Source organism: Ascidiella aspersa, chromosome 8 (genome assembly GCF_963924565.1).
Source record: "Ascidiella aspersa chromosome 8, kaAscAspe10.2, whole genome shotgun sequence".
Lineage (NCBI taxonomy): Eukaryota > Metazoa > Chordata > Ascidiacea > Phlebobranchia > Ascidiidae > Ascidiella > Ascidiella aspersa.
This window is the reverse complement of record NC_139454.1, coordinates 3,353,345-3,413,421: the sequence shown is the minus strand read 5'-3', so window position 1 is coordinate 3,413,421 and position 60,077 is coordinate 3,353,345. Positions and strand designations below refer to the sequence as shown.

Here is a 60,077-nt window from a genome sequence, read left to right as displayed (position 1 = left end):
AGATAAGAAAGAAAGGTTGTAGTTTTTAGCGAATTTAGTCCATTCTTAGCAAACCACGTAAAGTTGAAACGTAGCTATGTAGAGTGGCGTTAGCGTTTTTGTAAGCCCCCAATTACTTCGCGATAACCTTCGCCTAATCATTAAGTGTCAATCAAACATTATTGGGCGAACGGCTGACACGGTACGCCAGGTACTGTATTTAGTCATTTCCTTAAATGCCCTTAGTTCAAAAGTAACATTAAATCGCCCTAACATTTGGAAAAATGCACTACGGGGTTACTCAAGGTCAACTATGGGCCAATATTCAACAAGGTTGCTTTGCACAACTGCTAAAAACTCCCGACGCTAGCCACCAACCACATTAACCAGAAGAAGGCTCTGTAAACAGGATTGGCGATCATTTCCTTTTGATTTAAGAAATTGGAACTTCGCTTACTTATTGGCGGGCACTCGTCACTGCATTCCGAACATTGAGGAAATCCATCTTCAACCAGGTTGATGTCGACCGATAGGGGCTTTCCATTGCGAAAGTAGAACCTCGTTTCGCTGCATCGCGTCTTATTCTCGTCCGATCCGTCGTCGCAGTCTACTGTTCCGTCACAAAGGTTGCTGACATCGATGCTGGTGAGCGTTCCACTGGCGCACTCGTGACGTTTGGGGCACAACCCACGTTCTTCGCATTGTGATGGTTGCTTCAGCCCCTTACATGCTTTTCCTAAGGATGCTCTGCTACCCATGCAATCAACATCGCAGAACTTGGGTCGAGGCTCACAACCACTACATTCATCTTGCATGTAAGGGGCTATATTCAGGTCTTCCATATTCAGGTCTTCCATCGCATTTAGTGGCGCGTGCAGTGGGTGAATAGTAGGCAGGTAGGCAATACATGTGATCTACATCACCATCATTCTGAGCTAGTCCGCAATATTTCGTCTTTGATTCTCCTAAACAACTGACTTCTAGGTTACAAAGCAGTTTGTCCATATCCACGCAGTTTGTTTGTTGCATTATGGTAATTTAACCACTATTAAAAACTAAATTCTTCTCAAACACAGCTTCTGTAAATTTGTCAATACCAAAGATTATAAACTAATGTTGTAATTACTTGACTTAAGTACACTGTTTTCAAATGACTTGACTTGATATAAGTCTATAATCAAATGACTTTGGTTAAAATAAAAAATAAAAAAACGGGTTTGAGAACCCCTGTTAAACTTTAATACAAAAAAAAAATTAGGTAAAATACTAAAAGGGAAGTTTGGCCTATTTCTTTAGGTACATGTATCGCTCCTTAAGACATCACTCTTCTATTACAACACCAATTATTTAACCAGTACTCGATTTTTAAAATATGTTGTAGTGTCGCAGTCGCTTCAGAAGTCGAATTTCTTTTTAAGTTCCAGTTTCCGTTGCGGGTTATTCATTTTTATGCTAAAACAGAGAATTTGGAGAGTGTAAAAGTCACTTTTCGTAGAGTGTTAAACGAAAAACGAGACTTTTTTAAAATAAATTAAAAAGAATCTCGCATGGCATAAATTAACAAGGTATTTAAAATAAAAAACAAACATAAACAGGTAAAAACACGCCTTAACTTTCCCCACTACCACTTTTAGTTTTTTTTTCGCTCGACATCTTGCTGTTTATTCATGCGTTACTTAATGTGAATGAAATAAATTCCCGCAATTTGTTAATTTTTTGTCCCGAAGTTAAAATTATAGATAACTGGACTAAAAAAGTGATTTATTCGCCTTTAAAAGACACATTGGTACCACAAGAATGAGTTTCGGTATGTTTAACAAATTTCTGCCTATTTATAATTACTTGATTTTAAAATGTTTTAAAGCAGGCAAAGTTACGCAATGAAAAATTGAAAGTTTAAACAAAACAAACACGCACTTTTAAAGCAAAGAAATAGAATAAAATCTGTGAAGTAGGCGTTGGTCTGGAATAAAATCCTACCACACGGATTTAAAGTACTAACATTGGCGCTTATCTAGAATCCTACCATAACGAAAATTATTTTGGTTGGGGTGAGGGTTAGCGTTTGCGTGGGTTAAGCAATATTATTAAATAATTATAACCCAAATATTGTGCGCTGCTGTAATATTTGTTTTAACGCTGTGAAACAATTATTCTAGACCAATATTTGGGTTGGGGTTACCGTTTGTGTGTGGTTGGGTCAAGCAGTATTGTTGTGGTAGGATTCTAGACCGGTTTTGGGTTCTGGTTATCTTTTATTAAGGTTGTTTAATAATCTTTAAGATGAGTTGTCACTAAACTTATTTGCTTTTTATTTATTTATTTTTTTTATTTTTGCTTTTTAGGATTTGGAGCCCCTGCTACGACCACAAAACCGTCCGTTTTTAACTTTGGAGCGACGGCTACAACCAGCTCATCGACATTTGGAAGTAGGTGTTTTTTACATGTTGATATACTGATTAGGTTATTTATTATAACATTTTTTTTTATAATAAATCAAGACTGTATAAACAAATTTTCTTGTATGAAAAAATGCAGTGAATGCTATTATAACATATAAACTTGGCATTATTTTAACAGTGAAAAATAATATTGTTATTGTTCATGCAACAACACTTAAGTGCGAGCATTTTTCACACTTAAGTGCGAGCATTTTGGGGTTTTTTCCAGTTGTGTTTTGTTAAAACTCAATCTAACACAATTAACACATGCGGATTATAATTCTTTCAGTAATTTTGACTTATTAACTATTTTGATTTTAGGTATAAAGATAGAGAATCGACTCTATTAACAGTACTCAGTTTCTAGACAATCTACCCTGCTAAGTGTCCTATTATTTTACTAACATAAATTTTAAATTATTTTTTTTTTGTTTGTTGTTATAACATGAAGGTTGTTTTATTGTTTTGTTTAACACACTTTACCAAGTGTTTTTTGAATTTTTCCAGTTAAGTTTTGTTAAAACTCTGATCAAACACGATTAACACGTGCATATTTATAATCTTATAAGTGCTTACACTTATTATAAACTGTGAACTGGCTATCGTTTTACTCACATCAATTCCAAATTAGGAAAACTAAGATATTTTTTCGTTTGATGTTCGTAATATAAAGGTGGTCTTGGAATCAAACCAGCTGGAGGTTTATTTGGCAGCACGAATACCGCTTCTACTGGGTTCAGTTTTGGCAAAACCACGACAACCACCAACAGTTTGGGTTTCGGTTCCACAACCGGTTCTACTGGGTTCGGAACAGGCGGCACAACTGGCGGTAATTTGATTTTGTTAATGGAAAATGTTGCACCTACCAATTTTCCTGGCGAAATACTTGTTTTGATTATGTTCGATTAAGTCAAAATTCTTAAAAAGCAAGTTTAAATCTTTTCCGTAAGACATTTTTGTTTACTGTCTATATTTCATTCCCTATTACTACACTTTGTTGTCTGTTTCTAATATGCATAGCACTAGTTTTCTTGGTTTAATGCAATTTTAAGTCAATTGATAAGTATATATATAAGATATGTTTTGTAAGACCAAATTTGGACCTTCAAACTGTAGTTTGTTCGTCAATTGCTTATTTAATCTATTTAGGAACGTCTACTTGTCTCCCAAACTTAAGGTTTTGTTTTTTTACAAAAAGTTTGCCTTTTAATTTTAGCATTTAATTGGGGTCTAAAGACAATCCAAAAAGTTTTTGTGAATAACTAGTTTAAAAGCATAATACCTTCTTTGTGTATCGTCATGTCAGACAGCTTCAAAAGTAACCTGAAACACTGTCAATAAGTTGGTTTGCAATGTATATTCAAACAATATTGCACTTCATCTATATACCTATTACAATTGTTTATTGTTATTGCTGATGAAATAGCAGTAGTTACATTAGTTTAATAAACATCAATGTTAAGTTCATTAAATTGAGTCCAACTTTAATCACCAATAGTAGTTTGTTGCGCAATTGCTCATAATTATATTCCAAACTTTCAAGGATTTGGTTTTGGAAAAACTCAAACTGGATTTGGAACTTCAACTACAACTGGAGGACTTTTTGGACAAAAGCAGCCTCAACAGCAATTACAACAACAGCAACAACAACAGCCAAACACACAAGGTTGGACTAAACTTTTTTAACTCTTACGTTTACGCAAGGTCCTGACACAGTGGTTTCCAACCTTTTGTGTCTTGCGCATAAAGTATAAATAGTTCCGGTCAGCTTTACTGGTATTTTCGCTAAGTGGTTTAATCTGATTTTACAATAAACAAATTGAAAGCACACATACGTTAATCACAATGCTAGGTATTTTTTATAAGCACTGGGATTTTGAGGTTGAGGGCCTTGAAGCATAAAAAGGTTAAGAACCACTGATTTAATACGGCTTTTACACAAAAAATTTTATATCCGTTTTATTTTCACTCGCTTTTAGTTAAGCCTACTACACATTTTAAACAAAATTTGGCAGTTTTGGAGAGTTTTATTTTTGTCCTGGCGAGTGCTGATTGATAGACACTCGCCAACTGTCTTTTTAATTAAATATAAACCCTTATCATTATAAAACAAATGGCTTGTGTTTCAGACAATGCTGCAGCCTTATTGCTCGCTACAGCCACTGCCTTGTCAGACCCCTTGGTGTTCGGCGATGAACGTGACGCAATCATGATGAAGTGGAACCAAATCCAGGCGTTTTGGGGCACAGGAAAGGGGTATTATCGCAAGGATGGGTCCCACATTGACTTCACCCCTCAAAATCACTTCTGCCGCTTTAAGGTAATGTTTTGATGTGGTTTAATCATTCAAGATTCGACAATAGCATTTGTACCCTTTAGCTTTTTCTTTTCTTGTAAAACTTGAATGGGATTAAATTTTAGGCTAAATCCTTATACATTTCGCTACTAACTGAATGTGGTGTACCTCACTAAAGAGGTTAATTGTCAGTTATTTAAATACATTATATAACTTGTAAAATATACCACAACCACTCTAGTTTCTCCTTTTAATTGTGAATTTTTGACTTTTAGGTTAATATATTTTATAAGGGTAATCAGTTGGTACTATATAAAGATAAAATTTATTTAAATTCTCGACAAGCGTTCACACAACCATCAGGTCAAATTAAAAATACTAGAAAAAAATACTGACCTGATGAAGCACGGTTGTGCGGAAGCTTGACGAAATTCAATATAATTTTCCTTTATATAGTGCCACCTGATTACCCTATATAAAGAATTGGACAAATACTGCAATTTACAAAGATTAATATTAATATACGAACAGCAACTATTAACTATCCGTTGTACATTAGGCATGGTCTTACATTATAACTCATGAAATATACCACAACCTTTTTGATTTCTTCTTTGAATTTGTGTATTTTTTATTTTAAGATTTATATATTTAATAAGAACATCAAAATAATAATTATCCATTCTACATTAGGCTGTCGGCTTCAGCTGCCTCCCAACCATGAAGGATGAAGAGGGCTTTGTGTCGCTTGTTTGTGGAAGGAAAGCAAGCGAGATGCGAACTGCAGGGGAAGCCAACATTGCAAGCGTCATACACAAAGTGCTTGGAGCTAACGCCAACCTCTCAGTAAAAATCGATTCCATTCGTTCCCTTCCCGACGATAAGTGAGTTTTTGTTAAAAGTATAATGCTCGATCATAGGCGCCGAACTTAAAATTGCAGGGCGTTATTTTGTAACTGGTGCAAAATAAGTATTATTTCACATAAAATATATTTACATAGGTACACTATGCACGGATCGGTAATGTAGCTTAATAATAAATTGCCAAGCCAAAAAGGTCGAGTAGATCGACATCATCTTGATTAAGACGTTAACGCTATATTAAAGCTATATTTACATATATGTTTAATTTAAAAAAATACAGATTGGGGGTTTCATGGCCTCGTACATGTCTGTACATGGTAATTCAGGAAAAGTTTTTAACATTTTTGGCAAACTATAAATCTGTGTTACAAGAATTAATTTTTCACCTTAATTACGCATGCAACTTGATTCCAGAGCATTTTAACACCTAGTTAGAAATTCCGCGCACCTAAAAAAGAAAAAAATAAATTAGTTGCCAGTTAACAGAATTAAAGTGGTTGGCCTGACGTTTATCACAAAACAAAAACAAATGCATGAATTATGTCCAATCTCCATGACTCATTTCCTATTATTTAAAGTTATCAGTTGAGTAAAGTATACAAAGATTTGAAAACAAATTTTAAGATAATTGCTGGAGGACTACCAAAAAAATCAAACCCATGCATAAGTGGCATTTTGTAAAGCCATGTCATCATTCCTGCATCTTTGATCATTTGTTATAACGTTCACAAAATGCAACCTACTTCTGTATGGGCTTTGATATTAATACTACGTCTACGTACAACCCCCAGCCATTATCATTCGAAACCTTTACAAATGCTAACTATTTCTGAATGGACTTTGCAATTTCTGGCGTCTAAACGTAGAATGAATGTTAAAGCTTACACAGAAGTAGATTATAATTAATCGAATCGTCTACAAAATGCAACCTACTTTCTGTATGGGCCCTTTATCCTATATCTTCTCCTTCCAGATCGGAGCTTAGCATTTACGTGAGTGAGCAATCTCCCACCACCGGATCAGTTAGGAGAGTCTTCTCATCCGAGCTCTACCGCTACATCCAGCAGGGAAACATCAGACAGCAGCTGGCACAGCAGGTTGCCATGGAAACATGCGTACCACGCGTTGCTATGAGCAAGGAGCAGGTCGCTAGGATCCTTGCCAATCCACCGGCTGGTGAGTTTTTGGAGCGAGTCGTGTAAGACATTGTTTTTTTAAACAGGTGAATGGTTCACCCCAGGGTGAATAAATGTTTGCAGGGGTGAATAAGGGTGAACCGTCAGAAATGGATAGCTTGCGAAAATAACCTAAGCCATTTTGTGCTGTTATATATAGACGAGATAGTTTTATCATATCATGGGACAAAGGTGAATGAAATCTGATGATAGATGCTAGGGGTGAACGAACTTAAAAAGTATAAGATACCGATACCCAGTGCCAAGTATTATTATAGGTACTCGTCCGATACTAGGGTGGTATCGGCACTCGTCCGATACTAGGGTGGTATCGGTACTCGTCCGATACTAGGGTGGAATCAGCACTCGTCCGATACTAGGGTGGAATCAGCACTCGTCCGATACTAGGGTGGAATCAGCACTCGTCCGATACTAGGGTGGTATCGGTGCTCGTCCGATACTAGGGTGGTATAGGTACTCGTCCGATACTAGGGTGGAATCAGCACTCGTCCGATACTAGGGTGGTATCGGTGCTCGTCCGATACTAGGGTGGTATAGGTACTCGTCCGATACTAGGGTGGAATCAGCACTCGTCCGATACTAGGGTGGAATCAGCACTCGTCCGATACTAGGGTGGTATCGGTGCTCGTCCGATACTAGGGTGGTATAGGTACTCGTCCGATACTAGGGTGGAATCAGCACTCGTCCGATACTAGGGTGGAATCAGCACTCGTCCGATACTAGGGTGGTATCGGTACTCGTCCGATACTAGGGTGGAATCAGCACTCGTCCGATACTAGGGTGGTATCGGTGCTCGTCCGATACTAGGGTGGTATAGGTACTCGTCCGATACTAGGGTGGAATCAGCACTCGTCCGATACTAGGGTGGAATCAGCACTCGTCCGATACTAGGGTGGAATCAGCACTCGTCCGATACTAGGGTGGTATCGGTGCTCGTCCGATACTAGGGTGGTATAGGTACTCGTCCGATACTAGGGTGGAATCAGCACTCGTCCGATACTAGGGTGGTATCGGTACTCGTCCGATACTAGGGTGGTATCGGTACTCGTCCGATACTAGGGTGGAATCAGCACTCGTCCGATACTAGGGTGGTATCGGTGCTCGTCCGATACTAGGGTGGTATAGGTACTCGTCCGATACTAGGGTGGAATCAGCACTCGTCCGATACTAGGGTGGTATCGGTACTCGTCCGATACTAGGGTAGTATCGGTACTCGTCCGATACTAGGGTGGTATCAGCACTCGTCCGATACTAGGGTGGTATCAGCACTCGTCCGATACTAGGGTGGTATCAGCACTCGTCCGATACTAGGGTGGTATCAGCACTCGTCCGATACTAGGGTGGAATCAGCACTCGTCCGATACTAGGGTGGAATCAGCACTCGTCCGATACTAGGGTGGAATCAGCACTCGTCCGATACTAGGGTGGTATCGGTGCTCGTCCGATACTAGGGTGGTATAGGTACTCGTCCGATACTAGGGTGGTATCAGCACTCGTCCGATACTAGGGTGGTATCAGCACTCGTCCGATACTAGGGTGGTATCAGCACTCGTCCGATACTAGGGTGGTATCAGCACTCGTCCGATACTAGGGTGGAATCAGCACTCGTCCGATACTAGGGTGGAATCAGCACTCGTCCGATACTAGGGTGGAATCAGCACTCGTCCGATACTAGGGTGGTATCGGTGCTCGTCCGATACTAGGGTGGTATAGGTACTCGTCCGATACTAGGGTGGAATCAGCACTCGTCCGATACTAGGGTGGTATCGGTACTCGTCCGATACTAGGGTAGTATCGGTACTCGTCCGATACTAGGGTGGTATCAGCACTCGTCCGATACTAGGGTGGTATCAGCACTCGTCCGATACTAGGGTGGTATCAGCACTCGTCCGATACTAGGGTGGTATCAGCACTCGTCCGATACTAGGGTGGTATCAGCACTCGTCCGATACTAGGGTGGTATCGGTGCTCGTCCGATACTAGGGTGGTATAGGTACTCGTCCGATACTAGGGTGGAATCAGCACTCGTCCGATACTAGGGTGGTATCAGCACTCGTCCGATACTAGGGTGGTATCAGCACTCGTCCGATACTAGGGTGGTATCAGCACTCGTCCGATACTAGGGTGGTATCAGCACTCGTCCGATACTAGGGTGGTATCGGTGCTCGTCCGATACTAGGGTGGTATCAGCACTCGTCCGATACTAGGGTGGAATCAGCACTCGTCCGATACTAGGGTGGAATCAGCACTCGTCCGATACTAGGGTGGTATCAGCACTCGTCCGATACTAGGGTGGTATCGGTGCTCGTCCGATACTAGGGTGGTATCAGCACTCGTCCGATACTAGGGTGGTATCAGCACTCGTCCGATACTAGGGTGGAATCAGCACTCGTCCGATACTAGGGTGGAATCAGCACTCGTCCGATACTAGGGTGGAATCAGCACTCGTCCGATACTAGGGTGGAATCAGCACTCGTCCGATACTAGGGTGGTATAGGTACTCGTCCGATACTAGGGTGGTATCAGCACTCGTCCGATACTAGGGTGGTATCAGCACTCGTCCGATACTAGGGTGGTATCAGCACTCGTCCGATACTAGGGTGGAATCAGCACTCGTCCGATACTAGGGTGGAATCAGCACTCGTCCGATACTAGGGTAGTATCGGTACTCGTCCGATACTAGGGTGGTATCGGTACTCGTCCGATACTAGGGTGGAATCAGCACTCGTCCGATACTAGGGTGGAATCAGCACTCGTCCGATACTAGGGTGGTATCGGTGCCAATTTTTTTTTCTTGTTTGGCTTTTTGCCCAAAATATCGATATCGGAATAAAACACAAAGTATTCTTATCGAACAGTACAACTAAATTTACACTTTTTAAATTAGACAAAAAATCGCGCTAAAAAAGTTTAAGAACCCCTGCATTAGAATATCCAATGAAGAAAATATGGTGTTAAAGTCTTAGGGCTCCGAGAAAAAGTTATCCATGGCTTCCCAAAGTTAGCTCACCATCTCACTAAAGTTTAAAGTTGAAGTGTAACATTAGAATATAAATTTATACAATGACAAAAATATAGTGTTAAAATGCTGGTGCCAAAAGTAAGCATTCACCAACCTTTTCCCAAATATTCCAGGAATCGACCCTGTAATTTGGGAGCAGGCGCAGAGGGACAACCCCGACCCCGAGAGCCTGGTTCCGGTGCCGATGATTGGGTTCGCTGAGTTGAGGAACCGGCTCCAGCACCAGGAACTTATGGCAGGGCAGCACCAGACAAGATTGGACGTAAGTGGATAAAAACGGGCTTTAAGTGTCAGAAATACAGTTTGATAACATCATTGGTTTGGTAAACAAATTATTGCCCGTAAGCTGACCCAGTAATAAGTATGTTTGTTTCGACTTTATTTCCGAAAACCCTATGTTCTATCTATTTTTATCACATTATTGGCAAATCATTTAACAACGTTTGATTTTTTGTATTTTTAATAAACTGCAATGGGTATTTTGTTTAATGCAAAAAATGGGCTTTATCATTTGTTGTTAAATGCATTTTCTTTTGATATGAAGTGAACTGTTTAGTTTTTTACCTTTTAAGCGGGCGAAAAAGTGGGTTCAAGTGTTTAAAATAGAGTTTTCCGGTTATTTGCATTTTTTGTGGTAAATTCTTTATAAAAAAAAACAAATTTGGTACCATTAGTTTTTATTAACCTATTTAAGTTTATCATTTATGAAACCATAGTTAACTTTGACTGAACATAATTTTTTTGTATATTTTTTTTACATATTTAATTTTTATTAACAACTAAACATGTTTTTCTAATATTAAAAAAAAGTTAAATAAACATTATATTATTACCTAAAATGTTTTTTTCTTTGTTGGTAAGTTATTCTCTATTATTCTAGTTGTTATTTTTGTGTACGTTTACCATATTGGCAATTGTGGTTCCCCCTGAAAAGACATTTTTGTTTACATTTTACAGATTTTACATCTGTTTTAAAAAAAACGAATTTTACAGATACAAAAGTAGCTACTATATCCATTTTGTATCCTGTGCACTTCTAGCCTTGTAATGTTGTTCCAGCTTCTCAGCAAGGGGTTGGTTGAAGCCCAGCAAGCACAAGTCAACGCACAATCCAAGATCGAGCAGAATAAAAGGAAGCTTCTAGAACTTTCCCATAGAGTCCTTCAGGTTCGATTTCTTTTAACACCCTTTATAAACTCAACACTGGGGATGTTCGATAATATCGGATCGGAGCCGATACCTGATACCAAATACTATTATCGGTATTCGTCCGATACTTGACTAGTATCGGTGATCATCCGATACTAAATTAAAATAGGTATTTTAGCCATGATTTGAGATTCAATGTTTTGACGGGCGGGAGTGCAAAATCACAAACAACCCTTAACGGTTTACAGGTTTGCCACAAAGTTTTCAATACAGAAATCAATTCAAAGACATTTAAACACTTTTAAAGATTTGAAAAGCCTTTAAAAATCCTGCAGTTTTTCCAAAAGTTTTTAAATAGTCTTTAAATTTATTTTATGTGCAGCTTCAAGTTGAGTTTAAAAGAAAAACGTTTTAGCTATTTTGTTATTGTTTTGTCCATGGCATTTATTTTGTTTGTTTACAAATTCTATTAAAAAACGTTGTGCGATCCAATTGTAGATCTTAAAAAGCTTTAAAATTTCTTTAAAAAACATTGTGTGGCAGCTGGCAATCCTGGTTTATTGACAAACCTTATCTATTTTGGAGCATAATGGTTTGAGGTTGTAGTAAGACGTAATAAGAATATCAAAGCTCATACAGAAGTAAGTAGCATTTTAAACGTTTTAAACAATTTTTTATTCATTTTCAACATAGTCAAATGTTAAAAACTGTGTTGAAAATAAATAAAGAGTTTTCGAAACGTTCAAAATGATACCTACTTCTGTATGGGCTTTGATATTCTTAATTATGCCTATTCATTTTAAGGTTGTAATCACGCAAGAAGTGATCCGTAAAGCCGGTTACGCAATCCAACCAGAAGAAGAACAACTTCGCGTTCACCTCGACACAATTTCAGCCCAACTCAACGCCCCAAACCAGTTCAGGGTGAGAACAGTTGCTTAATGTGCTTTGTAATTCTAGTGTGGAAAACATTTTGTAGAGAAATGTCAAACGTAGATCTCCACTTTACTATTCTTTGAGCGAGAACATTTTCAATGGATTTTTTTTTTCAGATTTCATTTTCAATTGGATTTTTTTCAGATTTTATTTTCAATGGCATTTTTTTTCAGATTTCATTTTCAATGGCATTTTTTTTCAGATTTTATTTTCAATGGCATTTTTTTTTCAGATTTCATTTTCAATTGGATTTTTTTTCAGATTTTATTTTCAATGGATTTTTTTTTTTCAGATTTCATTTTCAATTGGATTTTTTTTTCAGATTTCATTTTCAATGGCATTTTTTTTTCACATTTCATTTTCAATGGCATTTTTTTTTCAGATTTTATTTTCAATGGCATTTTTTTTTCAGATTTTATTTTTCAATGGCATTTTTTTTTTCAGATTTTATTTTCAATGGCATTTTTTTCAGATTTCACTTTCAATGGCATTTTTTTTTCACATTTCATTTTCAATGGCATTTTTTTTCAGATTTTATTTTCAATGGCATTTTTTTTTCAGATTTTATTTTTCAATGGCATTTTTTTTTTCAGATTTTATTTTCAATGGCATTTTTTTTCAGATTTCATTTCCAATGGATTTTTTTTCAGATTTCATTTTCAAATGGGATTTTTTTTCAGATTTTATTGTTTTAGTCTTATATTAGTGATCTGACTTTAAGTTGACTTGCTCTAATTATGACTTGGACCGGGACTTTGGTATTTTTTTTAAATACTTGCATTGGACTTAAGTTATTTTGAAAGGATTTGAATTTAATTTTTTGTAAAGACTTGACTGGGACTAAAGTATTTTCACAATGACTTGTTTACAACACTTTGTAAACACCCACCTTCAGTCCGCTGGCTATACTCTTGTTGGTTCTGGTATACACTTACAGTTCTCTAATAAGCTTATAATCTTTTCTGAAGTAATGCATTTGGTAACACGGCAGTTGTAGCAAAATGGTCTGTTATTTTGGGCACATATTCCTTATAGAGTTATTCGAAAGCTTCAACATGCAACCTACTTCTGTATGGGCTTCTATATCCTTATTACGTCTTATAATAACCTCCAACTAATATGCTCCAAGTCTTTAAATCTAATTTATATCCAGTTTACCTTACGTGTTTATAAAGTGCCAACAGGTTAAAAAAGTTGGACGGCTTAAAAAAAACACTGTTATTTAAAAAAGGGAAATAAACTGTAATTTTCCTCATGAGATTGTCCAGTTTAACGTGTTGAAAGTGCCCAAGTAGGACAGTTATAGGACAAAAACCCACCGTTTAATTTAGTGGTTCTCAATATTTTATGGCTAGCGGCATCCCTCAGAAATAATAAATAGATTACGACACCCTTCCAAGATGTTTCCGTAGGTAAATCACTAGAATGTCGCAATAAACGGAACTGGAACAAACACCCATCTGCTCTACATAACGTAGGAGGTTATAATTGGATTTAATCCACTCTAATCTGACACAAAAAGTTGTAAGATTTGAGAAAACATCAGATTCTTAAAGATTTCCAAATATCTCTCGACACCCTTAGGCATTAGAAATGACACCCCAAAGTGCCGCGGCACCCCGGTTGAGAACCATTGCTTTAAATAATAATAAAAATAAGTTTTTCTGGTATATATTTGTCAAAATCAATATTTCGGCTTACTTTTGGGCAACACACGCCAACCGGACGCGAAATAAAACGACACAAAGAAAAAAGGAGATAACATGTCACTGGTTTAATTATTCACTTTTCCTCCTCAGAGCCGCCTCAACGAGCTTCTCTCTCGCATCCGGATGCACCACCACTCCTACCTCCCTTCGGCATCCTTAGGAGGAGCAGGAGGAACTGGTGGCTCCTTAGATCCGGACTCCCTCCACGAGATCAAACTCCACCTCAGGAAACAGCAGGAGGGCATCGGAGCTCTCGTTAAGATCGTGTCCGATGACGTCAAAGATCTAGAGCTGATCGATCGTCTCCTAGCAACAGAGGACCCCAGGGATCCGGGAGTGTCTTCTTCTTCCTATACTGGGCATTATCGCCTCTCCTCGTTGAGATAGGATTGCTTTTTGTGAATGAGATTTGTTTTGTGAGAATGAGAGGGTTTTCCCCTTTAGGTGAAGTACTAGTAATGTGCAAACTCGGGGTGAGACGAGTCTGAGTCGAGTATTTCTACTCTGGAGTCGTTGTTTCTGATGCTTGACCGGTATATTGTGCAAATTATAACCGATTTTCCACCTTCTTTTATACTTGCCTCAAAAAGTACTTTTACGTTAAAGTAGCAAAAAATTGCGTTAGGTTTTCTGTTAAAGAGATATTCCTGAAATAGGTTTGCTGAGTCTAAGACCTTTCTACTTAAATCGATAAAACTAATGTGTAAAACGAATTTTTGTAATAATTTATATGTGTATTGCTCTATATATTTTCAAGTCGAACTTCTGTAAAAGTTTCCCAATCCGCAAACTCTTGATTCAAGCTCATACTGCTCATACGGAAAATCTTTAAGCTTTATGCAAGTTCTTAAATTGAAATTACGCTGTCTCACATTGTTTCTGAGGACAATTGCTTATTATTTCATATTACTACCTTTGTAGGGGCTGATCAGTGGGTAATAATATCACGGTTTTAAATTCTAATCCTACTTTACTGCTCGAATGCTTGTTTACATTTTAATAGGACCACGAACGGATTTCATGGTTTGCTGTATTTGTGATGGTTTCTCACAACATTCCATGATTTAAGCATATCTGGCTTTAGCCACGTTTCATAAAATGCTATCCAGTCTGGTTAGCTGTTACGTCACTATTGAAACACCACTATTCGAGAACCAATAATATTAAACAATAGCATAATGTTCATTAATAAAAAACCACTTTTTCTGTGCCTTTAAGCAAATGAATGTCTGGCCAATTTTAGAGCAACTGTCAACTGTTTTTTTCCCTTAAAATTTGCTAAAAACTGCCATGTTTTCAATGTTCTTTAAGTAGGCAATTACATTTAACAATCTCGCAAGTTTGTATTCCGTTTCTAAGCCTGTTGAACAGAGTACGGCAGCTTATCCGAATTCTGGTAATTTATACTATACTATAAAAGCTACACAATAGATAAGCTATAAATTTTCTGAACAAAATGTCACCGCGCTAAGTAAAACCTTCGTTCTGATTAGGAACAACCCATAATACAAGTGTCTTTGCCAATGGTCCTTCAATCTTTTATAAATACATCACACCTAGTACCTCTTACCAGTGTGGTAAACAAGTTATTTTAAAATGACTTAAGTCCCAGTCAAGTTATTTGTAAAATAACTTCAGTTCAAGTCAAGTTTTTTCGAATAAATTACAAGTCCCAGTCCAAGTCATCAGTTGCGCAAGTCAAGTCCCAGTCAAGTCATAATTAGAGCAAGTCAACTTAAAGTCCTGTCCAGAATTTTTAGACTCGTATGATTATGAACAATAAATGAACTAAAAAATAAGGAAAACGGAACATATAGCAAGCAATTTGTTTTTTGTGCAAAAATCGGACAAATAACTTAATTTTTGGAAAAAAATACTTGCTTTATTTCAAACCCAAGTCATTTGTTCAAAAGACTTAAGTCAAGTCATTTGTCCGAAAGACTTAAGTCAAGTCATTTTGCCCAAATGACTTGAGTCAAGTCAAGTCATTTAAAAACAGTGACTTAAGTCATTACAACACTGCCTCTTACGCCCGTTTAGGCGAATCTATTTAGTCCCATGCATACAACAGCATGTTGTGCAGCCTTAAACTCCTAAACTTAAAGTGCATTTCCTGCGAAATAGACCAAATATGCCATTAGATTGACCAATATTTGAACCTCTTCTGTGCACAATGCGTTACGTATGTTTTAAATTTGAAGTTTTAGCAGTACAGCTATACGATTTTTTTAGCGGTTTTCGCTGTTGACTAAACTTCTGCTGCATATTTATACAAGAGTTTGCTCGAGAACAGCAGGTGATTTCAAGATGATTTTTTATATTACTACAACCCAAATCGGGATCCGGTTATAAAGGAAGCCACGAGTTAAACCGGCTATATTAAAATAATGTAAGCTTACGACGCCCAAACACTGCACTGTTTTCCACCTTACAAAGCGGTGGCCACGCTTGAGAAAGCCTGGTCTACGCTATATTTTAATTCATGTATTTCTTCTCTTTATTCGAAGTCCCGAAACGAAAGAATGAGAATAATTTTCTTCATGGAACGATGAAATTTTTTTACCGCATGAGAATTAAGCGATGACGTCACAAAGTTACGTCATACCGAAACGTAACAAGTAACTCTGGAAAATCTTGAGGTTATCGCTTGGTTTAGTGCAGGGGTTCTTAAACTTTTTTCACCGCGGACCCCTAAAATTATTTTTTGCTTCACGTGGACCCCTGTAGGCAAGAAATTATTAAAAATGACGTCACAATCAAATAGCCTGTCAGAAATGTGCTGACGATTTAAGTAAAATGGAGTCTAACATTCAGTGGTAAAACGTTTTATTTTTAATTAAACTGTTTTTTTAATTTGATCACTTTTAAAACGTACACTAATATTTCAATTTGGCCTTCATGGACCCCCTGAAATTAGTTCACGGACCCCCAAAGGGTCCATGGACCCCATTTTAAGAACCCCTGGTTTAGTGCATAATGGCGGACTGGCCTGGTCAAAAGAACATTTTGTTGCCGACATTATAATTATGCACCGAAAAAAAGTAATTTTAGCGGATAGCCGGACCGTTCCGGCATTTACCACTGTTCCAAAACCACAAAAGCTACCAATACCAGATTGAGAGAAAAGCTGTTCTTTAGTACGGTTTTTGCAAACAAAGTAACCCATGCAAAAAACTCGCAAATAATGAGAAAGGGGAACGGAAGAAGGACAGAATTCGACACAAGAAGAAAGTTGCTGAAAGTTTGTTTGACGGATAAAGCGACAAGCACTGGAATATAAAACGATGTGATACATACAAAAAGAGATAAATAAAATGCGGAATTCGTTATGCTAAATACGGCCGAGTTGTAAAGTTGCTTGTGAATTTCCTTCTTTCAAAGTTTGTAACATAGCCTACACGTAAAAAGCATGTTTCCCGTATGCTGTCAAAATGCAACATTTAGTGACGTTTCCTGTTTTTTGTTTTGTTTAATCAATCTTGTGTAGAACCAATCTCAATAAATCTAACCACAAAAGTTTGCTACAGTCGGCGATTTAAGCGAATCTATCGGCGTCTCTAGTCACGGGTTGAAAACCCTGGCCTATTGCATAAACGCGTTTTTTTAATTTATCACACGAAGAGCATCACTGAAATAAAAAAAAATACGAAACCATTACGTCTTGTAAAGTGACGTAGTAGTGCTGGACCACAAAATATTGCGCAACTCTGCCGAATCCCGAACAGCTTGTAAATTTACCCTAGTGGCGGCAAAACAAATTAATTTTTTCCGCCAAACGGCGCCATCGAGTCCCTGGACGCATCCAGAATGTTTTTCAGCAGCATTGAAACGCCAGTGGTGTGGTTGAAAGGCGAGGTAGAAGTGACGTCATCGCCAGGCAGGGGCAGCGCGAGCGGTATGACGTCATAATCGCTCTCGTAGCCCTCGCGCAATGGGAAATCAGGAAACCACTCGGGACCACTGTAGGAAGACTGGTTGGGTGCAGAGAGGCCGGATAAAGACTGGAAGACGGTGGAAGATGGATTGTACATCTCGTAGAGCCCGATGATGGAGTAGTAGATGCCCACGGTTCCACACAATGCTCCCCCGACGCATATGGCGGCGTCCAGGGCCACTTGGCGCCAGTTGAGCTCCTTCCACTTTAATCTTATGTGGAATCCGCAGGGAAGCAGGAATGCCAGCAGAGTGCCCGTAAAACTTCCCGTGAGTCCCATGAGCAGGGCAAAGTGAGGGATGAAGGCGGCCATGAGCAGGGTTCCGAACACTAGGAGGCCTCGCAGAACCAGAGCCCAGACCTGGAGATCGCCGGTGGCCGCGTAGCACGAGGGGAATCCCCGGGACTGCTGCTTGCTTTCTTCTTCGACGGTCTGGGAAAAATTTCGACGGTTTTTGAAAAATGGATTGCATGAATATGAAAAACAAAGCTAAATATCTTGAACATGAATTTCTAAGCAAAAAAGGTCGAGTAGATCGACATCATCCTCATAAAGACGTTTCGATACGAACTTGTATCATCATCAGTTAACGAGATATTTATCAAGATGATGTCGGCTTATAATCGACTTATTTATACTTCAGAAGTTCTTGGTAAAGGGTAAGACTACTTAATAAAATGCGACAAAAACTAACCCAAATGAATTTACCAATATTTGTGTTTAAATTTGTGTTTAAATTTGTGTTTAAAATATTCTTTGTCTAAAATAATGTCGGATCATAACGATTTGAGGTAAATATCAAAGCCCTTATAAAAGTAAAAAACAATTTTCTCCGTCTCGAATAACTGTTTATTTATTCTCAACATCATTTTCAAACACACTTTTTAGCATCACGTTGTAAATAAATAAAGAGGTACAGTGCTGTAATGACTTAAGTCAATAACTTGACTTAACTTGAGTCAATGACTTAAGTCACTGTTTTAAAATGACTTGACTTAACTTAAGTTTTTCGGGCAAAATGACATGACTTGAGTTCATTTGGACAATGACTTGGGTTCAAATATATTGTTTTTATTAAGCAATTATTTACAAAATTGCGTTATTAATCCTAATCTTTGCACATAAAACAATTGCTATATGTTGCGTTTATGTTATTTTTTACTTCATTGCTCATAATCGAAGGAGTTTGCCAGTTTTCATAATTTAAAGTTTGATTTTTGTGACAAGGGCTTGACTTAAAGATGGGACTTGACTTGGTATTTATTTAAAAATACTTGACTGGGACTTAAGTTATTTAACAATTGACTTGTTCACAACACTGAAGAGGTATTAAAAACGTACAAAAATAGTTTTGAACCTCATTTTGTATCAGGTTTGACGGTCGCACTTTTTGCTCGAAATGTCATAAAACAAGTAGCGGACATTCTTTAACCCACCAAGCGAACTTTCTTCAAATGCCTTTTCTCGTCCTCACTTTCGCTGCTCGGCGATTGTGACGTCACAAAGCTTGTGCTCTGTGCGATGGGGGCGACGGGGTCTTCACCCAGCTCATCGTAGGTGTTCCGCTTGCGCCCCAGTAAGGAACCCCAGCCCCCGGTGGCCCCAGTGAAAAACTGCTGCTCGATCACCTCGAGTGACTGGTAGTAGGGAAGAGGGTAGGAGAGTAGAGCCTGAGTAGACGGATAGATTTAAATTTATTTCGGAACAAGGGTATCCACATGCAAAACTTGAATTAGAAAAAGCGTCCGTAGATCCCAGAGGATGGCTAAGCATTTTACAAGAAAAAAAACAGACTAAACAAGATACAGAGTTGGATAATAACGATTAATTTGTGTTTGTCTTGTTTGCTTTTGTCAGTGTTTTTTTTTTAATGGCTCGACTTAAGTTAAACACTCAAGGTTGTGAATGTCACACTCAAGGTTAAAGCTTTAACACTCACAGTCAAAAATTACAACACTCAAGGAAAAAAGTTTAAAACTCAAGGTTAAAAACTTAACGCTCAAGGTCGAAAGTTTACTTCGATAACCAGCACCAGGTTGACCGCAGCCCTCAGTACCGGTGAAAGGTTATCGATGACCACTCAAGTTGAAACTTTTAGCACTCAAGGTTAAAAGTTTACACAATCAAGGTCAAAGATTTACCTTGATGACTAGCACCAGGTTGACCGCTGCCCTCAGTCCCGACGGAAGGTTATCGGTGACCACTCAAGGTCAAATGTTTTGCACTCAAGGTCGAAAATTTATTACTCAAGGTCAAAAGTTTACATAATCAAAGTCAATGATTTACCTTGATGACTATCACCAGGTTGACTGCAGCCCTCAGACCCGGCGGAAGGTTATCGGTGACCACTCAAGGTCAATTGTTTAGCACTCAAGGTCAAAAGTTTACACAATCGAGGTCAAACGTTTAACGCTCAAGTTCGAAAGTTTACCTTGATGACCAGCACCAGGTTGGCCCCAGCCCTTAGACCCGGCGGAAGGCTGTCGGTGACAACTCAAGGTCAAAAGTTTACACACTCAAGGTCAAACGTTTAACGCTCAAGGTCGAAAGTTTACCTTGATGACCAGCACCAGGTTGGCCCCAGCCCTTAGACCCGGCGGAAGGTTATCGGTGACAACTCAATGTCAAAAGTTTACACACTCAAGGTTAAAAGTTTTCACACTCAAGGTCAAAAGCTTACACAATCAAGGTCAAAAGTTTACCATTCAAAGTCAAATGTTTGGCACTCAAGGGCAAAAATTTACACAATCAAGGTCGAGAGTTTATCACTCAAGGTCAAAAGTTTAGCACTCAAGGTCGAAAGTTTACCTTGATGACCAGCACCAGGTTAACCGCTGCCCTTAATCCCGGCGGAAGGTTATCGGTGACCACGTCTTTGGTGTGCTCGGCCCACGTCAGAAAACAAACAAGCGCGAAGAGCGCCTTTGTGACGAAAGAAGCGACGTAGGACCAGTAGAGCATCGGCTTGAACGACTCGCGTCGCTCCATGCTACCCTCCAGTGTGGGCAGAAAGACCTGGGACGTGTAACTGAATACGATCACACCGATTGAGACCGGAAACTCCTTGGTGTCCACCGTGAAGTTCATCTGCGCAAAAAAGGGGCTATTTAGCGTGAAACCCCAAATAATCAAAACATAGAGCCATACCTACATTATGGAACCTGCTCCCTAGTAGAGACAGGTTGTCAGAGGCCTTAGGCTTAAAACAACAAATTAATAAAAAAAAAAATGTAGGGCTTTAAAAACCCTGGGTATAATTTTTGGCCTTTATTGCCAATATGTTTTTAGTCTAAGCTTTCTGTCCCTGACCTGCTATTTAGTGAAAAATAACTCGGACTACAAATGACTCTGGGAATTTTGTCAATTCAACTTTGACTTTTTTACAACACGATCAACTTGTTTTTAGTTCTACGTGTATCAAAACGTATTTATAAAGCTCTTCCTATTTGGCTTTCAACTCCTTGTTCATACATAAAGTGAAGGGTTGAAAATCTGTTTCCACAAGCTATTTGAAGTATATTTGCACATAGCGTAGGCCTACCTTAAAAAATAACAGTATAATTGTTTAACAAATAATGATATACCTCGTTCAGACGCAAAGTCTAATTTTCTTTACACCGCTTAGCAGTGTTGTAATGACTTAAGTAAATAGCTTGCTGTTTTCGGATGACTTGACTTGACTTAAGTCGTTTGGGAAATGACTTTACTTAGCATAAATCTTTTAACGAATGACTTGGGTTGAAATTAAGGGTTTTCACAGCAAAATAATATAGCAAAGCTAGCAATTCAGGTCAGACACATTAACCAGATCTTAAAAGATATATATATATTTCGTCAACTAAGGCATCGTCAGTATATCTTAATTTCGAATGATTCTGAATTACTAGCTTTGCTAGATTATTTTGCTGTTACTGATCAGGAATTAAGGTCGACATTTATCTTGCAAGGGTCAAGGTGATTTCCATTTTTAACATATTCAGTGCAACATTAAGGGTTTTCATTAATCATTTTTTGTAAAATTGGGTTATTTGGACTTAAGTTCTTTTACAAATGACTTGACTGAGACTTAAGTTATTTCAAAATGACTTGTTTACAATACTGCCGCTTAGTTTTGCTTTACCTGACTCCAGGCCCACGTCTTTATCTTGGTGAAGCAGTAGATCATGGTGATGCCGAGCACAGCAAGTTGGGCGATCGAGCAAGCCATGCTCAGACGAGACACCGCCCTCAAGTGACGAAGGAACACGCAAGGAACCAACACGAAAGTAGCGATCACAGACCTGCAATGGGAAAGCCCAGACTGATTAATGATTTTGATGATATTAATGATTTACTCTGTAAGTGGACAGGACAGTGCTCTGTTGGAACCTAGTCTAAGAAAGATGGAGTGTATACTAATTCTCCTTGTATTATACATCTAAAACTGTCAAAAGTCTTTTTGGAATAAATTCCAATTGTCCAGATGCATTTTTTTAACGAGGCCAAAATATGACTTTTTGGGTAACACAGTCGAAATAAGTAACTTGTCACATTTGTTTCAAACAAGACCAGCCTACGTATTTGAACTAGGTACGAGTTTTGTCTTCGTTTATACTTATACTCGTTACTACTTAGTCGGTCGAAATAGAAATAGAAACTGAATTTAATAAAATGAATGACTTTCTCTGCAAGTGGACAGGGCTCTTTGGAAACCAATACTAGGTAATATGGGGTTTTTATTATTTCTCCTGATATCGCATATCTAAAATTGCCAAACTCGGAATAAATTCCAAATGTTCAGTTGTATTTCTTTTTAAACTGCAAGGCCGAAAAAACATTTTTTGAAACATGGGACAGGGCTCTGTTGAAATGGAGTTTAACTAATATGGGTTTATATTAATTCTCCTTCTTATTTGAAACTGCCAAAAGCCTATATAATCGGATTAAATCCCTTCTGTCCAGCTGTATTTTAATGCCCTCTGTTAAATCGTCGCCTTCTGAGTTTTATCTCGCCTTTTTTCCATCCAATTCTTTTCGTTTTGTCCTTATATAAATATTATAAACAAAAATGCACAGTTACAACAATGGATGTATCTTACCGGCTAAAAAGGTATTGAATAAGACCAATTTATTTAAACTCGGTACTTACAATGTATCACGCCAGACCAACTCAAGTATAGTCGTAGTTTAGGAATTTTTCCACCTCAACTTGATACTTTAACATTGTGTTTAACAAAAACTCTTATCATCAGCCGAACCTAGCATCTTACCGACTAAAAATGTATTAAAGAAGACCAACCAAATAATTCAAACTCGTTAATAACAATGTAATCAGCAAGCCAGCCTTATAGTATAAACTAGCTACCCGATGTATTCTAGTATCATACCACCTCAACTTGTTATTGACAATGTGTTTGGCAATATGTATTTCATCTCTAATCATCGGCTGAGCCTTACCACCCAAAAAGTAATAGTATTTCAACTCGTTGTTAACAAGTACACTGAAAGCCATTGCAGATTCACCTAATCTGTCGATCATTGATGCAAGCAAGGCAGGCTAGAAAAACAACTGGCCTGCAGTTAGGTTCGAACTCACGACCTCCGGTCAAGCCGGGACCGTTGCTCTACCAACTGAGCTATGCAGGCTCAGAAGGGAACGAGTCGAGAAACAACCATACGCCAATGCTGGCTCACTCTGTTAGTACAAGCAACTTCATATCGAAGGGGATCCACAGTATAGTGGTACTAGAGCGACGGTCCTGGCTTGACCGGAGGTCGTGATATCGAACCTCACTGCAGGCTAGTTGTTTTTCTAGTCTGCTATGCTTGCATCAATGATCGACAGATTCGGTGAGTCTGCAATGGCTTTTCGGTGTACTAATAATACGTAAGCCGTTATCGTTGGTCAAAAAGCAGCTTCAGAAGGGCTAGACCTCAGTTGTTAACACTCATATGTATGTTTCATTGTACGTTATTAACAATGTAGTAAACCAGAACAACCTGACTATAAACTCGTAGCAATTCTAGTATTCTACCATCTCAATTCGTTATAAAAATGTGTTTCATAATGGGTCTTAAACTCCAATTATCAGCCAAATCTAGTATTTTATCGGCTAAAAATTTATTAAAGAAGGCCAATCTAAGTATTTAAGCTCGTTATTTATGCGATTCTAGTATCTTGCTACCTCAACTTGTTATTAACAATGTGTTTAACAAAAGGTTTTTAAACTCCAATCATCAGCTGAATATAGTATCTCATGTGTATTAGACAAGACGAACCTAAGTATTTAAACTCTTTACTAAAAAGGCATTTAACAAGACCAACTTAAGGATATAAGCTAGTTACTAAAAAGGTATTTAACAAGACCAACTGAAGTACTTTACCAGCTAAAAATGTGTTGAACTTAAACTCGCTATTCGGTCGAGTAAAACCTACTCACCATCCAATTTCCTTGATTGCCGCGTGGGGAAAGCTACTTGCCATTAGGTTTCCTGAGACGACGATGTACAGTACACACGTCATCAGCAATTCAATCAACTGTGACGTGTTCACGATCAGACTGCCCAGGTACTTACCCAAACACGCAACCGCGACGTCGGTGTAAGTGGTGCGCACCTGAAAAAAATTGTGCTGGATTTTAGACCCTAGATTTATGACAGTGTTTCTTAACCTGTTGATCACGACCCAAAATTCTGCCGTCGTTCGATTTTCTATCTAGGTATATAATACATTTACAAGGGCGTATCGTTATTGAATCCAAAACCATTGGTAAAGTAAAATCAGGATCAGACTATAGGAGAATATATAAAGGGCGTATCTTTATGATATCTTAAATCATTGGCAGCAGGTTTCTGCTTGTCGATCACTGTTCCGCTGATGCGTATATTTTTTTAACAATAAAACTCGAAGTTAACTCGGGTTTTTAAACTTTGTGTTTTATTGTTATCTAGGTATGACATGTTGTGAGGATTTACCCGACAGCTAAATGCGTTGTTAATTACTAAACAGTTAATACCTTAGATTAACGCGAAGCGCCAAAACATTCCATCAACTATACACTATTTCAGCACTACTTGCAGAGTTGGAAGAGTTCCACGCAGATAGCCATTCAAAAATAGTGTGTATCAAGTTTTGTGCAAAAAAAAAGAAATATATTGTTGCCGTTTGACGCCGTTAAATCGCCGGCCGTAGTTTTACGTGGTTAGATTTGTTGAGATTTCTACAACCCTTATGAAAACTATTAGGCCATACGACAAGTAATTTTAGTTCCAAAAAAAGTTGTGCTAGAAAAATAATATGGGCGTTTTGCATACTTTTGGTAAAAATTTATAAGCTGAGTCAATTTTGTTAAAGTGAAAGAATAAATTTGCGCTTTGCGACCTCAAATAAATGTTAATAATGCGGAGATATTAAATTGGCGTGTGACATTTAATTATATAATTCAAATAAAGAATAAAGTATTCTAAATACGATGAGTTGTTGTAAGGGGAGTGCGAGACTAATTTCTTGTCAATTGATTTTTAAAACTCCACCTTATCAAAAAGTATAAAATTAAACGGATTTCTCTAGGTTAAATTGGGTTGTATTGGCGACTAAGAAACAAAATTGCAAACTCATTAGGGAAGCAGATTGAATTATACAAATGGTCGAGTTATAATCATAGAATGTTGACTTCAAAAATCAAACTTCTTTGTAATACAATTTGAATTTTTATTTTCATAAATATATAAATTTTAATGCTTAGTAGACCTAAATAAACCATGTAGTATAACCTACTTAATCTAAAACAAGAGAAATTGAATTAATAACACGATATTCCTCAGCGATAGATAGGCCTAGTTGTTGAATTAACGGATTTCATTCTTCATTAAATAACTACAAACTGGCGCTAATTAACGAGAATGGAAACCGATCAATTATTTATTCATCTTGAGAAATACGCTCCTTTTGTAAGCTGTATTCGAGGTCACTTCACATTAAAAAAATGACAACTTTACCTCATTGGTTCCTAACCTTTTTGACACTTGTTAGTATAGTAATATACGGGTTTAATCTGGAAATTTTAGTATGAAATTTAAACAGTTTAGGTTGTAGGGCAAATAACTATTTTAGCATATCTCAGTGCGAGGCACCACAATTAAGGTAACTTTTCCAGGTGGCGATCGAATTCCCTTAATTTCCTCGTTCGATTAAGAAACAGACAAACACTAGAATTAGCTATGTCGAACACCTATCGCAAAACTTACACTTGGTTATGCAAGCTTGTGTAAACAAGAATAAGAATACATAACACTACAAGTTGTGTTATTTCGTCGACATCACTTTTAATTGAGAGAGCTAGAGTACGATCAACTTCTCGAGGAATACCCAGTTACTTACGTTTCTCGCATTTGGCCTTTAGATAAATTATTATCGATTGATTTATGTAACACATACTCATACTCACCTATTCAGTTTGGAAGTAGTTTTATTCTTCGACTAACTATACTTGGCAAAAATGCGCCCAAAAAGGTATAATTTTATGCCGTTTATTTTACAAGATGAACATTTTGGATAAAAGTTTGAGAAACATGTGGCACACTTGGAACAAATAATGGTAAACACTTTTCCATCAATGTAAGGTCTATGACCAGTGCATATTACCCCTGCATATTACAATATCAAGGATTTGTTCAATCAGTCAGTCATGTTCTTACCCTCTTCTTAACTCCATTCTCGTCAATCTCGTAGAGGCAATCGACCAGGATGCTGCCGGTGTAGTAGCACACAAATGAAGTGAAGATGATAAGGAAGAGTCCCAGGATTCCTCCGTGGAGGAGCGCATATGGTAGTCCGAGAACAAACATTCCCTGGATGTGGGAGGAATATTTGTTTAGGAGAAGCAACTGCGTTGGAAATACTGTTATTCCGAGAACTAGGCTTTGCTTGGGCTTGTGTTGGCTTGGACTTAGGTCGAACAAATCTTTTTTTTAGACTCTCATAGTAAGTCACTGATTCACAAGATAGCTTGGCTTGGGTATTGGTGCGAAATCACTCGACGTGTTTTACTACTTTAGACCAACGATTTGAAAAAAAGAAAAAAAATGTTAGTTTTAGAAAAAGCTATTGAGAAAATTAGAGAAAAATTTGTGAAAATGTTAGTTTTAGAAGGGCGCGTAGTAGTACTCTAATCTAAGAAGTACTCTATTGACACTTAAGTTGAACCCAATAGTAAATTTGAGTTAGAATGTACGTTAAATACTTAAAATACACGTAAGAGTAGTGGTGCTGTATTAACTTCAGTCAAAAGGAAATTTCTAGTTTCAAAGTTTAGCTTGAGTTAATGACTAGGGCTAAATGACTTGGAGAGTTGTTTTGAAAATCGGATCGCAATGTAAAAGGGAGTTTCGTGCGGATAAATAGGGGACGCAGTCAGACCTAAATAATCAATAGGATTTATATTCAATATATCTCTCATCGAGGTCTGGCGTAGTACGATTAATATGGTGCTTCAACATGCTTTTGTGTTTAAGGAGAGTTATAATGTAGGTCTGTGTTTCAGAATTGCAATTAAAATTGTCCAGCATGTTTTGGACAATCACGGGCCAATGCTGTTTTGTATTTGCATGGAATCTAACCTTTCAAGATGTGGCCGAAAGCACATTTGGGCATAAAAGCTTCTACTTATTTTTAGTTCTTCGGATCGCACAACGTTAAAACTCTGCCTTTTTTAATTTAGAAACTCAGCCGACTGGGACAGTAGTCTACTATTTAACGACCTGATAAATGACCACAAGTTCATCAACTTGACCTAAGTAATTTTGACAAATTAATTCACCTGTTGTGGAGTAATTCGGACAAATGACTTTTATTAATCCTTAGTGTCATAATTAAAACGATTATTGTAAAAATGGATTATTTACCACAAACTTCAGAAAATAGGTTGCTTACTTTTTATTTTTATCATTTTGGTGATTGTGATACGATTGAATGCTTTTAATGGAATGAATTTTACTCATTTTATTAACTTAACATTTTTGTTGGCAATGGCTTAACTTGGAATTGACTTGTCATGGCTTTTGATGGCAATGACTTAACTTGGAATTGACTTGTTATGACTTTTGGTAGCAATGACTTAACTTGGAATTGACTTGTTATGGCTTTTGATGGCTATGACTTTACTTGGAATTGACTTGTTATGGCTTTGGATGGCAATGACTTTACTTGGAATTGACTTGTTATCGCGATGACCGTGACTTGGACTTTCTTATTTGTTGAAAATGACTTGACTTGGTCTTATGTTATTTTTGAAATGAATTGATTAGGCTTTAAGTCATTTTGAAAGGACTAGTTTATAACACTGACTTAATTTACAGCACTGCCAAAACCCCATTCGAAAAAATGCGGAACATCGCGCGACATCCTTAACGAAGCCTGACCAGAGTCGAAATTGGAACTAATAAGCCTGATGTAAGAAAACGAATGGCGCTAGCGATTTTTCATTAGGCCTATGTTAGACGCGCTGATTCGGCAAATGAAAACTGACATCTCACCATTTCTCTGGGGGCCTCGCCTTTAAGAAACATACCGTGACCATGACGCTATACGTCTTGATAAGTAGCTATAGGTTTTAAGGAGCCAGAGCCCTGGGTTATCTTCTTTAAACCCATTCTTTCATTAATCTTTGGAGCTCCTATATATACTAGCGTTGTCTTGCGTCGTTTGGTGATTGATTAGCAACGCAAAAGCGTAGCGATGCATGTTGACGTATTTTGACCTTTTCGCTTTGAAACCACCATACGTTGCAAACCATTACGCTAGTGACACAACCCTTGTTGGACATCACTGTCGTTGCAAATGTTATCAGCTTGGACAATTTTTGTCAACTAAAACCTGATTAATTTATGTGGAAAATGAGTAAAGATTTATTGAAACGTTCACTTATTGCTATCTCCTTCTGTATGTGCTTTGATATTCATTCCACTTCCAACTACAACCTCCAGTCATTATCTTAAAATTTATTCGAAACGTTTATAAATTGCTAACTACTTCTGTATGTGCTTTAAAAGTATTTTCTAAGTCTACCGTAATTAAAACTTATTATCTCAAGATTTTTTCGAAACGTTCACAAATTGCCGACTACTTTTGTATAGGCGTTTGATATTCGTTCAAAATCCTAATTTATTTGTATGCAGTAACGAATTTATTTTGTGTATCCTACAGGTTGTTTTTGTTTATCAGGAACACTGTACAAAAGTGCTTCGAAACAAATTAAAAAAAATTGGAAAAAGCATTGTAGGGACTTTGTTCCGTGTTAAATTAAAAAGAGATAAGTTAACTTGAATTTTTCCGATTCGTGTTTTGCTCTTTTTAAAACTAAAAGGTGAAACAAACGCCTGATCAAAGCAGTGTTGCAGAATACGGAAAAAAATGTTCGAAAAACCTGTCTCTAAACCTGAGACGCCTTGTTCTAAAATTATACCCACTCTATACAGGGTTCCTATAAATACTAGCGCCATCCTGCGTAGTTGGTGATTGACTTCGTGTTTTAAAATTAAAAAGCGATAAGTTAAAACCTGATAACTCTTAAACCAGATAAACGTATTTTTCCTATTCGTGTTTTGCTCATTTTATAACTAAATGGTTGATCAAAGCAGTATTGTAGAAAAATGTTATGAAGAACCTGCATCTACATCTGAGACGCCTTGTTCTAATATTATACTCACGCTCTCTACAGGGATCCATAAATCCTAGCGTGATCCTGCGTCGTTGATGATTGATTAGCAACGCAGAAGCGTAGCGATGCATGTGACGTATTTTGACCGTATTAGGCTGAAGCCATCATAAATTGCAAAACATTAGGCTTGCGTTTTTTATCATTAAATCCTTGTTGCGCATTACTCCGTGACTAATTTTTTTGTGACATATGAATCTTATATTGTGTTCAACGTAGTGGCGAAAACGCTATGACGCTATATAGTTGATGGAAAGTTTTGTTCGTAAAGTCCAGGAAAAGCTTTACACTTTCGTGTTGACTTATTCTGTATTAGTGTTTTGTAACCCTTTTTCGCGGCGATTCCAATGCTAGGGGTAAGTAAAACAGCAAAGCTTTGGCGACCTAATTGGCGTAACTAAACTTTTTGTAAGCGAACAAAACGTGGATGTTATAATTATTAAGTTCGATTATGATTATTACAAGGTATGCCTTGGTATTACCTTCGCAATTTTTTGTATGTTTTGAGAAATCTTGCCCGGAATTAATCCTAATAAATCTAACCATTTGAACTAATGCAGTCGGCGACCCAACCTCTTCGCCGCGACTGTATTAAAAATATAACAACGGAAGCTTTGGCGGCCTAATTCACATAACTCTTTTTGTAAACGAACAAAACGTAGGTTTTATCATTAATAAGTTGGATTAAAATTATTATGAGATACGTCCTAGGAATTACTTCAGCTATTTCCTTAAATTTTAGACAAATTTTTCTGGGATACAATCTCAATAAATCTAACCATTTGAACTAATGCAGTCGGCGAGCTTTTGACAAATTTTGGTCGCGACCTATGCGCCGAGAAACACTGTTATATGCCAATAATCCTAACACAAGTAAAATATATTGGTTGCAATTTTGGTATGAATAAATCGTGGTTAGAACAATTGCAGTTTTGCCAACGCAAACCAGGGAACCATATATACTTTTTCCGATTCATGTTACGCTTAGTTTGCACTTTTTACGTATGACTTTGTATAAGGCAATAATTTTGACGTAAATTGATTAATTAATTACAATTAAAACTCGCTAAAAAGGATGTTTACAGGGTAACAAAGTTTATTAGTCAATGATTTAAAAAAATGTTGTGCTGACTAATTGTGTAATCAGGATGTTTGTTGGCGAGGGGAATTAATTTTATTCACATGACGTCACAAGTCACGTTAGAATGTGACGTCGCAATTCAAGTGTTCGTAAGAAGCGTGCTGTTCTTAAACAAATTGGTGAAATATATGCAAAAGTTAAGTTAATGGCGCAAAGCCCGAAAAAATACAAACTTTTCACTTTATCTGTATTGCTTTTGTACGTTGTTTTTTTTTTTTTATAAATTGTATTACTTTGCTATGTGTATGTGTTTTACTTTACTAAAAAAATTTGTAAGTTATTATTACTCTGTTTGCAAATTTGTCAGGTTTGGTTTACACAAAAAAAATACTTCTCTGGTTTGTTACTAAAAACGATTTTTTTTTCTTTTGAAAATTATTCATTTTATTCGTCCTTTTTTTGAGTAGTTAATAGTTTTGAGCATAAAGATATAGTGAAGTATTTGTTTAGCTACTTGAATAATAACATCATAGTAGCTGCAATGATGCAATGACCAACTTTTGTTCAAATAGGCAAAATATATTTGCTTAAAACTTGTGTGATCCTGCTTTAGTCAGGTTTTAAACTTTAGGTTATATTGTTCTTTGGTGAATATTGTGCTTTTCAAACTTTTTTAAGCAGTATTTTTACCTGAATCGCGTTGGACATATTCCAGCTTGCGTCCCAGGCAGTAATTGTTGGTTTTTCCACCCCCCCGTCCGCTTTTGTTTGGGGGGAAATCTCCTGGTAACCGGTCGCTTTGCTTTCGACGTCATCGCCACTAGGGGTGCTGTCGTTTGACACCAAACAATCCTGGTCAGTACGGTTACGAGAGAGGTCAGAAGCCATCCGAGAGACGAAATTAAGTGCCCCGTTCATTTGAGCAAACTTGTATTAATCAATATAAAATATACCTGTTAAAATAAAATAGAAATAAATATACCTAAAAAATGTAATCATTTGAAAACACTCATCAACTTGTTTGGTAAATAATCCTGTAGAAAGAAGCAAAATTCTTGGTAAACTAATAAAATAGAATTTAAGAAAAAACAATTTCTTATTTATGATAATTAATTAAAAAAGCCCCAAATGCCCCTTAAAAAAAGGTAATTAATTAATAAATCCAGAAAGCTTAATGAATCCAGAAAAATCAATTCCTTAAAATTTGCTCTAATACCTATGGACATAAAAGCATTTTTATTAAACCCTTAAAGTATCATATTTTTAAAATAAATTATTTTAGCCTTGACGAAATATACTTTTTTTTAATCAGGTAGAAACTGATTTGTCAAAATTAACCGATAGAAATAAATTCCATATTTTTCATAAAGTCAAGTAAAACTCCTTAAAAATCGATTCAAGTTAAATCTTATTCAGAAAATGTTAGTATTTATTTATACGCATGGAATATAATTCTTTTCTTTTGGTTCGACAAAATAAACTTATGAAGCAGTTTCCAAAAAAACAATAAAATATAATGGCTTTGAAATCGGTTTTAACTTTAATTGATAAGCAAACTGTCAGAAATAAAACGTTTATTTTCAAATCAGTGAATTTCAAAGTAATTTTAAGGTAAGGTGCTTTGAGTAAATAAATCTTGAAAAAAAAATTAATGTCTTTACTTAGGGGCTTTAACTGTTTTTTCATGTTTTTTTTTAAATGCAGAAACAAATAAAAAATTATCTATGAAAGGTAATTCTCAACATTTCCGTTTTAACTGAACCTTTAATCGATGTACTTTTTTAATAGAAATAAGTAAAATTCCCATTTTAAGCGTGGTTCCTGCTGGGATTTTGATGCTATCACTCGCCACATGCGATAAATTGATAATTATTTTGCTAACTTCTTGGAACCCTTCTGCGCGCTTAGATTTTTATTCACTTCTACAACTTATTTAATCACTCACACCTCAAGCTTCCCGGAGACTTTTTCTATAATCAAATTGGGTAAAAACCTAATTCTACAACCAAATTAGGGACGACCTATGTCTGTACAGAGTTTTTTTCATTTACTCTTTGGTTTTGTGCTTTAAAATTACAATTATTTTGGCTTAGTTGCACGAAGCCATGGAAATGGGTTAAAAAACTTTTTTTTTTTTTTTTTTTTTTTTTACTGACTCACGATTGCGGCGTAATCATAATAATTTTCTACTGGGTGCTGTTTGAAATCATACGGTCTCTGCATTTGTTTTTCTTTACAGGATTAGGCATGCGGTATACTTGGTATCGGTCTTTTAAAAATAAACCAGGTCTTCAAATTGCGTGCTTAGCTTTTCCACATTGTTTTAAGATGCCACTGCTCGCTAAACACTGCCCTTCTCAAAATGCTAACAGCTAAAAACGCCAACAGCTAAGTCTTCGGAAAAAGAAAAATTACAAAATTAAACTTAAGTCCCAAAAATGAGTGTTAAGTTTCTCTTTACAGAATTAGGCATGCTGTATAATTGGTATAGGATTTAAAAATTAACTAAGTCCCTCAAATTGCTTGCCTTGCTTTTCCACAACGTCACAACAGCAACAGCTAAGGCTTTTGAAAAATAAATTTACAAAATTAACTTAACAAAAACGAAGTCCCCAAAATGCGTGTTTAGCTTTCCGGTTTAAGATTCCAGAGTTCGCTAAATATAGTTCTCCTCATCCGCCATAACAACTAACAGCCAACCTGACCAAGTACGACTTTCACAACCTTCCACGACGCCAAGTCTCCCACAAAGCGTGAGTTTTGCGTCGAGTTCGAACGTTATAAGGGGAGCAGCGCAGGGGGCGTCTGTAATCCCGCCTGTCTTGCACTTGTGACGGATGAGCGAGCTCTCGACGTCGCGCATTATCGCGTAATAATTAATCGATGCGCGCGCCCTTCGCGCGAATTAGCGCACGTCGAATTAAACGATGGCTTAGGGTGCTTTGAAGCGATTGCTGTTTCGCCTAATGCGAGTATTTATTGGCCTCGTCGCTTTGGGATCGTTAAAGGACAGATTGCGCCTCACTGTCGCTAATTAAGGCTTAAGGCTCCCGAGTTTCGCAGGTTCATGGTGAATTGCTGGCGCATATGCAGCGATTTTGCCGGTCGATTGACTTTGGGGTAAGTGCTGGTTGAAGGTGCCCGATACCTAATTTGTTGGTACATTTTAGACTGCATTTTAGATCTAAATGAATGTATTCCATTTTTAATTGCATTATATTGAAAAATACTACAATAACAATAATGGTAACTAAGTTTTCGGCGCTAAAGCCATTCTGGCAAAACACATTATGTTTTCCACTAAAATAACACATTAGAAACATTTTTTTAACAGTATTTTATTAACCAAGGCCAATTACAATTATCAGGGTTAATGAATCTTTGCTCAACAACCTCGAAAACTTTGTCTTTGCACGAAACGTTTCATAATTTTTGCTTATTGTATATAAGTTATGACGTCATGAGCTATCGGACAATACAGGCTGTATGCGTTTATCTTAAAGTATCGGCTTGGGATTAAAAACAAAGTATTTTACACTGAACTGCTGGGCTTGCCAGACAATAAAGGAATTTTTTCGCTTCACTATCGCTAATTATATGGATGTCCGATAATATCGGATCGAGACCGATACCTAATTAATTGGTATAATTTTAGACGTAAATTTCCGATCTTACTGAGCTTACGTCCATCACTTAAAAAACGACCATTGGAATTTGCCATTAAAGGAAACACCAAATAGCAATCTAATTAAAAAAAAGAACCCGAAACTATTAAAGCTATCAAAAATAATAAAACCTACTAAACGTCTAAAGAATTTGCAGATTTGCGGGTGAAAATATACTTATGTTTCGTAGTATGGGCATTTGGAGTTAAATTAATTCAGCGAAAGTTAGCATGTAAATTGGTCTGGTTTGTTCTTAAGGCACCGTATTCCTTGTCCGATCGATAAATGGTAAACGCGACTAATATCACCTTTTAGTAGTCTAAAATATATGTATATTTATTGGCTTATGTTTAGTCACTTTCGATTTTCAAAGTGGCTTTAAAATAATACTGCTCACGAAACGTTGATAAAAGCCCTGACACATTAAAAGCAGAGAGTTTTAAAAACATAAAAAAATCAAAAAACTTTCACGTTTTATAGGCGGCACATAAACTGATTCGACAAGATAACGACCGTCACAAAATAAAAAGGCGGCCAAAATAACTGACCTGCAAGAAATTGTCAAACGCATCAACCCTTACCATTTCTCGTTGTTAATTTTTTAACAAACTTTGCAAAGTAACCAATATGCCTATACTTGATTAATTATTATCCGCTATACTATTTTGTCAATAATTTTCACTAAATATTCTAGTATAATTTGGGCGATTTTACACATAAGTCAATCAACGCAAAATACACTACTAACTTATTTCTACTTAGTTTTGTGAAATTGCCTGATCATGGTATTAACAGACCTACTATACCTCGTAGGAAAGTACACGAATATCTGGCATGAATAAATAAGGTTAATTTGCCAACTTTTGCTTATATATACAAGGTTTGCACTATCAAAAAATCCTGCCCTGTATTTGCAGTTAAAAATTTGTCTTTTGCAAAAAATTTGAAAAAAAGCAATTTTTAACTTGCTTGAATTTTCATTTTTCCAACGATTTTTCTTACAAAAAACTCAATACCAACACCAGGTGTTTTTTGTCTCTCAAAATTATCAAACACTTCTTAGGACCTAAATTAGAGCCGACATCTGTCACTACAGCAGAGAATGAGCAGTAAGTAATAAGATGAAACATTCGCGGCCCCTCAAAATTTCTTAGCGGTCATCAGACCCATACTTAAGAAAAACCCATCATATCTAAAACAACAGGCACCAATTCCGATATAAAACTATGGCAGATTTCGATTTCTGGATGGTGTGTGATCTTAACATTGTACACATGGGATTCTTCCGTTCTTCGTTTAATTGCAACTGTTGTTTCGCTAAGCAATGATTGTTCTTTATCGATCAAGGGGTTATTGGGCAATTTCGGCGTCGCGATTAGGTGTTATCGAGCCAAATTACGTAACCCTGGAAAGCGATTTTCTTTTTCTTTTCAAATTTAACGGTTGTTATTTGCCAACTGCATGGCTAATGTTGTTTCGCGGTTCCAACAGTCGATGCAGTTTCAAATTACTTTAATTAAGGCAAGTCGTTTGGAAACAGGGGCTTTAGTGCACTTGTGGTTAAAAAACGAATTATGCGGCTAATTTGTGTATTATACGGCTAATTTAAGTAATTACTATTTTCAATACACTATTATTGATGCGCCATTTGAATGGCTATATCACATATTGGTTTAGAACGGCAAAAACACTCATAAAAAATAAAACGTTAAACTGACGTAATTTGTAAACTCGCCGGATTATGAGCAAAACTTCAATTTGAAATAAAAAAACGTAATATATGCGAGCAAATTGTTTTAGCCAAAATTTGACTTACTAACCCAATTTTATAAAAAAAAAACTTTAATGAAAGCACCTAATTTTATTAAAAGTTTTTGGACAAATTGAAGTCCAAGTCAAGTCATTTTTAAAAACGGGGACTTAAGTCACCTAATAGTGATTGACTTAAGTCATTTTAACACTGTCATATTTTCCTTGTTCATCTATTGCTTTAATTTAACTAATAATACAAATACTGCGTTATTTTTAAACCAGACGTCACACCTATGATCCAAATGCATCGAAATAAAACACGAAATAGCCTCAATAAAAAGCAGTGCAAGTATAACTTTAAAATCGCCGTTTTGCTGACGGAACATCTACCCCGCAAAGCGCAACCCCAAAACATGCGGATTGCTGATTACGCAGCATTATCTTTGCGTTTAGGTCTGTAGGGGATATCATACGTACATCGCTCATGGCTGAAAACATTTAATTCCTTCCGTATAGGCGCGCGCCATTTGGGATTTTCTGGCGTTTTCTTTTCAGCAGGTTTTTTTAACTGGAAGATGTTTGTGTATGAAAATGGTGTGTGTTACCGGTACTACTATTTTGTTTAATTCATTCTTACTTTTTTCCTATTGATTCTTAGTATAATAAGTACTCTCACAAAAAACAGCGGGCAAATGTATGGAATGTAACACAGCGTACTGAACAACTCGGGTAAAAATAACGCAAGGATCACCTTAAAACTGCTACCATACCTTAAAAACAGCTAGAAAAAAAAAACAGCTATAAACTAACACAGAGTTTCTCTACTTATGCAAACCAAAATGTGGCCGCCGTTCAATTTGATTGGGTCATCGACTGCTTTACTTTAATATATGGTTAGATTTATCGAAATTTCTTCGGCAAAAGATCTTCTCCAATGCAAGATTTTGAACGTGCCACACCTGAGCCACAAAGTAACTGATATTGGGCCATATACAGTGTTTCTCAACCAATTGGGCACAACCTAAAATTGTGTGGCCACAGTTTGATTTGTTGGGTCGCCGACTGAAGTAGTCCTATATGGTTAAGAGAGAGATTTGAGATTTTTGCACAATCCGAAGCTATACGACAACATCACTGTTATTAAGTAAATTTGAACTTATTAAAGAGACGATTTCTTACGTTTTGTTCGCTTACAAAATGTTCATTAATGGACTGCCAAAGCTTCAAAAAAGCACTGCCCAAAGGTAAAGGCGCGTGCTGCTTATTACCAAGCAATACCTTGACGCCAAAAAATTGAAGAAACAACGCGAGGACATGACTCATTTTAAATAAATTCGAACTTATTAAAGAGGCGATGTCTTTGCTAGCTTACAATACATTCTTTGGCGAGAATTGGGCCGCCAAAGCTTAAAAAAACACTGCCCAAAGTTAAAGGCGCGTGCTGCTTGTTACAAAGCAATACCTTGACGCCAAGGTCCCAAGGGTTTGTGGGCAGGACATCGCGTGAGGTTTAAAACACATTCAGGTCTGCCTGCTATCGGCGCTCGCCCTTAGAGACTTGCGAAGCGATTCAGGTGGAAAATAGCCACGATTTTCCGGCATTCGGATTAGCCACTGCCTCGGGTCCTTGGGTCGATAGGCGAGCGCAAATCAAGAGACCGCGCTGCCCTTCATCTATTAGCGCGCATCTGTCGTCGCGATGTTCTTTATGACGTCACTGTACGGTGGCAAATTTCCGAAAATTTTCTACCCCTGGGACCTGAGACATTACGTTTTTTGTTGGGGTATGCTGAGAGGCTGTAATGTTGCACGTTTTTAGCAAGTTCGGGAAAGACTTGGACCACTAGATCAGTGCTCTTCAACCTTTTTTGGTTTGGTTAACCCTTAAAGTTGTTGTGACGAACTCATGCACCCTTTTTACTTAAAAGGTAAACTGAGGTAAACAGCGATACGAAAAATGTTCCAAATAAAGTCTCAGTCAAGTCGTTATGTGAGAGAGTCAGCTCCAAACCAAGTCATTGACATAAAAATCCATTCATTGACATAATATAAATTGTAAACTCTCCCGATTATGCGCAATAACTCAACTTGAAATAACCAAAACGCAATATGCATTTTTGTACTGGTTTTCAGAGGCCATAACGTTACTTGTTTTCAGCAAGTTCGGGAAAGACTTGGACAACTAAATCATTTCCAAGTCATCAGTTTCCGAAGTCAAGTCCCAGTTAAGTCATTATGTGAGAGAGTCACCTTCAAATCAAGTCATTGACATAAAAATCCAACGTGAAACTAACATAATCTATAAATCGTCTGATTATGAGTAGATACTCAACTTAAAATAACGAAAACGCATAAACATTTTGTGTAGTTTTTAGGTCATAACGTTACACGATTTTAGCGGCCAGCAAGTTTAGGAAAAACTTGGACAACTAGATAATTCCAGTTTTATTTTTTGCAAAATTAAATCGATATGCTACTAATTCACATTTTATTCTAATTTGTGAATTGCTTGTGATCTTTATTACAGTACTCTTATTTGTTTTACCGAAAAATTTCTACTCTCTCGTACAATGTTTTAAGTTTCTGTTTACGGACAAAAAAACAACCAAGCACTTAGGCCAGAAAAAATAATTAGGCCTGAAATCTTGATGAACTAAATTTAAACATTCACATTCCCTTTTAAAATATATTGTAAATCGATTAATGGTAGGGTTAGGAATAGGCCTACGTTAAAACACGAATATTTCGGGAATTTAAGAAGCTATACAGCGCAACATTAATGAATAACCGCCTCCCAAATTACAAACTCTTGCGAACTGTACTTGTTGTGGTAATGGACGAAAGTACAGTTACCACAACATCTCAGCCGTTTCTTCGCGTACATCTGTTGTGTGGGGATGTAAAGGTTAAAATGATCCTAAATGCCTATATCTTTTTCTGAAGATTTGTTTTACCACTAACGTTGGGTTGATAGACTTTCCCGAATTCACCCTGGTACTAATATTATACCATCTATTATTCCACGGCTCGGTTGCTTATTCTAGGCTCTTGGTCCCCTTAAACCAGGGGTTGTTAAACTGGGGTCCATGGACCCCTTGGGGGTCCGTGAACTAGTTTTAGGGGGTCCATCAACGCCCAATTAAAATATTAGTTTATATTTTAGAAGTAAATCAATTTATCCAAGAGAACAATTTAGTTAAAAATAGAACGGTTTTACACTGACTGTAATAAGACTTCATTTCACTTTCACATTTTTGGACCGAAATCAGTAGATTTAAGTCTATTTGTATTGTGACGTAAATTTATGACGTCATTTTTTAATTTTTTGGCTTAGCATGGTCCGCGCGAGCTCCAAAAAAATTTTAAGTGTCCGTGGTAAAAAAAGTTTAAGAACCCCTGCCTTGCACGAAGTTGTATGAACAGGCAATGTGGTTGTTTCTCGACATGCTTACCTCTGAACCTGGGTAGCTCAGTTGGTAGAGCGACGGTCCCGACATTACCGAGGTCGTAAATTCTAATCTTACCACATACATAGTTTTACGAACAGGATGCAGCAGGCAATGGTACTATGGTTGTTTCTCGACTTGTTCCCGTAGATCGACAGTCCCGGTATGACCGAGGTCGTGAGTTCGAACCTCATCACAGGCTAATTTTACGAACAGGGTGCGACAGTTAACGGTGCTATGGTAGTTTTTTCGACTTACTCCCTTCCGATCCTGTGTAGATCAGTTGGTAGAGCGAAGGTTACGATATGACCGAGGTCGTGAGTTCAAACCTCACAGCAGGCTAGTTATCCCTTGCCTTGCTTAACTTGATCTACAATCCGGATTAAGCCGAGTTATTTTGGCAAAAGTACTGAAGTCGCCGGGCAGGCTATAACAATTCAGTATTTACCTTTACATATACGATTCATGGTTAAACCAGAACAATTTTTTCACTTGGTATAGTTAACATATTAAAACTGTCACCTTAAAAATGTATCCCTGTCTTGAAGGTTCAGCTTACCAACACAACATATTGCAAAAAGGCTTTTGTTAAAATAAAATCAGCGCAAATACGAAAGACTTCACCGGAAAAATGAAAACGAAATTAGAACGCCCAAAACAGCGCTGGAACAAATACAAATATCACGAAGTCATATAAAGACATTTTTGTTGGCTTCCGTGTGAAACTTCGGTATAAGGACGAAAATTTACCCGATACAGGTCGACGACACTTTTTAAATTAGTGGTTTGGCGATAAATGTTGTCAGAAAAACAAAAAAATATATAAACATAACGTAGGGAATACAAAGTCTCGCTATGATTTCCTATAAAAAACAAAACAATAATCGCATAAAAAAATTTATAATAATTCTCCTACGCTAAAAAAATTCGGCATGCATCTTTACAAAAGTTGGTAGTTTTACAAAAAAGCAAAAGGATAAAGTATAGAGGAAAGATTTGGAGACGAGACTTTTTAGGAAGTCAAACACCCTAAGATTTTTATATGTAATACAGCTGGCCTGTAATTTACAGGCTTGGTACTAAAATAACAAAAAAAATCGAAAATCGAATGTTATTTTGTGCTAAACAGCCGAATTGCCGTTTATTGTCATAACAATTTAATTGAAGGTGTATTAAACAAGCAAAAGGTTACCCGCCACCTTTTTAGTTGAAATTTTAGAGACGAAGTCAGTAAAGAGACGGGATTTAATAAATCTCAACGAAGTTTTCATACAATTGGTGGTCGAATCTAGGGGGTACGAGGCCATTTCCCCCGCCAAAAAACTATGTTTTTGCCAACGTTTACTATGGAAATACAAGAGTGGTTCGCCCTTTACGTGATTAGACATGATTACAGTCGAATATTTGAGCACAAACACAAGGCCACAATACTCAGAAACGTGTAGCGGGAATTTCAGTTAAATTGTTTGAAGCAAATTCAGACGACAGGCTTCGAACAACACGAAGTAAAAAACATCAGGAATTTCTATGATACTCGCTTTATGATGTAACCTTATGACGTAACTTAGTGACGTCATCCCTGAAAACTTTTTTGCCCCACCCAAAATAAAATCCTGGACCCGCCCCTGGTAGTATCCATGATCGAAAAATATTTCAAAATCAAATTAGATGTTGAAATTTCTTTAAGACGAGCGATAATGAAATTATCCATGATCTTATTACTTAATGTTACACGCTGGAATGAATTAAAACTCGTTTAAGCCCAGCAACTTAATCAAGGGTAAAAAATTAAAAATAAAACGTTGGTGAATGACCATTTTTAAGGAGTTTCAAAACAGTTTAAAATCACATTAAAAAGTTGTCTGCATATTTTCAAATTCCAACGAAAGCTAGCCTCTTCAGTCCGCCTAAAAAAAGGCGTCAACGCCATCCGACGACGTTCTATACAAAATAACAAAAAATTACAGCAATTTGCCGCAGAAAAAAATTGCTAAAATCACGCTTTTAGAGCTTCGCGAATCCTCTGTGCGGGGCTTCCCCTGTTCTTGTCCCATATGGAACCCAGGAATCGGGGACATGAAGGGAAAAACCCGCAGGAGAGAGTTGTAAGCATCTCCTCGTGCTTGGATCGTCCCAGGGCGCTCAGGGATCCGGGGTCAGTGGCTGAGAGACTCAGAATCGTGGCATTACGGGTCCGCACGATGTCGTTCGAGAGTGCGGAGAGAAGGAATTCTGAAAAAAAAGGCGCGAAAAATGTTAATAATATTTAGGGCGATGTAATGTATGTAGCCTATGTCTAATGTAGCCTATGTCTGCGAAGATTTAAACCAAGGTTTTGGAGCATAAGGGTTGAAGTTTGAAGTTCGGCATAGAATAAATACCAAAGCCCATACAGAAGTAGGTAGCATTGTAGTTAAACGTATAATAAATATTAAATTCCACACAGAAATAGGAAGTATTTCATAAACGTTTCAATAAATCGTGTTAAAGATGAATTAAGAAATATTCGACAAGTTGCAAATATACCACTTACGTCTGTATGGTCTTTGAGATTCATTCTATACGTAAATCAAGATCAGTTATTGTTTTAAAGGAATTTACTTCAAAAATGAATATTCAGCCAATTTATCATATTTATTCTGCATGCAAAACGAAATAAAAATAAACTTTGGAGCATAATGGTTGGAGGTTGTAGTACGACGTAATAAAAATATCAAAGCCCATACAGAAGTAGGTATCATCTTGAACGTTTCGAATAACTCTTTATTCATTTTCAACATCAAAAAATAAAAAATACATTTTAAAGTAAGTTTTGACCACCGGAGCTGAACTACTCTCCAATATTTTTAAAACAAGCGAACGATTTAATTACCAATAGAGTTTCTCGGAATTCTTTTACTTACTTCCCGGCCTTGAGTTTGGAAGCTGGTAGGCCAACAGCGCCACCACGACCGTCGGAACGTCGGCGCGATCACCGTTAGATGGCGTTAGAACCTTGCTTTTCGTGCACCTAAGAGCCCAGTCCAACCAAAACTTACCGCAGATGTACGGGAAGGATTCGATCTAGATAAAAGGCAGGGTGATACAAACACCAGTGTTTCTTAATCAGGTGAATGGGTCACCCCAGGGTGAATCAAATTTTTCCAGGGGTGAACCGACCAAAAGGGGTGAATAAGGGTGAACCATCAGAATTGGGTAATAGCTTGCGAGCAGGGCGGATATTCTGCGTGCTGTTATATATAGGCGACATAGTTTTATAATATCATGAGACAAGGGTGAATGAAATTTGGATATAGATGCTAGGGGTGAACGAAACTAAAAAAGTTTAAGAAGCAATGCAAACACCACTCGGTCCAAGGTTGGCCAATATGAAACGTATTGAAGCTGTTGCTACCAAACATAGCAGTAGCATCCTGGAACAAACAACTGTAATTTTCTTTGTAACTTTGTACTGCGTTCTAGTTGTTTCGATTCCAAAAAAATAAAATCTATCTATCTACTAAAATTGGTAAACAAGCTCGATTACGAGCAATAAAACAACTAAAATATAACAAAAACCCAACATATAGCAAGAAAACTGTTTTATGTAAAAAAATCTAAGATATATAACCGAATTTTATTAATGTTTAATGAAAACAACTCATTTTAACTCGAGTCATTTGTCCGAAAGACTTAAGTCAAGTAAAATAATTTTCCCAAATGTCCTAAGTCAAGTCAAATCAATTCAAAACAGTGACTTAAGTGCACTTCAGAGTCAGAGTCAAGTCATTGACTTAAGTCATTACAACACTGCAATTACCAGGGGAGCTGGTTTTTTGATTCATATGAAACATAGAGAAACTGTTCTCCCAGCAATCGTAACATTAACCACAAAACAGCTCCTCTGGTAATTGTAATTCTTAACCAACGCTTCGGCAACCTATCCAAGTCGCGGTTGCCAAAACGCTGGTTAATAATTACAATAACCAGAGGAGCTGTTTTTTGATTCATATGAAGCAGTCTACTCACGTCGGATTGTAAAGTCTCCGGTTCATCTGCAAAAGTTCGCACAAGATTCAGGTTGTTGTCGGTTTTCGGTTTGCACGGTCCACTGATCAGCTGGATGGCAACACGTGACTTGTTCTGGTCGAATGACTTCCAATCGCGCGTGAAGCTGATGTAAAAACAATATTTAGACAAGTTTAAACAAAAAAGTTTATCGAAAAGTTTAGTAAGGTTCTGTTTTCCTTTTTAAACAGTGTCTGTTTTGCGCAGTTAAAACACAATTTTTTTTGAAGCCAATCGATTTTGCATGCAAAGCTTTTGCAAAACAAACATAAAACAAAGACCTTCAAATTAAAAATAAGCACTATACTTATTAGGACTTACTGAATTCCGAAATAACTGTTTTACCTATGGATACGACACTTGTAAAATAAACATCACTCAGACTGATTCTCACTCTTTCATGAACTCTTTGATCTTCAAGTAGTTGGGTGTTGTGACGTTGCTTATCGTTTGTGACGTAACAGGCACCGCGACGCCGCTCGTTTCCAGCGCTGGGCAATCGTCGACGCGATTCGACGAATCGACCAGAAACAGAAAATCTATGACGTCATCAGTTTTGACGTCGCACTCCGCTTGGCGACAAGTCTCGACTCTTCTGTAGCACTGCTCATCGGACGAAATGACGTTGTTGTTGCTATTGTCAAGGCAACTGCGTGTGGAGATGCGCTCGCCCTCGCCACAAGAGGCGCTGCAGGGGGCGCTTGCCCACTCCGACCATTCCTGCGTTTGAATTCAAGTTTGTCGTTTCTAATTTTCAAGTAAATTAGCCCAGGTTTAGATGAGGTTAAATCACTGATTTGGAAAATCTAAATTAACTGATAGTAGACCTACCTGCGTTTCAAGTTTGTCGCTATACCTATACTTATCCATTAGAAGTCATTTTAAAATCTAGGTTCAGTTTAAAGCAAACTAGGCCTATTGTTTTTTTATAAATAAAGTTTAAGTCATAGAAAACTAATTTTATTTAGTTGACAGTTTAATAGGTTTGATCTAAAAGAGTATCACATAACGGTTGTAGGTGTTGTCTCATTTAAAAATTACAAACAAAACCTAAATATAAGACAAGTCAAGCATATGTCTCAGTACGTTAAGTAAGCTTTTTCGACCCAAATAGAAAATTACTGTCAAACTTAAACTCATTAAAGTTGGTTCATTTACACAAATCATTGCATAGTTAGAGGCGACTCGACCTACATTCAATTAAGGGAAAGTTTAAGTTTATAAATTGCACAACTCCTATACGTTTATGTTTACATTTAAAATTGCTCATTCTTACGTCACAAAAGTTCTGGTTGCAGGCCTCAAATTCAGTTGAGCTTCCTTGGCACGTGGTGTCGGGGCACTCCCTAGACCGCGACCTGGTGCCGCTGGCGCACGAGCTGGAACACTGACTCCATTGGGCCCAGATGCCCCAACTTTTGGGAAGAGAAAGTGTGACGTCAATGGAGGGGCATACCCTAACGCAGGAACGGGTCTTGTTGTAGCATTCTAAGGCGCCTGTAACGAGACAAAGTGGTTTTGCAAACTTTTTACAATAAACTTTGGAATCAAACAGTCCAAGTTGATTACAAATTCGAAGCAAGCGTCTTTTTTTCTTGTCTGCGGCAGATTCCTTACAAAATTGTTTTAGCTAACATCTCAAGGCTGTAAAAATATGTTAGTACAACATTTCCAACATTTTTTTGTTATGGTCCCCTCTTTAGTCATTTTTAATTATTCATTCCACCCCCTATGACGAAAAACAAAATGTTTTGTTAGTAATTTAAAAAAAAATAACAAAGCCATTATATTCGATAAGACACGACATGACAGATACCGTCTATATTTTTTGGAGTCTCTGATGATTGAACATCACAAACCAGAGTTGAACATCGATACTTTGGCACATTTGAACCTTTTTTAAGCCTGGTCAGACTCACTGACCTAAACATAGCCTTTTTTTCCTGTTATTCTTGGCCTGTTGTATTTTTACACTGACGATGGCGTGAGAGATTGCCGAAATGTTTGTAAATAACGAAATAATGATTTTTTACAATATAATCGCTTGACTATTTTTAATTGTTTCTACAACACTTTTCAAAGTGAACACCTTTAGAATGTTCTACAATGTAATATAAAAGCAACTAAACAATAAGGTTTTTTACGCATCTTTCGCATTCACTATCTGATCAATAACTTCAGCTGGAGCCTATACTTCGCTGAGTTTTATTTATAACAATTTATTAACAACTTGTGTACAGTAGCCCTATGAGAAATTTTAGTACTGTTTTTGATGATGGAGTAATTTTCCTACCACGATTTGTTTCTTTTAATTTTTTTGTATAAAACTTTTAAACAGAAAAACCGATGACTAAATGTGTGTGTCGACGCATTCATTCACTTCTAAGTATTATTAAAATTTAAATTAAATGAACAGTCCGGTAACTTTGATCCCAGCACAACCAAATTGTGTTACTTTATAAATTGCTAAGCTTTTGTAACTAAACTCAACCTGAAACTATTAATCCTGTTAATGAAAAGTGGACCGACAGTTTTACAGCCCTTGTTCATACCTTTAGACTTGTCTAGTTGGGCGCACTCTCTTGTCATTCTTCTGGTTCCGATGGCCTGCTTCTTGGCCGGCCCGTCGCACCCCCCTAGACACTCTGTCGGCCCCCAGTCGGTCCACTCGTTGCAGAGGTCGAGATTGCACCCCTGATTCTGGGACTTTTCCGGGCATTTTTCATCGTCTTGTGTGAGATTATTTCCTTCCCTGCAATTTAAGACAATGGTAAATCGTGGATGAAGGCAACATATACAGTTATACATATAAGCGATTTTTAAATATGATCTAGACCAGTGTTTTTCAGCCTTAACACTAAGCATATATTTTTTTGGCGTGCCACAATCAGTTTTATTATTTATGGCAGTAAATGGCATATTTTAATAGGCTAATTAAAAATGCTTGTCATAATAAAACACTGAAAAATAACATTAATATTTTAAAATTATTAACAAATTAACAACTTATACTATAGACTTCTTTTTTCAACAATTTGTTGACAAAGGCATTGGTTTTGGTTTTAAATGTCAATTTATGTTAACATTATCAGTAAATGTGATCGGATGTTAATATAAATCATTCCTAATTCATCGGAACAAACTGAAAAGATCAAATAACATACTTCTAATATTTTAAAGCTTTTTGAATTTCAGCTTTGGCGACCTTATTTTATTATTCACATAACTTTTTGAACTAACCATTAATTCTTGTTAGTTCACACGAAAACCGGCCCAAATGACGTCACACAGACACGTATTGTGACGTAAATGGAATTGAAAATAGGACCACGAACGATTCTTTCTGACAGAGGTCGTAAAAATTAATTGCAAATAAAGGTTTTCGGAAATGTATTTTTGGAACTAAATTTTGGCCTATCACCTAAAAAAAAATTTTAAACGTTTGAACTTTTTTTTGTTTGCTTGAAATTAGTAAGACGTCATTGGTATCAGATCGCAAAAGTTTTTATATAAAATATCGGGTATTGGGTTAAAATGATTTGAAGGTTTCCATTCATTGTTTTACTCGTTTCCGCATAGTTCTGAAGTGATTTAATATCAGACAGGATCGCGATACTTTTGTCCAAAATATCAGGTATCGGAACAAAATTGGGTCTATAAAAATTGGCCTTGGTTGTAGATGGTAGTAGGACGTAGTAAGAATATCAAAGCCCTAAGCAGAGATATACTTCGTCTTGAAACGTTGTGAATTAACTTCAGTCTACAGTGAGAGTCGAGTCGGAGACAACAACATTAGAAGCATCCCGCAAACTCACTAGGGACTGGGGTTGAATATAAAGACGTTTCGGATTACTTTGGAAAACACTCCCAAGAGCTTTGAAATGTAATTTCTGATGACGTTTTGTTAAAAAACGTCGCACAAACTAAAACATTTGTATCAGGCATCCCGAATTTTAATTATTCATCTTGGTCAAAAAGGTGAAATAATCATCACGATAAAAAAAAAACGAAACCTTATCTCCGTTTTTGAATGTACGTAAAAGTAAAGATGTCCGGATTGTCCGGTACTTCGAATTATATTTCGATAACGATAACCGATATGTCATGCAAAAATCGCGATATGTGTTAATAGAAAATGGCTCCATTCATATGACCAGGTAAGTAATAATGAATAAATGAATAAGTGCTAAATTAATACCAAAATTGGTAATGATTTACCGTGTGTTTGACCGAGATATGCTTTTGCATTAGGCAGCCTATTTATCTTAGATTTCAATGTAATACATCGTCAACTTAAGCTTGTATCGTGTTATCAGAAGCTTTGGCTATTCTTCAGTGTGGGAAACAGTGCCTTAATGCTTTTGCGATAAGACTGGTGTCCTAAGTTCAAATCTAACCATAAGCTAGTGTTTCGTAACCGCAAGTGGCAATTCAAGCCTTTTAATCCGGTTTGGTCCGCCTAATCTTTCTAAACCCCCAAAAAATTTACGATAACATCCTTATAAAGATGTTTTTCCTTCGCTTGAATACGTGTGGCTACTCTTTAAACCCCCAAACGGCGAAAACTATAGGTTGCATAATATCTTGCCCACAACAATTTCTTTGTATTTTCCGTGTGTTGTAGCTTTAAGCAGAAATGATGATGCCGTTTTGGCGTAACTGCATTATTCCGTGTTTTAGATAAACCTGTTTTAGATCTCTTTAGGCCTTATTGTTCCTTTGGAATCTTTCCAGCAAAATTTACACAGATCCCACATTAAAATTATTGATTTATAATATTAAAGTGTTTTGTTCATAAAATAATTATAACGTTGTTGCAGCTACAGAAAAATTGTTCAGCGTTCATATATTATGTTATCTTATATGGCATGAAGTGAGGGCTTGACTTTCCAAAACTTTGTAGATTGCGATCCCTTTCAATATATTAAAACTTTGCTCGGCGTTCAGGTATGACAATTGAAAAAGTACAACCTCGAACTGTTTCCTCAATACAGTTTGGAAAGATGAACTATAGGATAAGAGATGTACGATACTCGACATTTCATTCCTATGATGATACCCGATATTCTAACCGAAAAGTTTCGAAATTCGATCCAAAATGGCGTTATGATCTGATTTTAAGTAGCCTATTACTAATTAGTATATGTTAACTCAAAATAATTTTAACACTTTTAACCACATGAAAATACAACAACTTATAGACTGACCTGTCCAGGCAGATCTTGAGGCGACTTCTGATTCCAGGTCCACAAGATTGCGAACAGGCCGACCACAAGTTCCATATTTGGAACACAATCGTTGCTTCTTGGGACGAACTAGATGCTGCTGCCGTAGTTGTTGGTGTAGTTGCTGTTGTCGACATTTCTGTAGATGCTGTTGTAGGTGTTTCTGTAGTTGTTGTTGAAGTTGCTGTAGTCGCTATTTTTGGTATTAATGCAGATGTTGCTAGTGTAACTGTTGCTGTAGATGCTGTTGTAGGTGCTTCTGTAGTTGTTGTTGTAGTTGCTGAAGTTGTCGTACTTGCTGTTGTTGCTGTAGTTGCTATTGTAGGCATTTCTGTAGTTGCTGTTGTTGCTGTAGTTGCTATTGTAGGCATCTCTGTAGTTGCTGCTAGCGTTGTCGATTGTGTTTCTACTGGCGGCGTCGTTTGAACCGATGACGTCACCTCCAAAGTGCTGAAGTCACCTTTCGGCGTCGTGGCGGCGGCGAAGCGCGCAGTGACGTAACAATTCAGTTCGGGGCACTCAAGGCTTCTAATCGAACAACGGTCGAAGATGATTTGCTGGGCCTGGGTCCTCGGGGACTCGGCGCCGAACCAACAGGTCCTAGTGGAACCCGATGGAACCGGGGTTTCCCCGCACGAGGTGGGACAGGGGACTGGGCGGCTCCAAGGGCCCCATAACTTGCACATGTTCCCGTTGCAGGGGCGCTTTTGTAGGCTCTGGCCCTGGGGGTCTGAGGGGGAACAACGAACCGAGCCCACGTCACGGCTGTTGATCCGGCATCGTCGCCCTCTGTGACGAAACAAGGGGAGAGTGTTACGTAACAAACGAGTGACGGCAGCACTCAAGACAATTGTTGGTTAGTAAGGATATAGATGTTAAGCGCTTTGGTGGTCACCCGGTGAAATTAGAAGATAAGTTTCTAGTCGATCTAGCTGACCTTTACCAAATTACACCCAGAGCCTGATTGCCCGTTGTAATTTACAACAAAATTATTGGATTTGTAACTGGTTTCGTAATGAAACGCTTAAACCTAATTGTGCAAACGTTTTGGCAAAACCAAACGATTGCAAAGTGTTTTATTTTCAAAAAAGAAATGAAAACTATAATACTTTGACGTTTTTTAACTTTTTAACTTTTTTGAATAAACCGTCTTCAACTTTTAAAAAGTTATAACTTTAAAGATTTCCGTTTTTTGGTAATGATCAACCCGAAATTCATGAATTTTTTTTGGCCAACAAAAATTGAACCGCACATATACACAATTTGTATTCTGTGATCAAGATGTTCTGGAGTCATTCTGGCCGACGATAACGGCAACCATTGCATAGTAGGCCTACATTAGGATGCCTTCGGAAAGCTTAAATTAGTTGATTTTTAAGCTGAAGGAGCAGACCATACAGAGCAGTATTTATAGTAGGATAAAACAACGTCAACAAGATTTAGTTCAGGGGTTCTTAAAACTGGGGTACATGGACCCCTTGGGGGTCCGTGAAATAATTTTAAGGATTCTATGAAGGTTAAATTGAAATATATATGTACATTTAAGAAGTAATCAATTTTTAAAAAAAAAAAATACTTTAATAAAAAATAAACCGTTTTAGCACTGTGTGTATTTAGACTCCATCGTACTTAAATCATCAGCAAATATTTCAGAAAGTATATTTGATTTTGACGTCAATTTATGACGTCATTTGGTACAAACGCAAAGCAAAAAAAAAATTAGGAACACCATTTTAGTTGCTAGATCCGTTGAAAAGCGAACCTGTATTGATTTCCAGGCGTGCAGCTGGAAGAGCAAACTCCCCACTGTTCCCACTGTGACCAAGTGGGGAGACTCACGGCAGGAATAGGCACACAAGCCGGTCGTATGCATCCATTCTCCCTCAAGTAGCATATCTGCGGGCCTATCTTGCCTCGGTCCAAACAAACTCTGAAAGTAAAAAAACGAAGTTAAGACAAATTTCCGATACTTGAAGAGAAAACCATAGTTACTTTTTTTTAAATAGATAAATATTTATTTTGTTGCAGAGATGTGACACTATCTAGAAATGCAAACTTGTCCAGGTCACAATAAACATCAACAATAAATATTCAAGGCTTGTAAGCCAAAAAACAAGCTCAAACTTTTTAAACCTTTACCCAAACTTGCAAAAACTATCCAGGAATCAATAAAACACAAAATGGCGGTGAAACCTACGACCGGTGCGTGTCGTACAGGTTGAACACACCTGGTGGTAAAGGCTTTCCCGATTCCCCCGCAAGTAATCGAGCAGGGCATCACGTTTTTCCAGGAATCCCAAGACCGGCACAGATCATCGTTGCAAGTCTGTGACACCGATTGTTCCGGACAAACCCTCGACGCTACTGGACCACCTGTAAGTTAGTAAAAGCAATTAAATTGGACTCCATTTTGTGTCCTAATCAATAATTTCGCCGTTTTTGTGACACCGTTTTATCCGGGCAAACCGACGACGCTACTGGACCACCTGTAAGTTAGTAAATGCGGTTAAATTGGACTCCATTTTGTGTTCAAATCATTGCCTTGTTTTTATGGGTTTTTGTATGGCAAAAACTTAAAATTGAGTCAGTATGTCTAAAAAATGACAGAAAATGGGGTAAAAATGGCCAATTTGAAAGCAACCTTACGTTGTTCATTTAACAGCAATACAAAGTAACACGAAAGTTAAAAAGGATCAATACTACTTGTCTTTAAAGTATTTCAGTGAGTACAAAAAAGGATTTTGTGATAGGTTCGGAAAGTCAAACTTGGAAAACTACCAAGGTACGTAATTATTAAAACAAAGAAAAACATACTATATCGCTTAAGAAAAAGGCAAAGACGCCATAACATAAAAATATTTTAGCATAATACATCAAACAACGTTGGACAATAATGGCTGGAGGTTGTAGTTGGACTAAAGCCCATATAGAAGTATAGGTAGCATTTTTAACGTTTCAAAAAAATCTTTAACAATTATTTGAAACAAACTACTTCCTAAACTTCTAAATGGGCTTTAATATTCTATACGTCTAACTACAGCCTCATGCCATTGTGTTAAGATTTGTTCGAAACGTTAAAAGTGCTAACTACTTCTGTTTGTACGTTCACATTATTTCTCCATCTAATTAAAACATCCAGAGAATTTTAAAACATTTTTTGAAACGTTTAAAACACCCTTCGTACATATCTGTAGTGTTTGATCAAACAAGTCATATTTAAGAAATGAACTTCTCACCTCTTGTACATTGTCTTGTCCTTGCGCGAATGCCTCTCGTGCACATATTAGAACACGCTGACCACTGCCCCCATGCGGACCAAATTAATACGACAGGTCGGCCACGAGTGGTCGTAGTTGGCGCACGGGTTGTGGTTGTTGTTATTGCCACTGTTGATGCCACAGGTGACGCAGCTGAGGTACATAGAAAGAATAAATTTTAAGAAACATTTCTTCGAAACACTCAAATATATTGTTTGTAAAAACACCTTTGGCACTTTTGTTATTAAAAAAAAGCATACATAACCGTTCAATCGTAGTTTTACTGGTAGGCAGTTTATGTTTTCATTTAAAACAGAAAAGGGCAAACTAGCTTTCTTGTCATAAAAAGGCAAACTATAGCTTGATAACGAGTGTAAAGCCAAAAAGTTTTAGTAGATTGAAATCATCTTGATTATAACCAAGCTGTGCGGAAAGGAAAAAGCACATTGTGTGAGTGCGGCGCAGCAGAGGACACAGTCACTCACCGCTTAAAATGCCCTTTGATTGATGAGCCATGCTCCACCACTGATCTCACCGAATTTAACGATCGGGCGAGACAGTGTGTCGAAAAATGGAAACTCTCCATTTAAAAATACCAACTTTAAAGACTCGAATATATATATATATATATAACCAAGCTTTGATTTACTTCCCAGTCACGTTAACTGAAGATGATACAAGTTTGTATCAAAACGTCTTAATCAAAATGATGTCGATTTATTCGACCGTCTTGACTTTGTAATTCATTATTAAGCTACTTTACAGATTTGTGCTTAGTGTACCCAAGGAAAGCTGCATTGTATTAACAAATCAGAGAGGACAAACACAAATTTCAATCGGAAAATTAAAAATCTAAAAAAAAACACAACCCACCCCTGTAACAGCTGGATCCGTAACGATCGAAGCTGAAGCAGCATCCGACTCTCTCACAAGCAAACCTGTACAAGTTGCCACAAGATTGACGCCTCGACCTCTCAACCTGGCAGTTGGCTCTGGAGCAATCGCCTAACAGGGAGAAAAGTTGACAAATTTAAATCAGGAACGTATTAGGCAAAAAATAGCAAACGCCAAACAAGGAAAAACGTGAATAAATTTTGATTTCGAAACTCGTGGAATCAAGAGAATAGCCTAACAAAGAAAAAAATGGATAAATTTTGATTCCGAAACTCGTGGAATCAAGAGAATAGCCTAACAAGGAGAAAAAACGTGAAAAATTTTTGATTTGTAAACTCGTTGGATACCATGCATAGCCTAACAAGGAAAAACATGATAACATTTAAATGTACCGTTTTAGTTAAAGAGCAAATGGATAAAAAGCAGTTGCCTAACAAGAAAAAACGTGGAAAAATTCAATAAGGAACGTATTAGGCAAAGAGCCTAGAAATGGAAAAAAGTGGACACATTTTGGTCATAATACGTGTTGGTTAAAAGCAATCGCCTATCGTATGGAAAAACTGATAAAATGTAATTTAGGAAATCTTTTGATAAAGAGAAATTGCAAAACACGTAAAATGAGGTAAATTGATTTAGAAACCTATTGCAAAAAAAGCAATCATATGGCATGAAAAAAAATGAGTAAACTTTGAATTTTATTTTCTCTGAAGGAAAAGGGGGAAAAATTATTTTAGAACGAATTTCAAAAAGAGCAATAGCCCAGTTTGGAAAAAACAAAAAAACTTGGAAACCTATTTGCTATACTGCAAACGCCTAACACAGAAAAAGGTTATCAATTTGAGTTGCAAACTTCCTGGGTAAAGAGCAATATCCTAGTACGTAAAAAAATGAAAAAACTTGATACACAAACGTTTGGATAAAGAGCATTTGCCTATGAAAAACGTGACAGAAAATAGATGTATTAACCCTTTAGATCAAGAACACTCGACTGACATGTAAAAATAGGAAATTTTGGCTTAAAAAGTTTGTTAATAAACAGCAATAGCCTAGAGCCCTACAATGCAAAAACTTGTGATTTACAAACGTAATTAATAAGGAGCAATCAAGAGCAATAGGATAAAGAACAACAATCTAACACAAAAAAGCGATAAATTTTATTAACAAACTTATTGCATAAAAAGCAATTTTTATGACTTCTGGAACGTTTAATGACCTAAACAGTAAAATCCTGCAGTACAAGTCACTTTTAATTTTATGGACTCATTGCAATAAATAGGGTTTAATAGACCAACTCTGCGCGAAGAACAAAATCATCGTAAAAACAGTAATAGATCAATCAATTTGCGGTGGGAATTGTTTGCGAATAAAGGCCGCTTCTCGCGTTTTACGACTTTCGTTCGAACGGGAATGGAAAAAGTGTCGCGGTATTGCCAAATCGGCGGATGAATATTGCGCGCGCGCTGGGATATGGCGTTCACGCGAACCGGTAATTTCGCTCGCTCGCTTCTCGTTAATGTTTAACGACTCTGGGGGTAAAATTTGCACCAGTGCGTCGGGGGCGGAACCGGATAAAGGACTTCCCAACACGTGTATACAAAAACTACACAGGCTCAGAGGGGAGCGAGTCGAGAAACAACCATACGCCAATGCTTCAACCATACGCCAATGCTTTCTCCATCCTGTTTGTAAAACTATCCTGTGGTGAGGTTCGAACTCACAACCTCTGTCATACTGGGACGGTCGCTCTACCAACTAAGTTATAAAGGCTTAGAGGGGAGTGAGTAGAGAAACAACCATAGCATAATTGCTTACTGCATCTTGTTTATCACACTAGACTGCGGTGAGGTTCGAACTCATGACCTCCGCTTTATCAACTGAGCTACACAGGCTCAGAGGAGAGCAAGTTGAGAAACAAACATGAACAATTGTCTGCTGTATCTTGTTTGTAAAACTGTCTGAACTCGCGACCTTGGTACATTGAGACCCCGATCTTACACTCTGTGCCTTACCTTGTGGAGCAAAGCATCTTGGTGCAGAGGCGAATAGGTAGATGCGATAGTAATTGGGGTCGAAGCAGCAACCAACCTCACTGCACTTAGCTGGTGTAAGAAGACCAGGAACAAGACATCCGCGACGCTGGTAGATGGAAACCTGGCACTGGCAAGCCTGCAGGGGCCCTGCGAATCAATGGGTGCATTTTTAGTCGTTAGGAATTGTATGTTTGCTGTAATCTAAATCTTCAAAAAGTTTAATTAAAGCGTTATCAAAACTATGAGGCTTTTATTTATCGGTTATTTAGAACGTTTGGGGTAGAATTATCAATTTCTGTGAATCAATGCGAGTTTTTAAGTGGTTGGGTATTTTACGGTTTGCTGTAATTTAAATGTTCATCATTTTTAATCAAAACGTTGTAAATATATTTAGGCCTATATTTTGGTGCTATTACAAAAGGTTTGTTGTAGAATTGCCATTTTTTAGCTAATAATGAGTGCAGATTATTAAATATGTTGTATCTATACCAGACCTACTAAGAATGTGCTTAAAACGTAACAAAATATTTAAGCGTGTATTTTAAAACTATTGAAAAAGTTTGGGGGTAGAATTAACAATTTTCGGTTGCAATGCGGGTATTTTAATCGTTAAGTATTACGGTTTGCTGTAATTTAAGCATCCAAGCCTTTATCAAAAATGTCAAGCGTTATTTTGGGGCTTTTAAAAAAGATTTTGGGGTAGAATTAACACATTTTAGCTGAATGAGTGAATTTAAAATTTTGCGGTTATTTAAAGGTAAAACGGATAATATTCAGATTGGAAGATTTCCATTGGCTGATACCATTTTTAGTTTCATTAAGGCCAGACTACATAACTCTAAATATAGGAAAGCTGGTAAACAATAACTAAGAACGCCCTTTAAGCAAATTTGTTTGTTTCGCACTGTTTCGTTTTTCTTTGCGTGTTTCGCATTCTTTCCCTTTTCTTCGCATCTTTTCGCGCATTTTCGCGACCCCAGTGCGAAGCGAGCGCCGGTGCAGGTGGCGGGTCGCGATGAAGGATCTTTTATTAAGTCGTCGCGCCATAAACGCTACGTAATGCGCTTGTAAAAACATAAAAATCTCCAGGAGAACGTGCAACGCGTGAGGCAAGTCTACGCCGCTGGCCTTGAATGACGTCAAACACAAATACGTCAATCAGGGGCACACTAAGACAACTAGATAATTCTGCTCAACTAATTCAACGAATTTGAGCAAAAAGCGGCTAAATGTCTTCGGCGCTTTAATTTTACTTCGAAGCTATTTCGGGTTTTATCAAAATGTTACTAACAAATAGCTTCTTGAACTAAATTTATTAATAGTGAATGAAACGTAATTACAGTTTTTCTAGCAAATTTATTAGTTTTCTACCGGTTATTCTTATTCGATAGGGTGCTTTTAATTTTCCTGTAGTCAGGAAATGATTTTTGCAAAACTGCTACCTAAATTGCGTTTTAGTTTATTTTCAGATAGTGTTGAATAAATGTTTTTCCACCCTAAAAAAACATCAGAACAATCACATGTGGAGAAGTTTATTTAGCAGGACAAGTTTTAAAAAAATATATATCCTGTAATTCTATATGAACAAACAGCAAATACCGTGTCCAAAAAAAGAGAATACCGTAACAAACTTTAGCAACCACTTTTCGATTTCCATTTTTAACTTTATTTTATAAGTATCACATTATAACATTGAAAAAGAGCTCGCAAAATCTCATAAAATAAAAAAGATCGTCGCTATTAATGCCCCCCCCCCCCCCTCTGGGTGGTAAAATTGAGGCCATTAACAGTCGAACGAACAGAGTTGGAACAGCGCGATTCTCTTGCAGTTGGCTCACCGGCAAAACGTGACTGTATAACTTGTAACGAGTGCTTTCGACCAAATGTTGCCGCCCACCTGAATAGTTGTCGGGTCACACGTCAAGTTAACAAACAGGGCGGGAACCGGACGGACCACAAACTGGAGAGATATCACGAGAAGGCTCAGCCGAAATTTTAAAGCCTGTTTTTATTTGGGGAGAAATGAACTCTACGCGAACCTTTGGGCGCCTTTTTCTGAGAGGTTGATCGGAAAATGAGAATGATAACGAGGGCCCTATAGAATGGATATCAAAGCCTATAGAGCTACACTGTAGGTTTCATTTGGAAATGTTTCGAATAAATCCCAAGATAATGGCTTGAGGTTGTAGTCTATAGTTTGGTGTAGCATTTTGTGGACGTTTTGAATAAATCTTAAATGGCTAAAGGTTTTGGCCCTTAGTTTGATGTAAAATTAATATCAAAGCCCATACCGAAGTATAGGAATAGCATTTCGTGAACGGTACGCATATTCCTTATTGCAACGTCCAGCAAATGCTTTCTTTTATGCATGGGTTTTAATAGTTACTCTACCTTTAATTATCCTCCACACGTTATCTTAAAATATATTCCTACATTCACGAAATGATACCTACTTCTGTATAGGTTTTAGTATACGTCGAACTACAACCTCAAGTCATTGTATTTTTATTCGTAACGTTTTGAAAATGCTTTCTATTTATGTCTAAGCTATAAAATATTTAATCTATCTAAAAATAGGGTGGTTTCTTAACCAGAGGTTCAAGGACTGTTCAAGGGGGGTGTGGGGATGCTGAATTAGACACAAAAAATGTATTACTGTAATTTATTTCTTTGCTCAGTTAAATGTCAAAATAACTCACATTTTCGTATTGTACTACTGTGTTATCAGTTGATCTATAAAAAAATTTGTTATTAAAGCAATTTTAGAAGGGGGTGCGACAATTGTTTGGTGATTTGAAAGGGGCGCAGCAAGAAAAAGGGTAACTTCCACTGATCTAAAATGAGATAGTTTAATGAATCTACATACTGTTTTTCGTGACTCAAACTTAATGGCTAATTTACGTAAAACTTTGCAAAACTCTGATGGCTGGCTTTATACAACATAGAATATAGTGGCACCCAATCCAGCGTGAATTAGGAAGTTGAGTGATTATAAACTAAACGGAAAAACACTAAACTGGACTCTCTAGTTTTATCATATTTCATATAAATAGACTTCGTTAGATTTAATTGTAGTAGAAATATTTCTGACGCATTTTTTTACAAATTTTTGGTTTATTTGTTTAATTTTTTTAAATTTTTTTTAACGAAATGCGTTACAGTAGCGAACTTATACTATATCAGTTATTATCATTATAACAGAAATTGTTAAAGCTCTAAATTAAGGCGCCCTGTAATTGTACTACGATATTGATATACAGTTTTCAAATTAGACAAATGCTGTTTTCAACTAATATTATACTAATTATCAAACTGCAATAGCCCGCTTATCATTTCCATTATAAAGGATGTGCATGCGCGGTTTTAACTTTCTAATGCATCAAATTACTAAATTTTAATAAAGGCTTGCAAGCAAGTAATCATTAGGCTTCCTACGTGCAATCAAACAGTAAACATTTAGTTGAAGGTTGTAGTTAAAAGGTAACATTTTATGAACAACTTAAGTAAATCTTAAAATTATGGTTGGAGGTTTTAGTTATATGTATATTGAATATCAATGCCCATACCGAAGTAGGTAGCATATTGTGAACGTTTTGGATAACTCTTAGGATAGTTGCTGGAGTTTGTAGTTAGGCGTAGAATCAATATCAAAGCCCATAAAGAATTAGGTTTAGTTTTGGAAACGTTTCGAATAAATCCTGTTGAAATTAAAAAAAGATATTTCGAACTTTAACAAAATACTACATAAACTTCTAAATGGGCTTTGGTGATCATTCTACGTCGAAAAGAGTAAAACCTTTATCCAAAACAGTTAACCAAGGTACAATTTCAACGCCAATCACAGCCTTATGACGCATATTCGTGGGAAAAATCTTCGGCGCGATAAACAACGTTCAAGAATAAACGTAAACACGATCGGGTGTCACAATAGAAACTCTAGCCACGGCGTGAAACTGTACAACAGTAAGTGCTGCTGGAATAAACAAATAATAACAAACACAAGACTGGGGATAAGACGGGCACAGAGCCACTGCTTTGCCCGGCACTTTTATGGCCGATTAGTTTTGACTTACACGTTGTCCCACCGTTGCTTTTCGCCCTACGGTTTCGTTTGCAGGCGGAGTTAATACGTCTGGGACTTTGCCGTATAAACATACAAGGGCTAGCGTGATTTTGCGAAGACGGGAAATTGCAAACGAACTTAGTTACGCATTTTGTAAACCGAACTCTCGTTTGTCACAACAACGTGAAACTTTTGCATCTTAGCTTTTCTCAGCAACAAGCGGTAACAAATTACAGCAGCGCTTTGAGAAACTTGCTAAGTCTCTGCTATAAGTCAGGCTCAAAATATTTTGACTATTAAACCTTTTTTTTTCATCACGAATAAAGAAGTTTAGTTTTAGGCCCCTTTTTATATTTAATCCCTTATATTTTTCAAATTATTAGATTTCAATTTTCATGCTTGACTTTAGCCTGTTTCTGCTTTAGGGGGTTTTATATTCCTTTTGGAACACAATTGCTATATTTAAAGGTTTTGCTTAAACTTTAACTACACATATTAGGGTTTTAAGCACTTTTTCCACGTTTTGTAACAAGACCACTTGCGCAGTAAAACTCTTGCACATTAATACAATCTACTAACGTTCGGCATTCAGCGATAAACCTTGATGAAATTTGGAAAATCACAAAAACACCAGGCTTTGAGCTGCTCTATTTGCAAGCGGGGTTAACACGTTTCAGACTTTGCCGTATAAACATACACAAGGGCTCGCGCGATTGTACGAAGACGGGAAATTACAAACAAACTTTTGCTTCGCTTTTGCAAACATTCTCTGGTTTGTCAAAACAACGTGATACCCTTGCAACCCTTGCATCTTTGACCGCTGGGCTTTTCTCATCGTTTAAACGCTTATTCACGTTGTTTCGTAACTAGGCCATTTGTGCAGTAAAATTTAATTCTTGAAAATGAATATCAAATTCAAATAATGGTCGAGGAAATCGGCTTTATTTTGATACAGAACTTTCGATAGGCACTTGTATCATCATCAGTTAATATGACTGAAATATAATATATTATTTCAAACCTCACGTGTGAAAGGTGGAACGCATAAAACGTGGATAAACATTGGAAAAAAGCATGAAAACATTGGGTTTTGAGATGCCTAGCTAAACTTTTAAGATGACTTCTGAACATTTAAGTTATTGCTGGCTTTAGCCTCAAGTTAATGCTGACTTTTTATATTTAAGCAATTTTATATATCGACGAATCATAGTTACGCCTGTATATTTTACCTATTGTACTTAATGTATATATATATTTGATTTAAACCCTATTTTGCTTTAAGAGTAGGGGTTTTATATCCATGGTAAGTAAAACTAATTTAAATTTTGTTTCATCTTAAATACCCAAAATTTAGATTTTCAATGGCGGATTTTAAGTTATCTTCATGCCACAGTTAG

The 60,077-nt window shown here is 37.1% G+C and overlaps 3 protein-coding genes across 3 annotated transcripts; 1 reads left to right on the top strand and 2 right to left on the bottom strand.

The window, feature by feature from the left end:
• The first annotated feature begins 1,655 nt into the window (after positions 1 to 1,655).
• Positions 1,656 to 14,927, top strand: LOC146135195 (nucleoporin p54-like). Its single transcript, XM_083395487.1, has 11 exons — positions 1,656 to 1,786; positions 2,325 to 2,408; positions 3,094 to 3,249; positions 3,964 to 4,086; positions 4,550 to 4,740; positions 5,410 to 5,600; positions 6,554 to 6,756; positions 9,912 to 10,060; positions 10,858 to 10,965; positions 11,752 to 11,871; positions 13,683 to 14,927. The coding sequence occupies exons 1-11, from the start codon at positions 1,777 to 1,779 to the stop codon at positions 13,977 to 13,979; spliced, it is 1,632 nt and encodes a 543-aa protein (XP_083251613.1). The 5' UTR covers positions 1,656 to 1,776; the 3' UTR covers positions 13,980 to 14,927.
• Positions 14,928 to 17,350: 2,423 nt separating this feature from the next.
• Positions 17,351 to 26,356, bottom strand: LOC146135194 (vesicular inhibitory amino acid transporter-like). Its single transcript, XM_083395702.1, has 6 exons — positions 26,204 to 26,356; positions 23,947 to 24,122; positions 21,648 to 21,807; positions 20,336 to 20,614; positions 18,964 to 19,197; positions 17,351 to 17,959 (listed from the first exon to the last, which is right to left on the bottom strand). Exons 1-6 carry the CDS (start codon positions 26,351 to 26,353, stop codon positions 17,351 to 17,353), a joined length of 1,608 nt encoding a protein of 535 aa, XP_083251828.1. The 5' UTR covers positions 26,354 to 26,356.
• A 17,245-nt stretch (positions 26,357 to 43,601) lies between these two features.
• LOC146135193 (uncharacterized) lies at positions 43,602 to 55,058 on the bottom strand. Its single transcript, XM_083395700.1, has 10 exons — positions 55,034 to 55,058; positions 54,597 to 54,764; positions 52,567 to 52,698; positions 51,673 to 51,846; positions 50,665 to 50,809; positions 50,199 to 50,366; positions 48,419 to 49,225; positions 45,764 to 45,963; positions 44,488 to 44,708; positions 43,602 to 43,931 (listed from the first exon to the last, which is right to left on the bottom strand). Exons 1-10 carry the CDS (start codon positions 55,056 to 55,058, stop codon positions 43,602 to 43,604), a joined length of 2,370 nt encoding a protein of 789 aa, XP_083251826.1.
• Between the last annotated feature and the right edge of the window lie 5,019 nt (positions 55,059 to 60,077).

Coding starts and splice junctions, on each gene's coding strand:
- LOC146135195 (XM_083395487.1), top strand. Junction 3,250..3,963: donor AACAGGCGGCACAACTGGCG/GTAATTTGATTT, acceptor CAAACTTTCAAG/GATTTGGTTTTGGAAAAACT. Junction 11,872..13,682: donor ACGCCCCAAACCAGTTCAGG/GTGAGAACAGTT, acceptor TTTCCTCCTCAG/AGCCGCCTCAACGAGCTTCT.
- LOC146135194 (XM_083395702.1), bottom strand. CDS start 26,353: ATGTTTGTTCTCGGACTACCATATGCGCTCCTCCACGGAGGAATCCTG. Junction 20,615..21,647: donor AGACGTGGGCCTGGAGTCAG/GTAAAGCAAAAC, acceptor TTTTTTGCGCAG/ATGAACTTCACGGTGGACAC. Junction 17,960..18,963: donor ATTTGAAGAAAGTTCGCTTG/GTGGGTTAAAGA, acceptor AATTTTTCCCAG/ACCGTCGAAGAAGAAAGCAA.
- LOC146135193 (XM_083395700.1), bottom strand. CDS start 55,058: ATGGCAATTCTACAACAAACCTTTT. Junction 52,699..54,596: donor AAGATGCTTTGCTCCACAAG/GTAAGGCACAGA, acceptor TCTCCCTGTTAG/GCGATTGCTCCAGAGCCAAC. Junction 51,847..52,566: donor CGGATCCAGCTGTTACAGGG/GTGGGTTGTGTT, acceptor TATGTACCTCAG/CTGCGTCACCTGTGGCATCA.